Here is a 72,089-nt window from a genome sequence, read left to right as displayed (position 1 = left end):
CAGACGGAGGTTAAATTGTTTGAACGGCAGCTGGATGTAAGTGTAACCCTGTAAAGCAAAGCTTTGCCTAAAGTATTTGTGAGCTTTGCCATGAATTGTAACTGAACTGAAATTCTTATTTCTTGTGCACCTTCATTTACAGCAGGGATGCCAGGGTGAAATTGGACATGGGGCCAGATTGTTTTTCAAGTGAGACCTCAGGGGGCTGGATTACACTTTCGGACTGAAAAGGCCAAACACTGACTCAACACATGGATAGGTAGGCTATTTGAAATGATTCATGAAGGCCTACACATCAATAAGAAATTGCATTGGCACCAACATAGCCTCACAATGAGGCCTACAATTGCATAGCCTAAAGCAGGAGACAGTTACCCTTTAAAAACGTAATATTTTCCTATCCATGCAAGTAGCCTACATTTATAAATTAGAAATACAACAAAATAGACTAGGTGCCAACAAAACACATTTCATATAAATAACACAAGTGTAAAGTGTAACAATATGTAACTTTTTTTACCTTAAAATAACAGCTTGAAAAAAATTGTGCCACTACAATTACTTTTATTATGGAGAATGGCCTCTTCGCCATTGCCATCGGGGGTCTGTAGGGAAAATACTGCGGTATGGAAGATTTCTGGAGCCGCCCCGGTCCTTTGTGTCTGAGCATGCGAGACTAGGATCGGGTAGGTACAGTCACTATCGGAACAGCTTTTACTCGTTGGCAGAGCTGAAAGACACATTTGGATACAAGTTTGATTCAGAGCTAGCCATCTTTTCTTGACCGTGTTAGCAAAGTTGTTGACTCGCTAGTTTGTCATAAACGAGGAAAGCAAATTTCAGGTTTCGCCGCTAGGGGGAGCTACAAGCCAAAAACGACTTATTGCTGCTTTAAATACTTGTATTATACTTATTGAAGGCTTGCACATGAAAACACGTCAATGCATAATTAGGCCAATTAAAAGAAAGCCAGGCCAAGTAGGCCTAAACGAGTCACAGAAAGTAAGCGCCAGAATAAACTAGTCCAACAATAGGCCATGTGATTGAATATCCAGTAGGAATTAGTAAAACAAAAAGGTTCTTGTAAAAATAGCCAAATATGAGCTATCTAACTGAGCTATTAACTTTGCCAGTCATCACCAGTCAATCCCAACCCATATTTCCACACACCCATATGCCTATATGGCACTAGCCTGGCTATCAGTCAACCCCAACCCCTTTTATTCCCTCCCACCCATATCATACTGGATTATGATAAATGGGGAGACCAGCCTACTTCAGCTACTTGTCGAAGCCAGACAGATTCTGGGCAGTGGCTATTTTCATAACATCATTTAGATGTCCGTGCGTCAGGCGTATGCACTTTCGATTTATTAATATTCATCACGAAAAAGGCCTGCTCACATAAATATGTTGTCCCAAACATACAAAGTATTTTACCTGCAAAGGCCATGAGCATGCGGTACTGTGGTGGCAAGTGTAACGGGTGGGAATTCCCCGTCAGATATCTCAAAGGACTAGGAGTTAAGGTCAGTGATGTGTTAATCTAAAGAACTATGTATTCACCCTAACAACCCCATCCCTTCCCGTAAACTCGCAGACCAGGTTTCCTTAACTGGAAAAATAAAAACATTTATTTTATCTAGACACAGAACTCATTTTCCCAGGCAGTATAATAATAATAACATTAATTTGGAGTGGGTCTTCAATTACAATCACCATTCAGATAATGGAACAGCTATTTTCACAGTAAACCTTCTCTTAAACACAGGGAATCACCTTTCACATTTACCATTCAGATAATGGCACCTAAATTGTCACAGTAAACCTTTTCAATTCAATTCAAACAACAAAGTAGAACATATTAGGAGTGGGCGATATACCGGTTTGATAGTAAAAACCGGTATTGTGCCACGCCATGATATGGATTTTGCAATACCGTGGATACAGCGATTTATTCATAAATTCGAATTTGGCATTCATATTGTTTTGTTCCAAATTTCAACTGAGTGATAGTACTAAGTAGCTACATCTTTTTTATTTTAACCTAACCTTTCTTGGTTCTTACGAAAAAAAGAATGCATGTTAATATGTTGACCTATTTTTATGAGCGGACGGCGCATGCATTTGTTGCGCGCATGTAGTGCTAGCAACAAACAAGCGTGCAGGCAGCTGAAGTTAGTAGGCAGGCTCTCCATAGTTGTGTCGCCGTGTTGTTTTAGCCAAAGGTGTAAGCACCAGCAACCTGTTAAATCACCATTCAATTGGCAGCTTGCACATTGTCTACTGGTTGTTTATCATATTTCATATCATCATTCTTAACCCACATAGGTAAGGTACATACAGTTGGCAGCTGCTAGATAACTAGCTATCATTTCATGCAAATGTAACTCTTCCATTTAAATCGTTTATGCTAAGGTTATTTAAAGTTTCCTTAGCTAGCACAGCAATTCGACAACCATAACCAGGAAACACAACTTTAGCTGCAAAGTTTAATTTCTCAAAATCAGCTCACCATTAAAAAGCAGTCTTGGGTTCAAAGTGATTACAACCACTTGTGTGATGTTAAATGGCTTCACATAGATATAAACAATCCTAAGAGAAATAATGGGAAATCGACAAAGGGCTCACTCTGATATCAATGTAATGTTAGCGAATATTGCTCATGCTAATATTTAGTCTTCGCTCTTCGTCCAAAGCCAAATCTATTCTTGAGGTTCCAACATCAAAAGCAATTTGGCTTTGAATGTGAGTATTCGATCGAGTTATCTTCTGTCCCGTCGTTTGAAGCATACCTTTTGGCTCCGGCATTAGTCTCCCATTATTTAACATTTCACATTTCAATTGAAAGTCCAGTTTCAGGCTCTCGCGCACGCCCCCTTCATTGAGACAGGTACTGATTGCCTCCCCTCAGTGCTTTTTCACTGCTATGCGGGTTTGTCAGATCAGCAAGACTACATAGGTTCTACACATACGTGAAATACATGACCTATTCTATGGATAGAGAGGACATATAATACAAGTGTCCACAAATACTACAGTGGTGACAAACAATGAGAAAGCAAAAGGCATGCGCTCAACTGTAGTGAGGGATTGCACAATCTGAGATGAGGCGCTGCTCGTCGCTGCCTCACCTCGCATGTCTCTCTGTTTGAACAGGACATGCGCAAATTCAGCGATTTTTGATTATAAAAATGCTTGAAATTATTGGAATCATACAGAAATTACATTTGTAGCACATATCAGTAGATACATATTTATTTTATCATTATTTGATTTTTACTTTTCATGATGACATATTTTGCCTTAACTAATATAATTTAGCTAAGAAGGGCTATTAAAATGTGATTCAGATTTTTCCCCCCTCATATATCATATCGATATCTTCTGGACAGTGGAAAATATCGTGATATGAATTTTAGCTCATATCGCCCACCCCTAGAACATATACCATTCAGATAATGAAACATATAGACACAGTAAACCTTCAACACCGGTAATTTAAGTGCATTGCACCACGGTAGGCATGAAGTCCAAATACCGCAATGGAACTGTCCATAAAGTTCGTGCAGCTCACTTCACAAGTCAGTCAATAGTGTCCATTTCACTTATCATACATTTGTTTCCTCGTCGCAGTAGCTGTAGCTGTAGCAGTAGCGGTAGCTAACTTCAAGCCCAGTGCTACTGTGGAGAATGTCGAGTGGCAGAATACTCACGGGAGGAGACACGAGGGAAGGGCAAGGGAGAGCGTGGAGAGAGCAATACACCTAAACCCGCCGTGCGAATCACCGTTTACCGTGGACTCCGACGCCGTCTTCTCCCTAAGACTCGCCAGCCGTCCCCCAGTTCTTCCTGACTTACCGCTTTTCCGTTCGTTTAAAACACTTCTCACAGGCTACCACACTGCGCTGCCATCTTCTCTGAAAAACCCATTGGTCCAAGTCGGTCACAGAGCATGCACACGGTTGCATCGGAATGCATTGATCCGGCAAGGTTGACGCGTCCCGATTCACTTTGAATGGGGTGGCGTCATCCTTTGCCGAACTGAATTGTGGCTCCGTTGGGTTCCGTTGCGTTGCGTTTCATGCATTGCTTGCTGCAGGAGTTGAACAATGTTCAACTTTTCGAGAGGCAACACATGCGTCAGCCAAGCTAATTGCCTTTCATGCATAACTGACAGCACAGGCGCTAGCCAATCAGATCACGTTTATGGTCACGTCTGAAAAGTGGGAAGCTCAAAAAAAAAGATGGCGGTCCAAACTCTGTAGATGGTTGTATTTGTACCTAAAGGTTGGTTGTTTGACTTTTTTTTGCTTAGATTTTTTAAAAGTTACCGAGAAATAGACACTACAATGTAAAAACCCCTTTATTGTAACCGAAAAATACGTCTGATAGGATTTGCAAGGTGTCTTTGTGACCTATCTAATGTTGGCATGCTACTACTGCTACTGACTAACAGTTTGGTAGTGGCGTGATTGGTTTGGTGACCTGTCAATCTCACTATAACGTCTCTGGTATCAACACAACCCCATGCGCCAGACTCCTCCTCCGCCATTCGTTGGATCAACGCATTCTAACGCGAACGTGTGCATGCTCTCTCAGTCAAGGGCCCGTCACACAAGGATTGATAGAATGATTCGATTGCAACAGATGTGTAGTTATCCGTCAACAGTGCGCAACACTGCAGTTCTATCAGTTCCATTTGGATCGCCTCTGGGACCTCGGAAGCATCAATGGTGAATGGAGAGCGAAAAAGCGCGAAATCCTTTTCCAGTTCTATAAAAGCCGTGAATCGATTGTCAAACTCATGCCTCAGTCCAGAAAGCAAGTTTGCGTACTTGTCCATACTCTGATGATTAACAGGCTGAGATTTTAGACAGGGGAAGTGGGCTGCGTCTTCCATAACGCCAGTGTACTTTGAAAAGCACGAACACTATCATAATACTCTGTGACGAGTTTGTTGCGGCCCTGCATAGTAACATTCAACACATTTAGGTGTTCCGTAATGTCCACTAAAAAGGCAAGATCCCTGGTCCATTCTGGGTCGTCCAATTCCACCACAGGCTTCCCTTTACCCTGCATGAACTCGGCTATCTCTGTGCGTAATTTGTAGAAATGTTTGAGCACTGCGCCTCGGCTCAACCAATGCACATTGGTGTGATAGGGAAGGTGTGGTGTCCAATCACAAATTACCGCGAGGTACCAGAAAATGTCGAAGTGGAGACAGCCGATGTAGAGTATTTCAGTAAGGTTTATTGCAGATGTTAAACCACAATAAGAGAAAGTTCTAGAATGTTTCTGCCTGCCTAAAGTCGCGCGCTGCCATTTAAACCTCTTCTGACACTCCCACTTCAGCCTTGACTGGCTGACCCTGTATCCAATCACATCATTAACCTCTAACCTGACTCCATCCAATCAGAAAGCTTCCATGGTATACAATACCACACCCATTTTAACCAGGCTACACTCATTCAACAGGTATCTGATAAATCCATTCCTTACTCATATGAAAATATCCCACAAAGGCCATGATAAATGTCGTTTTCCAATAAAAAAGCGTTGAATTGCCTATGGTTAAGTCTTCTGGCTCTGATAAAATTCACATTGTCAATAACAACCCGCATGACATGGTCCATTTTCAGACTCTTGCAGCACAGCCTCTTGGTGCAGTATACAGTGAAAGTTCCAGAATACTTGCTCTGGATTAGCCGCGTTTACCTTTTCTCTCAACTTCACAACTACTCCTGCCTTTCTTCCTATCATAGAAGGCGCACCGTCGGTAGCCACACTGACAGCGCGACTCAAGTCCACCTCCAGTTTGTCCAGTCCACCTCCAGTTTGTCCAGGCCCCGACAAGGCTAACAAACAAGTCATTAGCTGTGGTGGTGTCTGTCATTGGCACGACTGACACAAACTCCTCAGTGACATTCAGGGAAGCATCCGCTCCGCGAATAAATATTGCTAATTGGGCTACATCAGTCACGTCAGTGCTCTCATCGTGAGCAATAGAGAATGCGATGAAGGACTTAACCTTGTCTTTTAGTTGATTCTTCAAATCACCAGAAATTTCTTCAACTCTCTCCGTCACTGTAGGCTTCGATAAGCTTGTCGCTTGTCAGGACACACTAGCTCGGCTGCCTTTAGCATGCAGGTCTTGACAAATGCACCCTCTGAGAAAGGCTTGGATGCCTTAGCAATTTCCCAAGCGATGATGTAGCTTGCCTTCACTGCCAAATTAAATTAAATTAAATGTATTGTCATTTTAGGTATAACGCAATTGAGACACTCCTCTTTCAGAAACGGTGCAGTAAAAAAGAACTAAGAGTTGAAGATATGTATAAAAATAAAACGAACCTTCGTGTGTATTTCGACATTTGGAGAATACGGCTTGCTGTTTCTCTAGCAATGATGCTAGCTCGTTTAGCTTTTGAGTCCGAAGTTGCCCTGTGTACTCGCCGTATTTCTCGGCGTGGGTCTCGTGGTGTCCTTTGATGTTGTACTCCTTTGCTACAGCCACTTGTTGAGAACAAATAAGACACACGGGTTTCCCTCCTACTTCCTAAAAGAAATAATTTTCTTTCCATCTATCCTGAAAGATGAGACCTTCAGTGTCGACCTTCCTCTTTTTTGATAACGACATCTCGATCAGCACTACCGACGCTGCTGTAGTTGAGGCGGGCAGCAGCAACAGACCAACTGACTGATTCCACCGAAATTTTAATATTTTTTTATTTTGTTTTAAATTAGATAAAAATTAAATAAAAAAATATATTCTCCCCTTATCACCTGCGGGCCGGATGTTACGTAGGGTCGGGCCGTAACCCTGGCATCCCTGATTTACAGGATAACCAATAAAGAACAAATAAAGGCTTTATTGTACAACATGGATCTCTTACATTATTCTTGAACATGTTCCTCTATTCAGAATCAGAATTATTTTTATTGTGAAGGAACCGGCCATTTGAGATTTTAAGTTAATAAGGATATGCCATAGTCAATAATTCAATGTATCTTATACCTAGTTATAATTGTTACTTTTATTTGGATTTAACTAGCATGTAAACATTCCTGGGTGAGGGTACTTTGGGTTGACCTGAGGAGTGAGGTGAGACAAGACTTGGTGATTTCGGAGCATGGGACATAGACAACAATATATATGTACAAGTAAATAGAATAAAAATAAGGGTCATAGTAAAAAAAAAAAAATACAAATAATCAAAACAGTATAACAGTATGAGCATACTGTGCAAGAGAAAGTGTTAACAAAATAGCAATACATTATGTGCACTTGCTATTATGTGTTGAATGAATAAGGGTGCAATCTAAAGTGCATGTTGTGCGGGGGTCCCAGAGTCAGTGTGGTGCAGGGGGCTTGTTTGTGAGGTGGCGCAAGGTTTTGGTTTTAATGGACCGGAACCTTTTGCCAGATTGGAGTCTCTGGAAGAGGTGGTGGCCGGGATGGGAAGGGTCAGGAATGATCCTGCCTGCTCTCTTGCTGGTCCTGGAGTGGAGCAGGTCTGGGTGGGACGGCAGGTCGCAGCTGATGGCCTTCTCGGCTGACCGAATGCAGTCTGCCTTGGTCCTTGGCAGTTGAGGCAGCAAACCAGACGGTGATTGATGAGTTGGGGATGGACTCGATGAAGGCTGAGGATGGACTATTAATGGGTAACTTAAAAGCAAAGAGGGTGGCCAACCATATACCCATTAACCATATAAATGAAACATGCAAACATGAAATGAGTCCAACATTACCCATAGTCATCTGGACACCTATCTAAAATTATGCTGGGCAATTCTGTCCCTTGCAGCCGCTCATCTAAGTGGACTGGTTCTATGTCTTCCTCAGGATGGTCCACGATGACTGGGACCCTCTCCTACCACAAGCACAAGCGAGTTCAGTTCAGACTGTGCAACTTGTGCGTGATCAGTCATGTATTATTCTCTTCAGGTTCAGAACAATGGTTCTTGAAGATTGGTAAGGCTGGCACACACAGACAACAGTTGGTTGACAGACACCATAACTGTCATGTGTAATGTCCTATCAAAAATGTGGTATTATTTAATTCTCCTTATGGCCCGTTCGACATGGATTGTAAGGCAATTTCCTGTGTCTGCCGCACCTCCTCCTCACTGAACTGTGCATTTGCGCCCAGAAAGGGTGGAATAACTAAGCTAGCATTAATGTCAGACAAAAGGTCCCCAATACGGAACCCTTTATCTGCCATCACCTGATCCCCTTCCTCTAGCAAAGAGAGAATGCCTGACTTTGTGGTCATTTCCTTATCCGATATCGAGCCTGTATATAGGTCACTAACAAATGTAATTAAACCTAACGGACTTATGCCAATTAGGGACTTTAAGATTGTAGTTCCTTAATAATGGGAGTACATTTCTGAATTCAGTACTTTTGAGCTTGGTCTTTGTACATGTATCTCTGTGCAATCTAAAATAACTCGCTTTTGGGAATGTACTTTTGAACCATTGAGGCATAAGATCATTAACAGCCTCTCTTGAAGGCCAAATAAGGAGCGATCCCAACATAAAGTAGAGGACGTTTGTCCATGTGATGCATATTCTGCTGACGGTTGACTGTGATACATTAAAGCGATTAGCGAGGTCCTGCTGTAGTCTGTAGACAGCCCAGTCTCACACGGCAAAGATAAAGAAAGAATTGGTCAATTAAAGCTAGGCTTCGCACATTAAACCCCTGTCTAATGTGCTCACCGGCTTGCTTTACCTTCTGTGCTTAAATCCATCTCACCATGTGCTCAGCTGTAGGCTGTAAAGCTGTAAACAGAGCTTTGAGTGTAGAACTGGATTTGCTTGTCATCACACTTAAAGCGTTTGAGGAGGAACTGATTGCTACGAAGAGTCAAAATGTCCTCTTCCTGGCGGGCAATGGTCTTGCAGACCTCTTGAAGCTGCTCCTCCAAGGACAGGGGCCGCTAAGTATAATCGTGATCGGAGTGTGGCAAGCTTGTCTCTACTTCGCTGGAATGGAATCAAAACAAATCAGTAATTGATACAAATCTAGCCAGCCCGACTTGTATTTGGCTGGTGTCTTTGTGCCCTGCTTGCTAGCTAGCGTAGTTAACATTAGCTAGCTGGCTTGTCATTGGTGTCAATAACGTTACCTAACAATATCTAATAATAGTTTGCTTTTATTGTGTTAATGTTGACTAGTTTTGCTTGAGTAACATTATGCTCTTAAAATCCCGAAAATTGTTTATTTAAACCAAACATTCATGATGTTACTGTCGGTAGGAAAACTGTATGATCAGGGAAAGTGTATTAAAACCGGATGTCGTCACTTTAAGCCGGTCTCTGGTTGGATAAAGCTTTTCAGCAGAAATGGACAATGACCTTTACTTTTTAGTTGAGAAGTTGTGTTGATCGCCTGGCATGCAAACGATCGGTTTTCTTTAAATTATTATTATTTTTGTGAAGTTATACGGCTTATGTGAATAAAGCTATCTACACAACTTTTTATATGTCTACATTGACTCGTTTAGTTGTTCATGTGGTACACGTAGGTCTTAACTGAAGCTAACGCTTAGACCAACAATCCATTGGAACACATAGTAGCTAGCTAGCCTCGCTGCTAATAAGTCTAACGTTAGCATGCTAATATGAATAGACCCATTATAGTCAGGTGGCTTCATGCTCAATTGACTTGTTGTTAACCGAACTTTTACGAAGTCATACAACTAAACACACAAGTGACTTGTTAACCGAACTTTTACGAAGCTATATGACCAAACACAAAGCTAGCACTGTTAATTCCGCTATAGCTAGCCAGGTCAATTAGCTCGCCTAAGATACTGCAATTTAAGCTAACCAATTACCTCATTTCCCCCAAAACCCATCGATTACATGTGTTTGTGATGTGTAACATATATCCTTAATCAGTCATTCAAGTTATTAACGTTTATTTACCGCTAGCGATTACACGACACAAGGGTAATTCAATCGCTATTAATGTTGAACTTGAACTTCAACAACGTCACACAATATTAAAAGTCAGGCATCGGCATGGTTCCTACAGAATAAATCAAAGGTCCTTGTCCATTTCTGCTGAAAAGCTTTATCCAACCAGAGACCGGCTTAAAGTGACGACATCCGGTTTTAATACACTTTCCCTGATCATACAGTTTTCCTACCGACAGTTACATTAGCTAGTTGGGTCGCTTGCTAACTTTAGGTAATGCACCGTTAACTAGCTAACCGGGGACGCAGCAGTAAGACATCTCTCTGGTTTGTTGTCCAACCCAGCCTCGTTTTCGTTCAGCTCGATATCAAAATGGCGACGCGCATGACTAAGGCGAATTGCATAAAATCCCTCTTTGATCACATTTACTTTGACATGGCCAGGGAATCTAATGAACCGATCCACCAGCTGCTTAAAGCCAAATAAACGTTTCTAACAGCAACGCATGCTGCGGCTTTTCCTATGTTCTCTGCATAGCCCACACTGTACAAAAATGACGCAAAAAACCGCAAGGCTACTCAGACAGTCTGTTACACAGTTAATGCTCTGCTGTGGCATGTGGTGTTTGCAATATACGGCTCGAGATATATGCAATATGTCGGCTGAATCTGTAGCGCTCATACAAGAACTCATTACTGTGGAATAACGGATCTTGGCGATCGCGAAGAACTCTATCCGTATGAAACGCTAATCGAACTACTATAGCTCCTTGCTCAATTGGATCTCTCAAGAAGGGAGCTGCCATTTTTTTTCTGGGGGTGTGGCAAGCTTATCCAGCTTCACTTAAATTAGCCTGCGCTGGAGCAGGTTGGAGCTAATTGATGTTTTGCTATGGTGATTTATCCAAAGTTGCTTTCACGAATCGAAAAGAGGGACTTATATTATCTCATCCTGAAAATGATCAGTACCATTACAAACCATTGCGGCGTTGTGTGTTGCCAATGATTTTCTTGGTGACTGTGGTCCCAGCTGCCTTGAGATCATTCACAAGCTCCCCCTGTGTAGTTCTGGGGTTATTCTGCACCTTTCGGATGATCACCGATACCGCACGAGGGGATATCTTGCATGGAGCCCCAGACCTAGAGCGATTGACTGTTGTTTGGTGTTGCTTCCATTTGCTAATAATCGCACCAATAGTTGTCTGCTTCTCACCAAGCTGCTTGCCGATGGTTTTGTAGCCCATTCCAGCCTTGTGCAGGTCTACAATCCTATCTCTGACGTCCTTGGACAACTCTTTGGTCTTGCCCATGGTGGTGAGGTTGAAGGTGTGAAGTATGATTCTTTGGACAGGTTTCTTTTATACACGTGACCAGTTGAGATCAGGTATACCTTGTTAGGTCTAACGGTGGGTGTCCACGGCACAAATGACATGCGTTAAATCGTATGCTTAAAGTCGCATGGGGGGCGTGGTCAGGAAAATCAAGTTTTGCTGTAGCAAAGTTCAAGTAGCAAGTTCGGTTGCAGTGCTGCGCTAATGTTGCACATTAGCTTGTGAACTCCCCAAAAAATAATGATAGATGTTGCGGCAGTCAGTCATGGGCTGATTAATTAAATTTATAATTTGTTAATTTATTCTATCTGATTCATATATATCAGACAGTTTAATCAGGATTCCCACATATAAGAGGCGAAATGCACCAATGTGAGGCTATTTGGCGCTTGATTTAGGGTTATATTTGGCGCCTGTTTTCGAGTGTTATTTTGAAAACACAGGTGGTATATAAATATGGGTTCGCAAAAGCAAGATTTTCATTGCATTCAACATGGATCAAGACGATCGAGATACCTTGGCTCTCATCCTTGTCCTTCGGAGAAGACGGCAGCAGCGGCAGCGCATTCATTGGGTCCACCCCATCCATCAATTGCGCCGGACCCATGGCGAGTTCCATCGCTTGGTACAGGAGTTGCGCTTAGACAACTACCAGTTCCAGCGGTATTTCAGGCTCTCAGTTGAGCAGTTTGATGATTTGCTCTCACGAGTAGGTCCCGGGATCACCAGGCAAGACACGTGATGCGTGAAGCTATCGGACTGGCAGAACGTCTCGCCATTTGCCTTCGGTAAGTAAAGTTTTGGAGATACTTTTTTCTGAGTAAAAGTTTTTCTGTTCATGCACGGCATTTTATGACATACAGCGGCGTGGTATGCAAGCTTATTTAGCATAGCATTTTGTATTAGGATTATGTATTATACAGGGCATTGCATGTAGGCTAAAGTATACATTTTCAATTAGCTTATAATTATAAAACATATGTCCTCGAACAGCTATTGTTGAATTATATTTTTTGTTTCTTTGTTTTTTACAGATACCTTGCCACTGGTGATTCCTTTAGAACCATCAGTTTCAGTTACCGTGTGGGGCACTGCACAGTAGCCAGAATTGTTGGCGAGGTGTGCAAGGTCATCTGGGACTGCTTGGTAGATGAGTTCATGCCTGTGCCAAAGAAGGACGACTGGCGTGCCATTGCTGATGGATTCCTCCAAGAGTGGAATTTTCCGAATTGTGTGGGATCCATTGACGCATATGCATATGTATGTACATTTACTATTCAGACCAAAGTAGAACTGGGGGGGGGGGTATGGACTGATTATATAGTATCATAACACATATATTTCATAGTATAATAACAACGTAATGTGAACTGTAGACTTCTACAGCAATGGTATGTTATTCCTTCCTTAGAATTTGAATATAAATTCCTCTAAAGGGGTAAATCACACGTAAGACAATGTGTGCTATAGAACAGTTACTGGTATTTATAATATGTAAATGATAGAACGACAATACTTTGATTTTCTTTAACTTCTACGTCTGTTTATTACATACAAAAATGTGTGCTTAGGGTGCTGCATTGAGCTCTTGCTTGGCCTCAAAAACCCTCCTATAGAAGTCAAATTTCAGCTCTTCTTGCTTGGGCTGAGGCAAGCTTTCCAGCATTGGAATGAGGCCTTAAAAAAAATATTCGGTCTCGCTGAGAGGGGTCCTGTTCTCCATGGCTGTCAGGACCCTCTCCTCAAACAAGGAGCTGTCCTGCGCCCTTCTGCCTCTCTTTCTTTTCTTTTTTCGGTGGTCCAGTGGGGGTGCTGGAGGTCCCAGGGACTTCACTTGGGGGTCTGGGGGTCACCTGGGGCGACACTTCTGCTGGCACCTCTGCCTCATCCTCCTCCTCCTCCTCATCCTCTGTTGCGGCTTGGCTCATGGCCACATCCTGGCTTTCCTCTGGACCTGCTGCCGGGAAATTCCCAGAAGTGGCCCTTTGCTCCATGAAGGGAGCCAGGAAGCCCATGACGGCAAAGTATTTCCAGGGCTTATGGGTTACCTGCCCTGCACCACTCCTGGTCCTCTCCTTCTCCCTTTTTTTCTCTCTCATGTAGGAGTCACGGAGACCCCTCCACTTTTTAATGCACTCTTTGGCTATGAAAAAATATGTACACACACACACAGGGAGAGAGAGAGAAAAGAAGAAATATAAAATCAATATTGCTAATTTTTTTACTGTCAAAATTTGCACCATTATGCAATAAGGGTTGGGTTGGGTATAAAATTAGCACATTAGCTAAATTAGCTAGATTAGCAATTTTCTTATGATTGCACTACTGGTTAGATGATAAACTGCATTAGTTGTACTGGTTTCCCTTACTTTGTGCAATGACAATAAGGTTGAATCTAATATAATCTATCTATTGTAATGTAATTACCGTTTGTCATTGACTGTCATTGTGTTCTCAGTGGTCAGGCCAATGACCTCTATTTAATTACTCCACTGGCAACCGGACAAATTAAGGTCAAACTAATTTAACATTGCCAAAATGTAACTCACCTTCATAGCCAATAATGCCTGAAACCTTCATCAGGGATTAAAGTATTCCGGCACCGTGCCGGATTTCCGGCGTGCTGTGTTTGGCTGCGAAAAAAATTCTTATATTAAAAAAAAAAAAAAAAAACACGTCTCGATATCATCACCATCACTTTCGAGTTTATGAGTTTGTCTGCCAATGAAATGAAAGGAGCACAACTCTCCCGCTCTCAAAATAACATTATTAGCCAATCAGAAGTAGATTGGGGCGGGTCGAAATGTGCTTCAAACACCGACTTTTCTCTATCGCTCTGCCTAGCGTAGATGCCCGAGTAGAGAGACACCACACCAAAGGAGAGTAGGATGGAAAGTAAGTTCATGAAAATAAATGGCGCTGGGCATGGATAGAAGAGATGGGAAGGGAAGGACAGTAAGCCTTTTGGTAGCTGGTGTAAGAAGTTAAGAGAAGCAGGTGCTTGCTTCTGCACTTTGTGCTCGAGAAAGCTAATATAGCCTATGCAACTAGTTAGCTCTCCAACACACAACGCCTTTACCGGGAGCAACATCCACAGCTGATGTACCGGCATCAATAACTGATCGTGTGTGTGATGTGTGTTTGACTAAACTATCAATATCCAATCAGCATGCCGCTATTTTAACACACACGGCATAACACCAGAGTTTAAAAGGCGTATTTCGGAAAAGCTAAAAAAAAACCCGGCATGTTTTCCTTAAATGTCGACGAAACCACCAACAAGTACATGGACAAAGTCCTGTTTTGTATTTATTTCCCAACATTAAAGTTACCAGTTCTTGTGACATTTTAATGTTTTGTTTGTTATTTATTTTATTGATATATTTTCTATTAATTTCCTAGTATTAAATTTACGATTATTTCTTTTGAACAAAGTAATTATGGAAATGTTGCAATATAAAACTACATTATTATCTACAGTTCACTGTTGCACTTTAACAGTTTAAAAAGTAAATCGCTGTCCTTTTTCATATATCCTCAATTAAATGGTTGCAAATCAAATCTTCTTCCACTGACATACCCTTATAACATGTCACCTTGTAATTGTAAGTCATCTTGTAACCTTTCAAGGACAAAGCTTAGCAGCAAAACTTGATATCAAAAGAAATCGTAAATGCCACATGTGTTAGTACCATATTGTAGTGAGGTGGAGGACTATTACTGACCTTTCTTGGGATTGCAGTTTCAAAAGTCTCACCATAATCTGCAATCATTCATTTCTAAATGTTTGTTTGTTTGTTTGTTTTTTTTACCCTGCGAATGTGTCCATGCCACAGGAAGACGACACCCCCCCCCCCCCCACACACAAAAAAAAGTTCAGGCTCAGGATTTTTTTTTTTTGCTTTAAACCCTGCTTCATCCATGCATCTGTTCTCATTAAAGTGTATTTATAATCGGACAGGGAAGCGTCATATAGAATTGGGAAAGAAGCCACGGTAGCAATTAGTTTCTCGATTTTAATGTCCGCTGATAAAAGAGCATCAAAGAACCCACCCCCCTCCCCATCCATGGGACATGATAGGGATAGCCAGGTGGGCTTTGCTATGGATAGCCAGGTGGGCTTTGCTTTTTAGCGCTCGCGGTTATGTTGGAAGCACCCACAGTTTTGTGCTGTCAATAAAGTCATCATTAAATACATGATTAGATACTCAAACTTCGCGTAGTGACTGAGATCGCTAATATTGGAGTGGGTCATTCGTCCCAAAATGTGCTCATGTGCAAAGTAAACAACAATCAATTAAACGTTATAGGTAACTTATTAGCAGCTAGTGTTAGCGGCAAGCTAACAGTAATAGTCCAGAGCTTCAGTTCAAGACCTACAATATTCCGTTTGACCTCACAGCATTCGTGTAGCATATAAACAACAAACCGAGTCGATTAGACGTATAAAAAGTCCTGTAGATAACCTTTATTCACATAAAATATTTCCCAGTAACAGAGTCCCGAGACGCCGCCATCTTGTTTCGATATTTTTGATTACTCCCGCCCCTATTAACTACGTTGGCTTCCAAATAACACACATGCCGAACTGATTGGCTCTCAGCATGCAGCAAATCGCACTCATTTGCATAAAGTTAAAGCATGCCCAACTTTTTGCAGGCAGCAGACACGATTTTTTCCTCAGTATGCAGCAAATCGCATCCATTCTATCCCAATGAGAGCAGCACGATATCGCATGCCGTGGACACCCACCGTAATGAGGACTAATCTGTGTGCTTCTTTGGCACATAACTGGTCTGTGGGAGCCAGAATTCTTGCTGTTTGGTAGGGGTTCAAATACTTATTTTCTGTGACAAATGCAAATCAATTCATAACTGTTAAAAAATGCTGTTTTCTGGATGTTTTGGTTGATATTCTGCCTCTCACTGTTAAAATAGACATACCATTAAAATTATAGATCACACATTTCTTTGCAAGTGGCCAAACTTGCGAAATCGGCAGGGGGTCAAATACTTATTTTCCCCACTGTATATGCACACACGCCACCACTACAGTCATATTTCCCAAATTCAGCACCAGTTCAGCACTCATTCCCACCCAACTCATCAGCTGACAATAGAACACAGAATGCAGTGCCACTCAACACAGCAGTTTTGACACACACACCTGTCGAGGGCATGGGGCAGTTTTCATTTACCCAAGCCCTTTTCAAGGAAGCTTAGTGAATCTTACCGCTGATGGTTTATGTCTTCAAATACATTTTGTGTGTTATGACTGTTCCTGCACAGCTATATTTTGAGATATACAATAATGGCAAGTATTAATTACTTGTATTACCAGCTACAATTTGGGGGAGGGGGGGGGTTGTAGTTTTGGGGGGTGTTTAGTGTGAAATGTTGGCAGTTCCAATATTTTTGTACAAATGAGGTAGCCTTGAGTTTAGTTCTATTCAAGGCCTCTTGAAGTCTTTATAGGTTTTACTTGAAGTGTTTTTGTTCAGCTTATCGGTTGAACAGCAGTACTGAAGAGGCAGCTTATGTGCACCACTTTTGTCTATTTAGTTATTCCTCTTGAGGTCTAAGTTTACTTGAAAGATGCCTTTATTTATTATTTGCACTACAGAGGCAGCTTATTTGCACTCCTACCTCTGATTTTCTGGCTAAATGACAAACAGGCATTTAGTTTTTGTGTCATATCTCTTCATAAGTAAAATGTCTGAAAACTGTGTCTGTGATTCATCAATATGGGTCAAACCAACCCAGATCAACCTATTTCAGAAAGCTTTCACACAGGACCATTAAGAATGTCTCATTCTTTATGTGGATAATGGCATTCTACCAAACATGCAAACATTTACACTTGGCAATGTCAAGTGACTAGTTAACAATGTACAATGTAAATAACAGAAAACAACTGTAAACATATTTGCTTAAACAAACGTCTTGTACATTTAAATGCTGTGATGAACATAGTCAAAACATTTTGAACAATGACAATGAGAACTTAAAGGGTTGTTGTTCTGGCTCCGCCAGCGAATGTTCGATTGTTTAGAAGGACTTTTAGTTTGAAAACGAGAAATAACAAGGACCGTTAACTCATAATTCGGCAGTTGGAAAATTAATATGAAAAGTTTCCTTATGTGTTTATTAACAACTCCCTTGTATGCTCTTTGAAGGCATTTTCTCTAAGTATAGAGATATTAGTTACATGTTCATAATTAGTAACAGTTCGATCTATGAAATGTCAGTCACTAAGAGATACTAGTTAATGTAAATACATTGTACATTCGTTGGATACATTGCAGTTGATGGTTATCGCTATGCTGTTAGCTAATAGGCTGCACGTATACTTTTGTACTATGTTTTGTATTACGATGTTGTAATTGATCGTAATTTTTATTGTAATTGTTATCATATTTGTATGTATCTGTATTGCAGTTTCACACCATTACACAAGATAAACTTCACCCTCGGTGACAACGCTTGTTGTCTGTTGGTGTTTAACTAACTGAATAACTGAACAAGGAGCTCAGTGAGGCCAGTACAGTTGTAGTCTTAGCAGACAGTTTTGTCTGACATTATAAAGAGTGTAACATGTTTACTAAACGCTCAGCATCACTCATACAACCTTTAAACTTTAAGATGTCAAACAATACTGTGTATCAATAACACAACTCCAGTACACTCTCATACACAATGGTAAGAAGATGGTCCCTTTTATGGATCCAGGAATCACACGACTCCACACACTGGAAAGAGGATTGTCCCTTTTAAGGATCCAGGAATTGAGTTAGGATTCTCCTGACCCTTTTCCCTTCTGCTGTCATGGAGTATCCTCTGACAGCTTGTTGTGTGTCTGGCTGGTTGTCCCGGTCATACTGAATTGCCTCAATTATACTGTTGTCGTCTACTCTGTCCTTACAAGCCTCACAGTACTTGTGCAGCACAAAACATGCATAAATTACGAAGGGCAGATCATCCAGATTCATGTCCATAGCCCTTCTCAGTGCTCCGAACCGGGCTTTTAGCCTCCCAAACGCACACTCTATCACCATCCGTGCTCGGCACAAAGATAGTCCAAAGTACTGCTCCTGGGCAGTGCTTCCCCCATTTACGTACTCTTTCATAACATATGGGAGCAGTGGATATGCAGGGTCACCGAGTATGTACACTTGTATGGCCTCTTCATCTTCAATGATTTGCCTTGGACAGGGAGGGATGTTTAACAATGTTGCTTAATTTCAACTCAAAACTGGATGTTGGTTTAATTAAATGATTTGTTGAAAGTAGCTTTAAATCAAAATCCCAGTTTCAATGCAGGTAAATGTTTAATTAACAGTTCAGTGAATTGCATTGTTGCTCAAATAATACAAAATATCATAAAAAGGAAATTGTGTCATACATGAATCTGCTCACTGATTTATAATGGCCTAATAATTGAGATAAAGCATCTACATCAGTTTAGGAAATAAGGCCAAATATGGTTGACAACTCTTACACCGTACAAATAAGATTGCACTTCTTAACATTTTTCTATAAAAATAGTGCAAGGGCCTAAGAAAACGGCCAAGTTTTAAAGGATACAGAAAAAGTTTTACATAATGTTTTAGACATCCATACAAACCATTTTCTCAAATTTTAAGATGGAACAGTAATGCTTTCAAAACTTGAACAATAACACTCAAAACTTTCCATAGTTTTGCTTTAAACATTTCTGGAGTGACAGTAGTCCATGTGCATACGAAAAGTTAAGGAGCAACTTCTGTTCAGAGTGAGATTACTCCACTGCCAAAAGTTCATTTTTAAGGCTCAACACCCTGGGCTTCAGTTTCCCATCCTCCAAGCCCATCAAAACGTTTTGGGTAACTAAAATGCAGAGCGTACATTAGTGCAAAAAGCATGACAAAGGCTTCAGCCAATGTGGAGAATTCGACAACTATATTGCCCTCAAGCACAACAGCAATCCTCTCTGGGCAGAAGAACGTGGTATCTTTTGAATTGCCTGTGATCAGAAGGAGCCCAACCGGTATGTCATTGATGTTTGGTTCATCAGACTGCGCCACCTGAAGACAAGAACCGAAAACTGTTATACGTTCAAAACTTGCAACTAAAACCTTAGATTTGAAGAACAGAAGTGATACAACGTTGAATGACTTATTCTGCGATGACACAATCAAGCTCTGATGACAACAGGACAGTTCATACTCTACACCATCAGTGATTCTCAACCCAGATCCTCAGGGGCCTGCTGCCCTGCATGTTTTAGATGTTTCCTTGCTTCCATAAACCCAATTCAAATGAATGGGTCATTATTAGGGGTGTAAATCTCTCATGACAAAGACGATCCGATTCGTATCTCGATACATGGGCACGATACGATACAAGAAAAGATGCATGTTGATAAAAAACGATTCAGTACGATTCGATTCGATTCGATGCAGTTCAATAATTGAAAACACTGAGTTGTGAGGAAACAATGGACCTCATTCTCTAAACATTTTCTTACTTGTCTTATTAAATATCTTCTTACCAACCTCAAAAGACCAACCTCAGGAAAGATCTCCGCTGGATTCATGGACGCCTGGAAATGTGTTCTTAATTGAATGCGCTTTCTCATGCACCTGAACTTGCATACAGAAACGCCCCGCCAGCTCCTTATAAGGGCATGCTATTATGCCACACTCCACAGGCAACGCGAAAGCAACTTCAGAGACTGATCATTTCAAAGCAAGCACTGGTAAACCCAGACCTAATTTCACCAGGGCAGAGGTGGAGGTACTGTTACAGAATGTAGATATGTTAATTCTATTCCACAATGGCTATATCCACGCGATTAAGTTTAGTGGTTATTTATTTATTCACTGTCATTACCAGTGTTCATATTGTAACAAATCACGGAAGTGCGGAATATTTGTTATGGCTTTGTATTAAACACTAAACACAACACAATATAAAAATGGCACGGGGTTTATGCCCTGGTACAAGTTATTAGAACAGTAAGGAACATTGTTAGGGAACATCGTTGAGCGCTAGTGCATCACATAGAGAAAAGTATGCGCCCGCCGCACGGCATTATGGGGCGACTTTGCCGGCACGTTACAATATAGTGCTTTTATTTATGTTAGGACATCACGATGGCTCGGTCTCGGAATCATGACTATAAATGTTAAACATAATTGTTAATGATACAAATATTCTCCTATTTATTATTATTATAATTATTTAAATCCGAGGATGTCTGTAGAATCGCGCAATCAACAACGATGTATCTTCCTTGGCTGAAGTAGCTAGCATAGCATTGGCCATTGAAATGAATGGCGTAGCTAGCATAGCATTGGCCGTTAAAATGAATGGGAGTTGTAATCTGTCATTCTCTCCAGGGCTTGGCGTTATTTGTGAGAATACAGCCTGATTGGTTTATGCTATGCGGGCTTTGGCCAATGACAGGCTGTCATTGTTCTGACTGAGATCAAATGCAACAGGTCAGCCAGTGTTTAGTGTTTTGCGTAGCAAGTTAACGGAGAGACAAACGATTGTGAACCGGTTCATAACTTTGAAATCGGGCAAAGACCGGTTTATGCCATTTTAATCAATTAATTTGAATCATGTGTGTTAGAAATGGGAAACATCGAAAACATGCAGGACAGGAGGTCCCTGAATAACCAGGGTTGAGCTGCTCTACATGCTCTAACAATAGGCTGACTTACATCCCACAGCTTAAGAAACCTGAAGTCATCGTCATGCTGATATGCAGGGAGACCACGGAGGACCCAGCTCTGAGCGTAGCTCCATCCACTGCATTATTTTTTTTATTTTTTTCTGTGAACAGTCTTTGAACAGTCGTAATTTCCTGACTATTAACCATGGTTTACACATTGATTTTGTAAAATTACTGCAGCCCTGCAGTTAATACTTGGGTGCAATATTATTACATTACATAGGAATGCATTTTTTTCCACCTGCAAGTTAGTAATGCAAAAGCACCTGGTATTCCCAGTCAATCTGGCTATCCCACAAAATATTAACATCCAACTTGGTTCATCTTCATTGAACCCTACTAGAACTTAATAAAACTTGACTCTTATGATTAATGACCATCTTAATTTCTCTGAGTGTGTACCTTCTGTCTCAAGGTTTTGTCGGTTCACACTATAATATTCAGATCAGACCCCATCTCACACAATATCCTCCACAAACAACTTCTTGTGCAGGCCCTGGTTATTTCTAAACTAGTCAATTGCAATGCAATTTTAACAGGCCTGCTTGCATGTGTAGTGAAACTGTTGCAGATGATTCAGAATGCGGCAGTGGACTCTCAGCGGCAAGAGACTGCAGACAAGACTGTGTGATACCTCAGTGGTGGAATAACCTACCTAATATTGTCCATACCAGTGACAGCCTTGATACATTCGAAAAGCATTTAAAAACTGACTCAAAACTCAAAATTTGACAAACAAAAAAATTTCCCCTTGAGGCATAGCTACTAATCATAGTTTAGGTGTTATTGTTATTATTATTATTATAGCAACAATTTATGTTTACTTTAAATTATATTAGTAATGAGAATGTTTTATGAATTTAATTTCATTATGCTTATTCTCATTGTTGTTTTTACTGTTGTTTCTTAATGTAATGTTTTGTAAGTCACTTTGGATGAAAGCATCTGCTAAACCATAACCATAACTATAATAACTGATGAGCTCCATTAAAATCCGTTGGTCAGACATTACTGTCAAAATTCTAGAATTAATCTGCAACACTCATGACATCATCGGCTGAGAGCTCTACTTTGAGAGTTCTACTTTGCACATTCTACTTTGAGAGTTCTACTTAGCGCATTCTACTTTCACTCACTTTGACTTGACTGACAAAGATACAACATTGGAGAGCGCTTTCTGCCTGCTATTGCTACCATTTTACATTGATTCACTGTTTGGAAATACTATTTTGAATTTTTTAACCTTGTGATTTTGTGTTTGAACATCTGGTGAGACACAAAAGAGTACATTTTGTAACAGTGAGAGTAAGAGGAATCAATTGAGTTCATCAAACTGCTGAAGATGGAGTCGCGTGGATGTTTCCTTGATGCCCTGAGGGCTGCATTTGCCAGCATAAGGGACACGATCCGTAAAAGAGGAGTGAAACAGAGACGTAGAAACTACCGTATCAGTAAGATGCAGGTAATAGAGAAGATGGACCAGGAGAGGGGCAGAGGACTGAAGGCGGGAGTGAAACCTGAGGTGGAGGTGGTGTCTGGAGCAAAAACCGACCAAAGAAGAGCTCATCTTGTGGCCTCAGGATGGAAGCCGAGGGGAGGGGAGAGGGAGAGGTGACAAAGAGTCGAGGCACCAGTAGAGATAAGCAGCGGCCGTGGGAACCCAAAGACCAATACCCTGAGTAAGAACATGGAGAACACATAGTAGAAGGAAGTAATGTAATTCAGTAGTGATTGAAAAGATGACTGATCATATTTTTCCTTTACACTTTCTGCAGCCTGCTTACCCCTGAGAGGCAAGAAGGCCTGTAGCCAGAAATGGCAAGATACGGTCCTGGAAGGGATACCAGTGGTCCAGGACAACATGGGGAAGCGTAAGTGAAATAGAGTACAATAGTAGGAATGGAACAGCCTGCAATATACTGTATCTATGGCTGACCATATTTTCCCTTCACTTCTTCAGAGGGCTAATCTATGATTGATCATATCTTTGTTTGACCTTTGTGTGTAGACTGCACCCTGACAGGCAAGAAGGCCTGTAACCAGGCATGGCAGGATGAAGTGCTGGAGGGGATACCAGTGGTCCAGGACAACATGGGGAAGCGTAAGTGAAATAGAGAATACACACATTTATAATAATAATAATAATAAAACTTTATTTATATAGCACCTTTCATGCAAAAGAATGCAGCTCAAAGTGCTTTACAAGAAATACATAATATGCACAAAGAAATTACATGCACATAAAAATAGACATCAAAGAAACATAACTCAGATATAGTGCAAAAAAAATAAAATGATAATTATAATTCAAATTATAAAATTGAATACATAAAATGCATAGCATAAGATAGAAAATAAAACTGCAGAGATATATTTAATCTAACCCCTTAATATCACAAGTAGAGATTTAAATTAAATTAAAAGTATTTATATATATATATAGTGCGAGTTAAATATATAGCTAGTTAAAGGCTAATGTGAAGAGGTACGGTTTTAGTTTTCTTTTAAAGATGTTAAGCAAGCTGGCTTCCCTGATGTCTATAGGCAGTATGTTCCACAGCACTGGGGCGTAATTGACAAATGCTGTGTCCCCGATTTTCTTACGGCTGTTGCTGGGAACCTCCAATAAACCAGCATTCGATGATCGCAGTGTTCTTGAGGGCAAGTATTTGACTAGGGAGTTTGCAATGTAACTTGGTCCTAGCCCATTAAGGGCTTTGTATATTAGGAGAAGGACCTTAAAGTCAAATCTAAAAGTTACTGGAAGCCAGTTCTGGTTAATAGCCGAGTTTTGAATGAGCTGAAGTCTCTCAGTTGTTTTCTTTGGGAGGCCAGTAAGGATTGCATTACAATAATCAAGACGGCTTGAAATAAAGGCATGAATCAGTTTTTCAGCATCTTTTTGATTTATAAATGGCAGGACTTTAGCTATGTTTTTAAGGTAGAAAAATGATGTTTTCGTCACCTTGTTAATGTGAGACTTGAAGCTTAAATCTGAATCTAAAATAACACCAAAACGTGTAACCTCTGATTTAATCAAGGGAGTTAATTTCCCCAGATTATTAAACAGCATTTCTCTTTTTGTTTTAGGGCCGACTAGTAGGATCTCAGTTTTGTCCTCGTTTAACTTTAAGAAATGATTGCTCATCCACTTACATTTGCCAAAAATATATTCTTATTTTAATTACATGATTATGATTGTCAGTTATCAAATGATCAAGTTACACTTCTCAGCCGCCTTTATGTGATTAAACCAGTATTTATTATTTTGGGGGATTAACACTAGGACATTAATTGTACATGGCTGCCTCGATAATGAATTATATTTTACATTTATCAGAGAGCTCTGTCTGTGATGGTGAGGAAGAACCTATGGAGAAGAGGGAGCAGGAGATGAGCCTGGCTGAGCAAGAGGAACCTCCTGTCCCTGTGGAAATAAGTGAGTTTAGAATAAAGATTGAAAGGAAGAACTGATTTGGCAAATTAGGTGTTCTGACAGAAAGAGAGACAAGGGTATTCTTAAGATGAAGTGCAAACTGGAAACAACGATCAGGGAGAGACCCAAGGCATGAACTTGTTTGGCCAAGCAGAAACTCACTGTAACTACTTTGATCGCAGTGAGTCAATCAGAATGTTTCCAAGAAGCCCAACATTTTCTGAGTGACACTAACCGACCATTTTTCTGATGTCTTGAAAATGTTGCAGGATGGCTTGGCCCTGTCAATGTGGACGGGTTGGCAGAGAGAAGGGTGTCTGATCTGACGTATGAGCAAATTAACACCTACCTCAGCTACAATAACATGGGTAAGTCAAAAATACAAGTCATTGCCAGGATAAAGAATTTAAATAATCAGTTCTACAGATGTAGCATATGTCAATGTTTTTTTTTTGAGAGAGGGAGTGAGAGATCAATGAATTGAATTAATGCATGTACTCTTTTACATCATGGCACAGGTGATGAAGGACATCTGTCTCCATACGTCACATCGGATGACTGCAGTGAGGCAACGGGGGGCTACTCCTACATCTATTCATCTTTCACATCTTTCAATTAAGTTTGTAAATGAAAACAGAAAGAGGATGGACAGTGATAGGGACAAAATGCTATTATTATTGAATTATTTGGATTATTACTATTGGATTGTTATTATTTTCATCACTAATAGCTCAAATAAAGTATTTCATCCAATAAAGAAATTGCTGCATTGCACTTTTTATTCACAGTCACAGGTGTGTGTGTTCATGAATGGGCAGTACTTGGTAATACATGGTATAATTTCGGTCCTTACAAAATCTCCCTTATTTACAACCATATTTCCAGTGATTGTGCCATCCCATATTTACTGGGATAATGATATTCAATTTGTTTAAGTCAGCAGTAAGTTAACAAATCAGTATCCAGGTTATCAACACATAAGTGGGAATAAATACTGGGAAAACCAAAAAAAAGGAGGGACCTGAAAACAATTGGGTTTGAGGTGGGAGTGCATCTTCCTCAAGCCTGAGAGCTGATAGCAGAGAATGTTCTGCTTATCAAGAACCACACCCTTCCCACAGGAAGAGGAAGTGTTCCTTGCTTCCTGCCTGTTTTCTCTGTAACTGCATGCAAGAGGAGTTTTCCAACACTTACTCGGCTATTTGGCATTTACATATATTTATGTAAGCTTAAACCAACATGTAGTAAAATCACTTCTTTTTGATAAGGATGGGAATTTCTTGATTCACCAACAACCCCCTTTCAGGAATAGCTGGGATTGATTCACTCCAGCTGCCATCACATGCTAGCTACCTTTTCAGCGGGATGTGTTATTGTTTATCCCTACATTACAGTGTCTTTTCCTTTCCTTGTAAACTAAACACCAGTGGGGCTATCCTCAGATGAAATTGATAGGTTTGGATATAGATCAGAGCATATTTCAGAAACTAATGCTGGAGTCATGTTTCATTTCATAGAGCAGAAGATGGTGGAGTGCCGCATAATTCATCAAGCCACCCCCTCAGGCCTGTAGCAGAAGTGAAGAAACTGCCGCTAAGCCTCCTGTTGTTCAGTTTTACTCTATTTTCATTAACCTCCAACAACCTCAACAGTCTGCTTTACAAGTTAGGATTTTAGCTAGATTGTAATCTACACATTACCAGAAATAAGAAACTGGAACCTTCTGTCAACCTGATCATGACTAACCTAATCCTGTAGCTTGGTTAGGGCGATACAGATACATGGCACAGATATATTGACCACCCTCAAAAGGGGGAATATAGATTAAACCTGACAGAGCTGGCCCCTCAGAATAAAAGTGTTCTGTCAGTAATTCATTTTTATAAGTAGGTGTTGTTAGGTAATGCATTTACTATATATGCTAAATGTGCTTCTGGATGTAAGTGATTTGATGTATTTGCCACTGAGATTTTGTAGGAGCTGGTTAGGGTGGATGTTTCCTCGGAAAAAAAGAGGTTCATCTTCCTGATGACACAAAAAAATCTGTAAGTAATCTGATTTGTGTTTAACATCTACCTAGTATCATTATTTTACCTGCTTTTATCTGATTTCATATTTACCTGATCTTTCACATAAAAATATATTCTTACAGATTTTTTGGGATGAGTCTAAGCAGCGAAGGGTGGATCACAATGAACCAGAGGAAGAGGTAACCTCTTAAATGAGTATTAGGAATATTCAGACAACCATTTCTGTGCCACTGATCTTTTATTACAGTTTTAAAGTGTAAGTTCACCCCCAGCTCTGAGCCTAGCTCCATCCACTGCATCATTTTGTAAAAATGCTAAAACATGGGCAAGGGGCTGAGAGGGGGAGGGCATAAATTCCTGTAAATGATGAGTCTCAATCAGGAAATAAAATGATTAGAGGGCGGTGTAAGATTCATGATCAAGCAGCTGCTGTGACCACCAAAAGTTGGCCAGCAGAATATCCAAAATGGTAATCTTATCATGGTAACAAAGGAAAGGTCCCCACACTGGATTTGCACAGACACCTGGAGTCAGGAAGCAAACCGAGGTGTGAGTGACTGCAATTCATTATAGTATGGGAATGGGGAAAGCCATGGAGAACCATCTCAGTCAGAGAAACCTGATTATCATACAGAACAACAAAAGGTTGCCAGACCTGTTTGCATTACAAGCCTAGCTCATTTACATTACTAGTAGGTGTCTTAAAACAGTATATATGGCTAGAATTGGAGATGCTTGTGGGTCAGACCTACACCGCTGAATCCGGAGTATGTTCTACGTGCTTCGTTACTGCACTTTACTGGAATAAAGATTGCTGCATCAGAAACAAAGAAACTTCTTTCATTTCTTACAATTGGCGAGCCACCCATCTTGCAATTTCCACACAAAAAAAAGAAGAGGGGAATTGGTAAGTATTCTACTATTCTTTTGTTTCAGGAAATGTGCACGTTTAAAACAACCTAGAAAGGAGGTTTAAGGATAGAGATAATCTGTTTCATGTCTTTGTTCCATTAATAAGCAGGAGGTGTTGTGGGTTAGCTCTGTGCAATTTTTCTAAAGATTCTAAAGTAACTGAATCAGCCCAAAGTAGTGTGGTAGTAGAATTGTATCAGAATATGTTTCTAAAGTAACTGAAACAAAGAGGCCCAGACCGTGAAAAGTTTTTAAAGTAACTGAAACAAGTAGATGAAAACCGAAGTAGTGTGATTAGGATTTCCAAATTTCCTGGAAGAACACTAAGTTGTGCCCGACGGACAGTGGCATAATTAACCGGTGTATTGGTGAGTGTGACAAAGAAGTGTAGCCAGCCCGACAAATTGTGGCATAAATTGACTGGATAATAGCCAGTAGTTGAACATGAAGCATTATAGACATACATTCAGATTTAACGACACAAATCCATACGCTTGTGATAGGATCCGACGTAACGGGAAAGATGAATAATTTGAATTTAAATTGTGGACGCGGTTGACTGTTGAAAGAGGCTATTTCATTGTTTAGGACAGATACTGCATAGCCTAGCCAGTAAGTGACATGCGTAGCATAATATCAAGACTGACTGATATAAAAGGAGCTTGTTGTTTTGTTTTTTTGTAACTTAAGAATGGAAGATAATATTGTTCAATACATCACCAAACATGGTTTGCATGGAATGTTTGACGGTCACGGAATAGAGAACACAGAGGATAAGCCCTACGAGTGGGCAGGGTCCCGGTTCGAAAATTATTCCAAGATACCAAAACACAAAAAAGGGAAAGTTGCAAATGCCCTTCAAGGACTTCTTGCCACATACAAAGTGACCAAGAAAAGATTAGACGAGATAGAAGAGAGAGAGAGGCCTACTGAAAGAAGAGAATAATTAGGAGGGCGTTGCAGTAGTCAAGGCGGGAACTCACCAAGGTTTGCACCAGCAGCTGGGTGGCATACTGGGTTAGGTACGGCCTGATTTTGCGGATGTTGTATAGCGCAAAGCGGCACGACCTGGAGACAGAGGCGATGTGGGCCGTGAAGGTCAGTTGGTCATCAATAATGACCCTGAGGTTTCTTGCTGTTTTGGATGGAACAAGAAATAAAGAGTCAGTATTGATATTGATGTTGTGGTGGATGACCTGTTTGGCTGGGAAGACCATCAGTTCCGTTTTGGCCAGGTTCAGCTGAAGGTGGTGATTTTTCATCCATGTGGATATATCAGCAAGACAGTCCGAGATCCGCGCCGAGACCGTGGTGTCCTCAGGAGGGAAAGACAGAAACAGTTGAGTATCATCGGCATAACAGTGGTAGGAAAAACCATGTGAGCGGATGATAGGGCCCAACGAAGTGGTGTAAATGGCAAAGAGAAGTGGTCCCATCACCGAGCCTTGGGGCACCCCAGTGGTGAGGCGGTGAGGTACAGACAGCTGACCTTGCCATGACACGTTGAACGAGCGCCCAGTGAGGTAGGATTCAAACCAGGAGTGCGCATTGCCAGAAATGCCCATACTTGACAGTATGGACAGAAGGATGCGGTGGTTGACTGTATCAAACGCAGCTGATAAGTCAAGCAGGACGAGAGCCGAGGATTGAGCTGCTGCTCTAGCTGTTTTTAAGGCCTCCGTTACAGACAACAGGGCTGTTTCGGTGGAGTGACCGCTTTTGAATCCAGACTGGTTCGGATCGAGGAGATTGTTCTTTGACAGGAACTCGGTGACCTGTTTGGAAGCTGCCCTCTCAATGGTTTTAGATAGGAGCGTGAGAAGTGAGACCGGTCGATAGTTTTCCACCTGAGTGGGATCGAGAGACGGCTTCTTGAGCAGCGGCGTTACCCGAGCCACTTTGAAAAGAGAAGGAAATGTTCCAGAATTAAATGAAGCATTAATCACCTGTGTTATTGCCGGTAAGACGGCAGGCGATATGGCTTGAAGGATGTTGGATGGGATGGGGTCCAGCGGGCATGTAGTTGGACGGCTACCTGTTAGGATTTTGGAGACCTCACTCTCGCTGAGAGGGATGAAAGAAGGAAATGATGAGCCATTGACGGTTGCGCCCTTAGGGGGGGAGACAGTTGGTCGAACTGTTTCCCGATGGCTGCCACTTTCTCTGTGAAAAAGGAAGCAAAGTTATCAGCAGTGAGGTTAGTAGCTGGGGGGGGAGGAGGAGGGTAGAGCAGAGTTTTGAAAGTGGAGAATAGTTTCCGAGCGTCAGTTGCACCGTTGATCTTGTCATTGAAAAAAGTCTTCTTTGCAGCAGTGATGCTGGATGAGAAGGAGGCCAGCAGTGTCTGGTAGCTTGCAAGATCGTCCAGTGCGGCAGATTTGTGCCACTTTCTCTCAGCCGCTCTGAGATTGGAGCGCTGTGTTCGGAGGGTATCACTCAGCCACGAATGAGACTGGGTAGATCGAGCAGGTCTGGTGGAAAGTGGACACAAGCTGTCCAAGCATGAGCTCAGAGTGGAGCAGAGAGCTTCTGTGGCATCATTGACACCTAGTGAGAAGAAAGTGGATAAAGGTGGAAGAGCAGAAGAAACCAGAGAGGAAAAGTGGGTGGGAGAGAGGTTGCGGAGGTTGCGCCGGAACGAGACCATCGGAGGGGGGACAGAGGGTTGCTCAATGAGCCGAACATCGAAGCGAATGAAGAAGTGGTCCGAGCGATGCAGAGGGGTTACCGTTAGGCAGAGGTGTAAAGTAACGAATTACATTTACTCACGTCACTGTAATTGAGTCGTTTTTTTGTGTACTTTGTAATTTTTAAGTAGTTTTTGAAATCAGTAATTTTACTTTTACTTAAGTAGATTTTGACTGAAGTATTGTACTTCGCTACATTGGAAATTACATCCGTTACTGAGTAAAAAAAAAAAAAACATAGTTCAAGACGGGAATTGCGCACAACAATTCTCACTGCAGTGGATGCAGCATAGAGTAGAGTAGATGATGGAGTCGATGCAAGGCGCCGGTGCCGAGTCACAAGAGATAGAGATGTAGGAAGATGATAGTGCGGACTACCAACAAGCTGTGGACAACCAACAAGCTGAAGCACCAAACTTTCCGCCAGTTGAAATTAAAGAAGATGAAGAAAACCCGTGGCCACATCTCAGCAAGCAGTTTGCCTTCCAACGTAAAAGAGGCAACAGCTATATATTGCTGTGTAAGCTGTGCCTCCCCCGCCAGTCAGAACTTTCTGCTTATACAAATTCATCTTCAAATCTGCGCAAGCATGTGTTGGTAAGTACAGTATGTGTCCCTTTCCATTAGTTGTTCAAACAGCGTTTTTGTCGTTTAGTTAGCTTTGCTCCTTTAAGCAACATATGCGTTTCATGGCACTAGAAGCCTCATTTAGGCTAGCACTTGCAACCGCCCTGAGTATGCTAACGTCGACAGCCGTCATCCAATAGACTAATAATAATTCCATTCCTGTCTTCCATTCGTTTCAGGTCATAGCATTATTATGTTCTCATATTGTCTCTCATATTGTGTTAAAAACTGCAGATCAGTCATCAGCAATGAAATACACCACATAAACTGATATTAGGCTAATCATTTGGCTGCCTCCCATGCCTTGAAACAGAAGAATGTGAATGCGCACACCATTGTTGTCAGACAGTTGGACAAGTCAATGTGTATGTCCTTATCTGGAATTCATCACGATGTTTAGTCAGATATTGATAACGATAAGTGGTGGCTTTGCAACGTGCACGTCTTTCATGTTCATGCTCAGGAGTCTCGGTTAGCAAGAATTGAGGATTATGAATTGGGATGCATGTAGAAATAGAAAATAATGCTATAATTCTGTATATATACTATATATTCTGTCATCTCAAGTAGCTATTTATAGCTATTTCTGTGTTATGATCATAGGCGGAGATCACGGGGGGGGGGGGGGGGGACGTGTCCCCCCCTACCATAAAGTTGTCCCCCCCAACAATCATTGAAAACAAAAAAAAAATTTAAATAAAAATACGACGACACAAGCGGTGCTAAGTATATACGTAAACAATGGGTTTTTTAAGTGTTGAAAACTCATGTTCCCCCTATTCCTCAAAGTGGTTTGGTTCACATGCTGTTTCCAATGGGCAGGGCTACCGGCAGCTCCGTGTTTCAGTTAATCAGCCCAGTACCCTACACGGTCAGATTGTCAGACTGTTTCCTCCTCTGTCCCCTGTCGCTGCCGCTATGATACACGATATCTAAAGAGATTTACCTCATTCTCGAACGCAGTAAGAAAATTGGCATGACAACGTGAACGTTTGCCGATAACACACGCATGCCGGTAATTAACACAGTTAAGATAGCTAGCTAGACAGTCTAGGACACTGTCCTGTCAGGGGCAGGTTCATGCTAGTTAATAAACGTATGTCTACATCTCAGTGCCTCTCCAGATTTGTTAAATTATCTGAAGTTAAATTATTGTCATCTTTTTCTGCGGTTGATGAACTATGCTGGTATTGTAATATGGAGTGACAGTGGCGCTACTTGGAGCAGGACCGCTCGGGTCTCGTCGGCCAATCCTCGCCTTTCAAATCCATTCTCAGTATCTAATCCAGCCGCGGAACGAGAATGGACCTGGGCCAATAGCGGCGCTTCTCTTCATACTCGAGAACTTGGCTTGAACTTGTGTGACGTTACGTTGCCAAGTTACGCAGACGCAAGCTCCTCAAGATGGCTGAAGCTACGACAACTCGTCAAAGTCAAAGTAAGTAAGTAAGTAACCATGACATGTTTTTATTTTTCTCTTAGACGCACACACGTTTCATTTCCATATTGTATTGATTGACAAGCCTAACTAACGTTAACGCTTTGACTAAAGATACGTGCACCAATGTAACGGTTACATTATGAACTAGATTATGCTACGTCTTATAACTACAACATTGTTATGAATGGAAACAGCCATGTGTAACTATTATAATGTTACTATGAGCTGAAACAGCCAAACGGCCGAGTATTGGCAGTGATTAAAGTAGTTGTTGAAAGCTTGTATCAGTAAGCTAACCATCTAGTTAGCTTTCTATCTGTGTATGACGCCTGACCAGCGGTGTTAAGCGTCGTTTCTCGTATATCATACAACTACTGTAACTGATCATGCATAATATGATTGCTATTGATAACGATAACGGTACAGGAGTGTATGTTTATGTGCTGCAGTGTCTCAGTGTATTGTTCAAAGCATGCTAACATTCAGTGTTTACTTGTTGACTACTGTACCTGGACTGTACCTGTACTGTACACCAGCGGTGTTAAGCGTCGTTTCTCGTATATCATACAACTACTGTAACTGATCATGCATAATATGATTGCTATTGATAACGATAACGGTACAATAGTGTATGTTTATGTGCTGCAGTGTCTCAGTGTATTGTTCAAAGCATGCTCACATTCAGTGTTTACTTGTTGACTACTGTACCTGTTGTATGGTTCTAGTTAGTTAGCTAATAACATTGATTTAAATTATAAGCAGTTATTATAAATGTGTGCTGTGTATTTATTCTACATACACTTACTGCTGTAGGGAAAAAAAGTGCGTAATATTAAACATCACTGTTTTCAAATTTCAGATCACAAAGAAGCTGACTGGCCGTGGCAGGGGGACAGCTCTTTGGATGACCTCCATTGGCAACGAGGTTGGCTCATACCTGCAAACTAGTCGCTTTTCGGCGAAATTCGCCGTTTTCCTTATGAAAAAGGTCACTTACGTGAATCGTGTAGATCCGAAGAGTTTTTTTTTAGGGGGGGGGGGGTCGTCTTGATACAATTTCCAATTCATAGTTGACGTCACGTGAAAACTATGAATGGACTGGACCTTCAGAAACAACGGGATTGCTACTTTCCCAATACTATATATTTGGTGGCACGCGAGTCATTTGGCCAATCACAATCAAGATAAGGGACAGCATCATCATGGATAAAGGCAAATTTTCGCCGAAGACCTTCATTACTTTTGAGGTAAGTCTCGATATCTGCCAATTACGTAATATGCTCTGTATCTTAACATTGCTATAATATGCTGTGTAACTTAAACTTCATTTACTAAAATAATCTTACTTTAGCAAACGTTACGTGTATCGTGATCGTTACCTTTTTCATGTTAAACGTGTTTATCTTTATTTATAATGGAAACCTTGTATGCTAGCTAGTATTCACATTAGTGAATTGTGTGTTAACGTTAGCTAGGGAAGGTTATCTCCACTGCATCAGTATTGTTATCTGATATTAATGTATGCCGTTGTCGTAAGATATGAGAGAAATGAAAACAAACACGTAGTACTAATGAAACGACACACCTGTTTAATTGGTGATGCACCAAAGGCCGTGTTCACACTTGACTTCTTTTATTTTAGAAAAAAGCGCTGCCTTCAGCGCCTTGTGAGCGCTTCAGCTCGATAATTCTGTAACCTTAATAACGGGAATCATACATTCTAGCGATACATTATTATCCGTTGGTTATCGACTACTTATTGTTAGCTAGCTCCTATAATGGCGAATAAAATACCATTACTTGCTTTAGCTTTGGCGTATGAGGCGTATGTTCGTATGTAACAGCCAAGGCGCAGTTTATGGGTGAAATCCTCTATAGGGAATCGCAGGGGGCGTTAGTAACTAAGGTAGTAGGTTACTAGGGAAGGTACACGCGAACCTACTCTCCTCGTCCTGATTGGTCAGCTGTCAGAAAGGCGCTCACGTCACCCAGCGCTTTTCTGAAAAGCTGAGAAAATTGAACTCAAAAAGGCGTCGGGCGCTGCGCTTTTTAAAAAGTTTTTAAAAGGCGTCCGCCTTCTTCCTTTTCTCATAGGGTTGCATCATGCAGGGCTCGAAATTGGCACCCGCCAATACAAAGTTCTAATATTTTGCCCGCGAATACAAAGCTCTAATATTTTGCCCGCGAATACAAAGTTCTAATATTTTGCCCGCGAATACGAAGTTTATAAAGTTCTAATATTTTGAGCCCTCTGTGTTTTTCAATGGCAGTTTTATGTCAGCTCAGAAAGACTAAATTGGTTCTACGCATGCGCTCAACCCAGTTTGGCGAGGGATTGCGCAATCTGACATGAGGCACAGCTCGTCTCTGCCTCACCATCTCGCTGTCTCACGCAAATTCAGCGATTTTGATTATAAAAATGCTGGAAATGATTGGAATCATGCAGAAATTACATGTACAGCACAGATCAGTAAATAAGTATTAATATTTATTTTATTTTATTTCATCATTATTATTTTTTTTTTAACTTTTCACTATGACAGGTGATATTAAAATCATATGTAAAGGTTGTTTATGTCAAACAATGTCAGAGTAGGTCTGAAATGCCAGGTTTAGTTTTGGCTGGTAAAAAATATGATGGCTGGTCATTTTTTGCATCTACCAGCCAAGTTAATTCCGAGCCCTGGTTGCATGTAAAAAAGGCGCTGGCAGTTGAAAAACAGAAGTCAAGTGTCTACACGGCCTTAAATGAGTGAGGGAACCGCCTGCTCTGGCGGGAAAAGGAGCCCTGACCCAGCCGATAATATTTGGTCAATTCTTTTCCAGAATGAGAGAGCTTAAAGAGGAAGACGCTATTTATCTAGCACAGCTTGATTCAGGGCTGAGGTGCAGATGGAGCTGGGCCTGGCTAAAAATAGAGGTCAAGACTGAGGTGAAGGGAGTTCAGCACAGCTTCCCGCTGTCACAGTATTTTAAAAAAATTGATAAAGCGGGGTATTCAAAATGCAGCCTTTGCTTAAAGGAAATAAATTACTGCAACAAGGGCTCTCATGCTCTTTTGGCACACTGCCAAACAGAGGTGCATCGTCAAAAGGTGTGCACTGTAATGACTACAGCCAGTGTCCTTCCAGTCCCAACACAAAGTGCTCCCAAGGGGCCTGAAGCCATGAGAGAGCGAGTTAGGGTGCCTGTACCTACATTTCAGCGGGTTGCTAATGCAGAGGTGTGTATTAAATAGGCTTGTAGTTTTCTATGTCACTAAATCATAACTGTTTATAAACAGTGAAATAGTAGTTATGATTTAGTGTTGAAATAGGCTACTTGACATTTACTAATTGGCTAATGTCAGGCTACTTAGGAGTAGGCTACATTACCAGGACAAATTGTACGTGGTGTGTTTAGTCAATTTAGATTAAATGTATTGCAATTAGGCTACTCTCTAACAGCTGTACAATAGCAATGGAAGTTTGTGAATATTAAGCCATACAGTTACAGGGTATATAATTAATTATAATTAAAGGCAGGGTATTTGCAAAAGTTTTACTGATAAAATCTAATAATGCTTTCTTTGTCTAGGCGATGGTTCTCGCTACTCTTGCTGAACACTCACTCCCTTTCACCTTTGCACCAGTGATGGTGAACTTGGCCCAAGTGCTGGCCGAGGACAAAGTAGCTCTGAGTGGGCTCAAGCTGTCACGCACGTCGGCAGTTTATAAAATGGTGCATGGGTTGGGATTCACATTTTCAGAGAGGATCTTCTGCAATACCCAGAAATATCCATTTTCTATCAACCTTGATGAAAGCACTACCAATGGGGATAGAAAAGTGCTTTCCATCCTGGTTAGCTATTTCAACCCAGACAGGAAGATGGTTGATGTGGGACACCTTGGATCTTTAGAGGTGTTAAAGGTAAACGCTCTCAAGCTTGAGAAGTTGCTGGAGAAGTTTTTTGAAGAGAACAACATCCCATGGTCCAATCTTGTCAGCATGCTGATGGACTCCTGCGGTGTTATGCGAGGCAGTAAGCAGGGGTTGGAAACGAGAATACGCCAGAACCACTGCCCAAGCCTACTCGATATTGACGGTGATAGTTGTCACCACATCCACAATTCTGCAAAGGTTTTTGCAGCTTCTTTCAGCAACCATCTCGAAAAGCTTTTCAGTGACCTACATACTGATCATCAATGGGCCACAGACCAGGTTAGAATTCATTTCAATTTCTTTTAGAGGTATTTTTTAGTTCAGAATGATGCATGCAACTGACTGCAATGCGTGCCTCTACACTAATACACTAACAACCTAATTTTATCTTTACAGTAACTTACCTGCTGCTATACTTACCTTTTGGGAGAGTGTATTTTCTAGATGTATATTCTAGATCTACATGCATATTCTAATTTACATTCTAAAATTCTTTAATACGTACTGTCATATTTACCTGAGAAAAATCAAAGTGAATCCTTGTATCTTTCTTAAGCCCTTTAAAAAAAAAAAAAACTTTAGATTTTTTTCTCTCTCTCTTAGTTGGCATACCTCAGAGAGATATGCCAGTTCATGAGCATTCCTTATTCAGCTCCTAAAAGATTTGTTCATCATCGCTGGCTATCGGCTTATGATGTTGCCATTAGCACCCAGAGGCTGCTTCCTGCCTACAAGGTCTTATATTACGGCTTTATGGAAAAGGAAGACAAGGCCCTCTACAAGGACCCCCTAAAGCAGCTCTTTGCTGACTACAACGTGAGCGAAAAAGCTCAGATACAGGTTCGGTACTTTCATGAGGACCTCAGAAAAAAAGGTAACTCATCGCAGTTGTTTCTCCTTGGTTCTGTGATTGCTTACCTGCACTATGGTAGCCAAAGGATTGTTAGTTTTTGTAAAGAGCTTTGTTATGCCTTTGATTTTTCCAGGCATGACGCAGCTGGGAAAAGACCGGAAGAAAAGGGTGATTCGGAAGGTGTGGCATGAAGCCACCATAACTGAGCTGCAACTCAGTGTCTATACAGGAGTGCTACCAATCCTTAAGGAGTATGTAATGGTGTTCCAGGTAAGTTGAACATTGAATGCTACATTTCTCATCAGGTTTTTCAAAATGAGAAAAGGGAAAAAATCATAAACTATGAGAATTGGATTTTGATGATAAAAATGGAACAGGATTCTGTGGTACCTGGGTCTAAAAAACATCATAGCGATCCGATGCGACATTTTCTTTGAGCACAGGGTATCTGTAGGTCCTTGGATATGTCCTTTTATGCTTTTTCATAGCGAGGTGAATACTAGTATTTAACTTTCTGGAGTCCTAAGTTATAATTGGTATGCATTCCTTGTGTGCATTTTGGTACACAATGTTCATGTTATTTTCTTTATAGGGCAGTCAGACACTTGTGCATACACTTCATGACAAACAGCTGCAAGTTTTCTTGAACTTCCTTGCCTGCTTTGTGAAATCTGAACACCTGAACCTGATGCCCAAAACTCTGGCTACCCTGGAGATCGACATCAACAAGCTGCTACCTTTAAGGGAGATGTATGTGGGGCGGGAGGCTGATAGATTTAGAGCGGCACATCCACAACACCCTGTGAGTACATCAAATTGTGTACAGTAATTAGAGTGATTAATGATTAATTAGGAGCCTCTGCAGGGTTTGTATGATTACATGTACATTAGTAAGTGTTGTTGATCTGTTTCAGCTGCTGAAGCCATTCCTGCAGAAGGTGTCCAAGGCATACAACACATGTGCCAAATACTTGCAGAAAAAGCTGCCTCTACAAAGTGAAACCCTGCAGTCTTTGTCAGCCGTGGACCCAGTTGTGAGAGGGCACTCTCAGACGTTAGTCAAACTGAGGAAACTCATTGAACTGATGGGTCACCTGCTACCACCTGATGCTGACACACACCAGGAGATTTTGAGATATAATGTGGACCAGACGCTGCCCAGTTACCAAGATGGAGAGGATGTTGTGAAGTGGTGGGCCTCTGTCTTTGATACTGGGAAATATCCAGGCCTGTGTCAGGCAGTGAAGGCAGCCATGTCAATTTTCCATGGTCCCCTGGTTGAATCATCTTTCAATGTCATGGGCAACATCATTGACCAAAGGTCCACCAGCATGAACATCTCCACCTTCAGTGCTGTCCAGACCGTGAAATATGCTTTGCTGTGCAGGAAGCAGAGTGGTGTGCAAATGTTCAGAAGGAATGATGTGAAGCTTGGTGTTGTAGATCGGAGGCTGTGTGGCAACATTTGCTCAGCTGGAACAAGGGACAAAGCCCAGCGACAAAAAAAGTTGATTAAAGTGAGGGAGAGGAGGGTGGAGTTTGGCTGCCAGCCATCCACCAGTGCTTCAGAGAGTAGGGCGGAAGTGGTGGAAAGAGAGAGTGTGGCCCGAAAGAGGCATATGGCCAAGCAACGAAAACGGGCCCTTGAAAGGCTGGTCCAGGACAAAAAATGTAAAAAATGAGTTTTTAATTATTAGCTATTAAATAGATTAAATTAGTATGATATATTAATAAATGTTTTTACCTTAAGCAAATGTTGTCTTTTCCCTTTTATTTTCCTCTTTGAGTACACCAGAATGCTTAATTTACATGTTAAAATCACAAAAAAAATATGGGGGGGGATGCCCCCAGACCCCCCTACAGGGGTTTGGTTTGTCACCTTTTTCAACCCTTCCGAGTTTGCAGGTATGTTGGCTAGATCCTAACCAGTGTCGTGACAGTGCAGGAGGGGCTGGGACTGGACAGGATGGAGTGATGGAGCGGTACCACCAAGCAGCTGTTCCACCCCCAGTCCTGCTATACGTGGACTGTGGCCGCTGCGTGAGTGAGGGGGCGAGTAAGCTGCAGACCAGGTACACCTGGCACTTCATGAGGAGGCGGGCTGTCGGCGGCACCACCACCGATGCTCTACCACACCTTCATGGGCTGCCTGTCTGCATGCACCTTTGAGTGGGATGCAGGGGACCTCGCTCTGTTGCGGCAGATGACGAGGGAGCAGCTCAGGCAGGAAGGGGTGCTAGCCCTTACTGATCTTCTGGTGGACAGGAGAATAAGTAAGAGGGAGTTGAGCCAGTACTGCTGCAGGAGGACATGCGGCGTGGAGGCCGCCATCAGCCTTATTGAGGGGCTGCTGCAGGAACTGGTGGGTGGGGAACCTGACTGCTGCTGCCTCCAAGCTCCTCCCTGACTGCTTCCACCATGCTGCAGCCAGGTGTCCAAGCCTCTCCTGATGAGTCTGGGGTATGTACATTCATAATTGTGTGTAAAGAAGTAAAATCACTGTATCTGCATTTTGTCCCACATCTGTTTACAAAATGTGTCACTCATCAGTTTTTATGATTTTTTTTCTTTCTCAGGCTGTGGATGACTCTGGGGTGCCAGGCATGGACCGAGTTGACAGCATGGCAGAGTATCTGGTGGAGCTGAGGCACTAGCTCTCTCTGGCCCGCACCAACCAGCAGGTCAGGAATATTTATTGTCTTACTACTTTCCCTCTGTGCCCTGTCATACATATTCACACTCATGTTTTTGTCTTTTCTCACGGGCTGCTGTAGACGTGAGCCACACCACCCACCCTGGTACAGTAGCACAACAAGAGGGTGTAGAGGCAGGGCAACGTGGTGGTGCAAGGACTGGACCTGCCCAGCCACTTGTCTGTGGCGACTGACCCTCTCCTCCCTGCTAATGTGTGCCCACCATCTGCACCCCCCCCAACCAGGCCCAGTTCACCAGTACCCCCAGGCTGGCAGCACCGTGGGCCAGGCACAGGTGAAGAGGAAGGTATTGTCCGCCGTCGCACCGGCGGCTGTGAACTCGTGCCCCCAGCGAGAACTCTTCCCTGCTCCACCCTCGGGCCCTCAGCTGTTCATGCTGGGACCAGTGACCTCACAGGGGCCTGTGCTGGGTGCTGCTCCACAGGCTCTGGGTGCCAGCCTCTCCTCTGCCGCTCCTGCTCCAGTCCGAAAACGGACCTGCGGTGTTCTGCGCAACACGTGCAAGAAATGCGGGCAGTTCAGGACAGCGGAGACATTATATACTGCCCCTCTGTAGAGGCTGTTCCCAAGGAGCAGTGGTTTGAGGATATAAAAAAAATGCATGAAAAATAAATGAATAAATTGCCCCCCCCCCCCCCCCCCCCCCCCAGAGGCATGGACACTGGCTTAGTGCCCCTCAACCCCTTTCCCTCCCAGTTTCACACTTTCTGTATGTAGTTCTGTATATGTTTTCTGATATATATTATTATATTGTTATTGTATATATATATTATGCTATAGTTGTTGTTGTTGAATTTGTTATTGCAAATAAAAGTTAGTTTACAACAAAGATTTATACATTGTTCTTTTGTGAATAGAAGGACGTATTAATTGGAACACAAATATTTTGTGAAACAATTAAAGTACCTCACACATAACTGTACATGAACTTGCATTGAAATATTCAATGTAGATTTATAAATATCTCACTAATATAAGGTCAATTAAAAGTAATATGCAAACAAATTGTGATTTCCAGTAACAATTTAACTTTGCAGTAAATAATGCACAGCTAAATTTCTGCTAACGGTGGGACTCGAACCGGGAACTTTGGGGTCAACTCTTCTCTCATGAATGCATATATGTATTGAAATATTCAATGTAGAATTATCCATATCTCACTAATATAAGGTTAATAAAAGGTAATATGCAAACAAATTGTGATTTCCAATAATGAAAATGAGCTTTGCATGAAATAATGCAAACCTCAATTTCTGCCAACGGTGGGACTCGAACCTGAAACCTCTGCTCTCATAGTAATGCATACAAAATCAGAAGTTAAATGTTTTAAAAATAATTTATGATGTACATCAACATTAAAAAACTTTACTCATGGAGGATTAGGCCATACAAAATCCCTTCCTTCTTTTTTCCCCTCCTTTTCCCTTTTTTCTCTCTTTTTTCCTCTCTTTTCTTTTCCCCCCTTCTTCCCCCCTTTTTCCTTTGTTCCCCCCTCATGGTGTGCCAGTGTGCCCCAGCTTAGTCAATATGGATATGCTGAACGCCTTTCAGAATATCCAAAAACTGTCTCTGAAACTTAATACTGGCCTACCTGCCTCGGCCGCCGGCGAGCGACTCTTTAGCTGTGCTGGATTGCTGTTCAATGCAAAGCGAGCCCGGATGAACTCTACTCACCTTGAAAATCAGCTGCTGCTCAAACTCAACAAGAAGTTTGTAGACTAATGCTCTAAAGGTGGACACAAGTAAAGTAACCAAGGTTTACAGTGGGGCAGCGGCATTTTAACTTTTTATTTTAGCTGTCATGTGTTTTATGTCTTGACATGTCCTCCCTAAAGTTCTTAAATGTTGTGTTGACATGTTTAATGTTTAATGTTTGACATGTTTAATGTCATTGCACTTATATTTCTAAAGATTCTCCTTTAATTAAAAATAAATAGTTTTTGTATTGGATTTATGACCCCTTGTCCTTTTTTGCACTATATAGGAGCGGCCCCCATCAAGTTGTTGAAAGTAACTAAGTAACCTTTACTTAAAGTACATTTTAAATTAACTACTTTTTACTTTTACTTGAGTAGATTTTTAGATGGGTAATTTTACTTGTACTTAAGTAAAATTTCATCAAAGTAATTGTACTTTTACTTGAGTACAACATTTCAGTACTTTTTACACCTCTGCCGTTAGGTTGTCCGTGGTGCAGTTCCGAGCAAGGATGAGGTCAAGCTCTTTTCCTGCTTTGTGAGTTGGAGGAGTGGGGACCTGTTGTAGGTCGAACGAGTGAACCAGGGTCCGAAAGTCAGCTGAGTTGGGATTGTCTAGGTGGATGTTCATGTCGCCAAGGATGAGTGTTGGACACTCGTGGTCAGGGATGGATGACAGCAGGGTGTCCAGCTCATGGACGAAATCACCCAGTTGTCCTGGTGGACGGTAGATGACAATCACATAGGTTTTAACAGGAGCAGTTACCATAATTGCATGATATTCAAAGGAGGCATACCTGTTTGAAGGCAGCAGTGGAGTGAATTTCCAGTTGTCTGAAATCAGCAGCCCCGTCCCACCTCCACGACCAGATGGTCGGGGAGTATGGGAGAAGGCATAGTTGGTGGAGAGTGCTGCCGGGGTAGCATTGTTTTCAGGTTTGATCCATGTCTCCGTGAGAGCTAAGAGCCCTAGAGAGAGGTGGTTGGCATAACCTGAGATGAAATCAGCTTTTTTGACTGCAGACTGACAGTTCCACAGGCCAACAGAGAAAGAGGTTACAGTAGATGAGGTTTGTTGAAGTGAGCGGAGGTTACCCAGGTTGCGCTGCCGTCTGCTGCGCTGAGCTCTTTTTTGACAACCAGTGACAACAGAGATGCTATTGTGACACATGGCTATGGCAGAATCTAAAAGTTTACCTTGTTTGTGATCCTTGTTTCGGTGGACTTGTACAGGTAGACTTGCATGTCTTTACCCAAAAAGGTCTTCACAAAATACACACACACAGTCCTTAAAGCCCTCTAGCTTTCTCTGAAGTAATTAAGACTGTAGTAAGCATTTATGTACCTTCTGTCCAGTGAAAGAGGCACTCCCAGATCTTGATTACACAAAAGTGGCTGATTGCTGTAGGTGTGGCTTGACAAACCAGCAAGTGAGTGAAACTAACTTGGCAAACAGGGTAATTGCCAAGATAGTACAAATTCAGAGTAATCTAAGTACAATTTAACTAGCAGAGCAGTACAAAATACACACACACAGTCCTTAAAGCCCTCTAGCTTTCTCTGGATACGTTGCTAAGCCTGGGGTGTCTGTTCCTCCACCAACCATGTTGGCCCTGCTGCCTGCCTTCACATTCAAAGGAGAAGAGGCCGTAATCAAACATAAAAATAAAACATATTCCTGCAACTAGAGCAAAATGTTTTCATTGTTGTCTTGTTTGTTCAGCACCACATCTGAGGTAACACATATCACACAAGTCTTACTAAACTAATGTTGGCTATAAACCACTTGTATAAAAAACAAATGTACATGTTTGTGATATATTGCTATGTTGATTTTTTGTTCAACAGACTGCTGACCATGTCAGTGCTAAGGGCTTTTTATCCTTAAATCCATCTTTAGTGGTAAGTGTCTCCCAGTATAAGCAACCTGAAATTACAAACAATTGTATTATATTCTTACAGTTTCATGTTATTGTTTTTGTCTGTTTGTTTTTCAGCCTTAAAGAATGCAGGGCATTTTAACTAGCCCACAGAAAGCAGACATTTCACTCTATATTGTTACAAAAAATAAATGTTCATTTAGCATCACAATTGCATTCTCATGTCGTCTTTTCCTTGCTTTTGCATATAACACAATATTATTGTGTTTCTTGGTAGAAACACAAGCCTTTTCTTGTGTTTCTACCGTCTCTAACACCTTCCGTCCTATTGTACCCTTACCATTGTCTTTTTTTCCTCAGTTTGCTTGATTCAACAGTATTTCGACAGAAGTGAGTACACACCTGTGCAATATACTTACATGTCAAATGATTAAAAATGGACGTCAGATATGCTGGACCCCATCTGAGCTAAACAGCTCTTCGGCACAAAACTGAAAAATTGAACTGGTGCTGACAGTGTAATACAGATGCTGTCACAAGGAGGCACAAGAGAGCAAGAACATGGTTGATGAAACTCTGGATGCTAATTAAGCATGTCTGATGTGTGAAAGCATGCATCTAAACTTGACACATGACCTGTTTCGTATTTTCTAACGGTTTGCCTATTAAGAAGCACATGCTTTTGATTTCTGAGGTCACTGATATTTCTGTCACATAATGATTGGTTTCTGTCTGGTGTGTGGGTATTGCTCTCTCCCCTTCAGCACGCATTGGACTTCTGCTTTTTTAATATTCTACACAACATACTCTTGACTCACATCACATTTTTGCTCATTACGCTCATGGCATTTACTTTAATAAAAAAAACGTTATTTAAACGTTATCCACGTCTGGTCACCCTTCATGTTGCCTCACCAGATGAGCCTGGTGAGCTTAACAACACCCACACAACAACCACACACCAACAGGAAACAATGGCTTTATTCTTGCTAAGTCAGTTGAACTAAAACCCAGGAAGTTGTCAGCTATTTTTCCATCCACAACTGATTCTCTGAATTTGAGAGTTGACATGTTTTGAGGTAAAAAAAATGTACTTGAACAAGATAGCGTCTATCTCTCCGTGTCTCCAAGAACTAAACAACCAGTGGTAAGGTTGTAATTACTATGGACAACAGGTCATATTAAACATAGTGGAGAAAGGATTACCTTTTTTAGAGAAAATATTACCCTTTTTAGAGAAAATATTGTCACTCTAGTGGGCACAGTGGAAGAGGTATTTTTTTTTCAGATGACCCAAATACAGTGTGAGTGACTTCCTGTCTAGATGGTCATCAACAGGAAGCTGGCTGGGGTCACATCGGCCCCCATATTGGCCCAAAACAACACAAATGATGGAAGGCACACTAAAGCCTGGTTGCACAACTTTACTTTTATACACATGCTGTGATTTTCTTTCGTTTTCTCTCAAAATTCTCTGTTCATGTTTTTTTAATTCTGTATCAGCATGCAGACACAGTGTAGCCCTACTTGCATGAGTATAGCATATGTGCCATCCAGTGGTTTAAACACACCCACTTGAATAGTGAAGACATACAATCTATTACAGAACCTGTGTGGAATTGCCATGGTAACCCTTAAGGACTTACCATGTAAACCCTAAACATTTCCGACACCTTGGTTAACGCCTTAGTTTGCTAGTAGTATTCTCTCACCTCTACTTTCGCATCTCTCTCCGGCACAGCTTATTTGAAACCAGGAGCTCTGAGGGGCTTAAACCAGTTGCCTGTAAGGGTGTTTCCCAAAGCATTGTAAGCCTGAGTGCTTTATAGGATCCCTCTTACAAATCATCTTTCTTTATTGGAGTGTTTACCAAAAGCATTGCAACTTACGGTAGGTAGTGCTTGAAAACATATGCCATCTCGAAGAGGGTCTATTCTTAAGTTAGGTATGCAGATAATTAAGTTTTTCACGCCACGCCTTCACGTCAATTATATGTAGGTTGAAGTTATGAAGTTCAAAAGGCAGCTATAATGTCATCTGCTGTCACTAAATAAGGTGATATTTCAATACAGTTTCCATGGACAGTGTCCATTAAGAAGGCCTAAGAGCCGGGCATGCACATTCATGCTATGTGCTTGTTTGGGAAACAAGGGCCCCTTGTTTAAATTTGATTTACTCGTTGAGAACTCGTAAACGAGAACTGGAAAACAGGACCATGGACATCTGATACTATACTCGTATCACAGTTCTTTCTTGTTCCTAAAATAGCGTGTGCAAGGGTCAAGTTATAAATTAAATTAAATTGTTTGGGGAGGGTTTATATACATAAACCTTATTACCATTATCATGAATCATTGTCATTAATCATACTCGCTGTTATTAATATGTCCTGTTAACCATCATTTGTTTATATATTGTATGAGCACCTTGATCTGTTCATCACAGGTACAAAATCACTCCTACATTAATTCCTACAAACACACCTGCTTATGGTTGTCTTTAAAAGAGATTCAAACAATTAAGTGAGGGCTTTTAGTTAATAAGATCTTTCAGTTGAGGAGCACATTCATTCAGATAGGAATATGCAGACTTTTAACCGGCACTGCATGTAAGTGTAGCCTATATATTCATATGGCACTGTATAGAAGTTTTTTTCACCATAAAAAAGGGGAAATAAATGTTGTTTGACTGATACACAGAATTTGTGGGTCTCAACTTCAGGAATTCATAATGGTTAATATCCTGTATTAAAATGATGCGTATTGCAAATGTCATTGTGCAAAGCATGCCATGTGAAATATTAAGAAGGACTGGGGTGGTTGTTTTTGTCCTTGAGAGCATAGTGTGCTGATACTCCCTGCGGTTCTTATCTCTGTAACTCTGTTAAATAGAGACTCTGCCTGTGAGAGAATTCATCCCACTCTCAAAGACTGCTTGTCACTCTGTGTGTTTCTGGTCCTTCTGCAGAAGACTAATAAACTCATTACTAATAACAAATTAAAAGACTGATCTCGCATTAGACTGGTTATTATCAGATTTCCACCACAATCCTCATAGAGTTTTTTTTTTAAACATGTAAGTAGAAAAGATTTTGCCTAAATGAAATAAGCCCTCAAGCTGATAAAATATTATAGGCTTGTGAACATTGTGTCATTGTGCAACAATTAAAACCGTTTCCCCATCCTGTAAAAGATGTTGACAGATCCATGGGAATGAGCTTTTACAGATGAGATGTTGACTTCTTGTTTTATTTTAAGCAGCAGTTTGCATGTACTGTGACTACGCTGGCCCAGTCAGGGTAGCCGACAAGTACCAAACACTGCACTTACTTTGCAAAGGGAGGCATAGATGCATGCATGCTTCCCCACCTCCTTAACACAGGAAAAGAGACAAACTGAGACAGATCACCATGTGTGACACACAAAACAGCGCCTTAGTTCTGAAACCACATCCCTTTGCCAGATAAGCGTGTGTGTGTGTGTGTGTGTGTGTGTGTGTGTGCGTGTGTGTGTGTGTGTGAGGGAGAGGGGGGGGGGGGGGGGTGTATACAGCCCTTAAGCTTAGAATGAGGGGTAAGAAAAGTTGACACACTTCCTGTGTTTTTTGTTTCAGATTTGTTTTACATCAAAGCACTATGAAGCAGTAGAATGGACACAGGCAGTATAGCATTGAGTGACACAGGCAGTATAGCATTGAGTGACACAGGCAGTATAGCATTAAGTGCAATGGAAATGTCTAGTCCATTCTCTATTTTTATTCTAATCGAATGTGTCACATCATATGGAAATAATCAAGGTTTAGTTTCACCACATTACTGTTTTTTTTTCCAGATTTTTTATTTTTTAAACTGACACAGACACGATTAAACTGGAGGGATATTTCACATGCATAGGAACAATGCAGCAGGGCCAGTACAGTTTGCACTGTGATGAGCTGGCCACATCAAAAGAGTTTGACTAATGCAATAAAGACAGCTGCATATGTGGTCACCAGACCAATGTACAACAAGCACAGAGGAGCCATGCCAAAGCACAGAGTGCTCAGTCAGTCTGCTATAGGCCAATGCTTGTTGCCACAAGCAAGTCTATTCAGTTTGTTCATATACTGGTTCTCCCCTGTTTTTAATTAAAGATAACCATAAACCACAGTAACAGAGACACGCATACACAATTTATGTATGTGCCTTCAAATATTTTTAATTTTATCAGGAAAATGTGATGCCACCAATAATAAGAACGTCCAGCCAGGTCATCATTAACAAATAAGAGCCTTTACAATTAATGTGTGCACAAAACAATGACATTTATTTAGCACTAACAAAATGGCAATATGAACTACCCTGTATGAAATGTTACTTGGCAAAATCTCTATATGTACAAATAAATGCAATTTTAAATGCTTCCTGTTTAAATGCACTTTTCCACAGCTTTAATGACAGGTATATCTTTTTTGTCATTGTCAATGTCATTGTGCAAAGCATGCCATGTGAAATATTAAGAAGGACTGGGGTGGTTGTTTTTGTCCTTGAGAGCATAGTGTGCTGATACTCCCTGCTGTTCTTATCTCTGTAACTCTGTTAAATAGACACTGCCTGTGAGAGAATTCATCCCACTCTCACAGACTGCTTGTCACTGTGTGGTTTCTGATCCTTCTGCAGAAGACTAATAAACTCATTACTAATAACAAATTAAAAGACTGATCTTTTACAGATGAGATGTTGACTTCTTGTTTTATTTTAAGCAGCAGTTTGCATGTACTGTGACTACGCTGGCCCAGTCAGGGTAGTTGACAAGTACCAAACACTGCACTTACTTTGCAAAGGGATGCATAGATGCATGCATGCTTCCCCACCTCTTTAACACAGGAAAAGAGACAAACTGAGACAGATCACCAATAATAACAACGTCCAGCCAGGTCATCAATCAGTAAGAGCCTTTACAATTAATGTGTGCACAAAACAATGACATTTATTTAGCACTAACAAAATGACAATATGAACTACCCTGTATGAAATGTTACTTGGCAAAATCTCTATATGTACAAATAAATGCAATTTTAAATGCTTCCTGTTTAAACGCACTTTTCCACAGCTTTAATGACAGGTATATCATTTTTGCAATTTTAAGGAACACGCCAATAACGTTATTCTGTAAAGCAATATACAACATAAAACAAATTCCATGTTTTCTATTTTCACACTAAAACACTTCCGTGCAATGTAACATTCAGCTTCATATGTCAGAGACCAAATTCATTAAATACATTTTCTTTAAGAATGTACACACCAATCAAAAGGCAAGAAACCCACAAAAATGTTCTGGGTGCCTTTCCCCGCTTTTTAATTCAACTCTAAGTTCAATTGAGACTTTTTTTTGTATTACTCATAATATTATTATTATTATTATTATTATTATTAATAATATTATTGTTTTGCATAGAAGGTACACACATCATGTCAGACCCCAGAATGAAAACAAACAGCTGTTATACAGCATGAATTTTAGGTAGGCGAGATAACGAGAGTCTTAGGTCTTTTACTTCTAGGGCCCCTTCCTCCTGGGCTGTGGTAAAGGTGGGATCAACTCGTCCTCATCCTCCATGGGAGGGGGTGGGGCCCGAGGCCGGGGTTGTTTTTTGGGCTTGGGGTCCGCGGGGCTGGGGTCCCCCTCTGGGCCCTGGAAGTAACCCTGCTCGTCAGGAATCGGGGGCACCGGCTGACCCCGGGCCGTCTGCTTTGGGCGCGGACGTGGACCCGTGCCGATGTACTGCAGGTTGGACAGACGTAACTCCTCCTCATCTGGTGAGATGAAAAAAATTGCTGGTTATTTTTTTTATTATTTCTGGGATTAGCAGAGCGACTGAGGAATGAGAGAGAGACAGAGAGAGAGAGAAAGAGAGAGAGAGGGAGCAGACTCAGTCCAGGCAGCTGATTTTTATCCACTGTCATGAGTCAGTTTAGACATCTTTCCGTATAGGTACTTCTGATGCATATTTTTAAGGGTAACTAGTCTGTACAACATCTTCAAACTCCTTTTGACATATTGCAGTGGCGTTGTTAGGGCCGATCACTCAGACCTCGATGGAAAATGTTATGAGGTCAAGGAAAGATATGAAGGAGAATTCATAAGGACTTAGGAAAAGACAACCGTAGTGCTAAGAGAATCTGACTGCACTTACACAAGGCTATGTAATTATGCAACGGCAGATATTAGTGATATTAGGTCTTAAATGATGCTGTGGCAATGAATTGTGGGATGTATTATTTCCTTTCCTTTTGTAAAGGATAGTCTATTGTACCCTATGCTAAAGAAGATAATAAAGGAAGCATTGAAGCACCTTTCCTAAGGATTTAGAGAATTAAACCAGCTCTTAACATGGCTGCCACATAGATGCCTCAAGGTCTTTTCACGTAGATCCTTGCACACATGCACCCAAATGAAAAGCGCCGGTTTAATAAAAAGTGGAAGAAAACTCAAGGTAAATCATTGAGCATGGGTACTACACAATGTGTATTGCAAATTATGTGGATGCCAAAAATATGTTTTCTGACGCGCACGAGGGTGCCGGACTGGCCAGAATATTTTACATTTTGAAAATGATCTGTCTTAAAATCTATTGGCCCATAAGAAACGTAAAAAAATTTACTATCTGATTGGGTAGATGTGGCCAAGTTCATGAGGTCAGTTTGGTTTTAATGGACAGCATCACGCAAAACGTCGGAAAGAAAGTACAATGATTGTGCTGCTGTTGCCTTATTGCTGTTAGAATGTGCTGCTGCTGTGTTTACTGAATTTTTCATTTGAGCTTTTTAGCAGTTCGATTTGTGTCTCTGTAAGGAGGTTGTGATTTTGCCTCAGCAGAACTGGTAAAGCATGATGAGTGAAGGGGGCCCCACACAAACAGAACTGGTAAAGCATGATGAGTGAAGGGGGCCCCACACAAACAGAACTGGTAAAGTATGATGAGTGAAGGGGGCCCCACACAAACAGAACTGGTAAAGTATGATGAATGAAGGGGGCCCCGCCACACACAAACCTTAATCCGCCACTTCAGGTTTCAGATGGAACCAGAGACTATTTCAGGAAGTTCCAAATGACACATTTTCCTCATTGAATCCTTATTTGAACTGTGCCCTACTGAGAGACTACTGGGGACTGAAAATGTTCCAGTAGTGAGTTAGAACACTAAAACTAGCAACCGCAAATTGGCTATACAATGGAATCTTATGACGCAGGCATCTGCATCTGTAGAAAATCTAGAAAAGAAAATCTAGATACAAGAATTTTTACAGTTGCTTTTATCGAGGTAAATAGACACAAGTCTATCTCTGTAGTGATCCTCTCCATGTCGTCAGACACTTATGATAACATTATGAGCCTGTCAGTGGTAAAAACAAGTGACTTTGACGTGGATGTTTGCCCCATAGGATTACAATTGATATTGCTTTTGCGGTTGCCGGTAATAGCATACAAACTCAATACAGGACCAATATCAATCGTTTTTGTCCCTAGTAAAAATGTGGACCTAAAAAGATTAGAAAATAGGGCCCAGGTTAAAAAAATCCCAAAGTTCCCTTGTAGGAATACATACATACAAGTGTCTTCTCAACGGAATTGATTTTTCTGGTGGTTAGTGCGCAGAATTTGAACAAAACATGCAATACATTTCTTGATATGAACGGCTAAATTAGAGAGAAAGATTGTTCTCAGGGGGCAGGGATCAGATGTCTGGTGTACATACCCACAGTGTTGTTGGCTGCACAACAAAGTGGAATAATGATGCATGTTAACAGATTTCACCAAACAAAAAAGCTTTTAAAATTCAAATTCTTGTAGGTTCCTTAGAATTGCCTTTTGTCTCATAACTCTGTCTATGAATCGAATGAATGCTTCCTAACTGGTGTATCAGTTTTAGGAGTATACAAAAACAGAATTTACATTCCAACTGTGACACAGAACAGACAGACCAATATACTGTGTGTAATGTGGGGAGACAGGCTGCACCATCACAATGCTTTGTGGCCTGCACAACAGGATGTGTGTAGACAAAGAGTCGGTGGGGGAGAGAGAGAGAGAGAGAAAGAGGTGAGGGAGAGAATTTACCTCGTTGCCTCCTTCGGTGTCGCCGATGGTTCTTGCAGCAGATGACAATAAGTGACACGATCAGAATCAGCAACAGAGACCCACCACCAGCGATGATTGCCAACATCAACCACTTGTTATAGCCAAACCATTTCTCTAAAGCACATGGGCCAGAGAAAGAGAGAGAGAGAGATAAAGAGAGAACTAGCAGTGACTGAATATCATGCATCACAATCAGATACACAGTGCTATTATGCGTATCACTAAAATGTAGTAACTGCTGGCGTATTTTAAATCTTGAATACAATAGTTACATGCCTTAATACATCTTACAACAGACAACAGTATACTCTACAGCATTAAAAGATCCAAGCAAACACACACACACACACACACACACACACACACACACACACTTACACGCGCACACACGTAAAAGAACAAATTACCAAAATTTCAAATATGTGTACCTTTATAGATTTTAAATCACAGATGACAGTTATTTACCTGAGTCTCCACATGATAAGGTGACTTCTTCACTTTCTTGTATATCTCCCTCATATTGATCATTACTTAGACTACATTTATAGCGATCCGTTGACTTAAACTTCTTGCGCTCCAAAGGGTTGGCGTCCTCATTTGTGCGGACGTTGTTGCGGATCCATAGAAGTTTAAATCCTTGATGGCTCTTAGGCTCACACTCAAGGACAGGCACACCTTCAGGGGGACATTTCCAGACCAACTTTGGAACCGGAGCCTTGGCTAGAAGAGATAGATGACCACATCACTTTGGTTCGGTCAAAGATTATATGATTGAATATTTCATCGAGTATCACACATTTCCAGAGAATTAACCACAGTTGTGCCATTTCAGTTTTGCTACTTACCGAACACACAGAGTGTCTTTTCTATCTTTGTAATTGATTTCCCATTTTCACCAAAATGTTCACCTTTGTATGTGCCAGACATTGAAATGTTAAGATTTGTCAGTTCAAGGTTGCCTAGTTCGTTCACGTTCACGTTTACAGAAAAAGAAGGCTTTCCCATCCTTCTCCTTTGATAAATAAGTTTATCATTGCATTTCCAGTTTAGCGAATCTTTATCTTGTTTAGGTGACTTCAGTATAATGGTATGAGTTTCTCCCTCCAATTTCTTGTCTTGACATTTAGGGTCTGTGTTGAGAGAAGAAAGTGCAAGTAATGAGATCAGTGACGGAAAATACATGCACAGAATAGAATCCCAGTCAAAAAACACATAACGCTTGTCTTAAAAAATGAAATTGTGATTTCTATGGTACCTTTCATGACAGTATCTTCTATGACACAGCTTATTTTACTTACTGTTTTTTAGATACTGGTCTACAAATACAAGTGCCATGAGAATGAGAATGAAATGACATGATTTTTAATGCAAGAAAATTTTATATATTGTTTAAATGGAAACATTTAATTAGAATGTCAGGTATGTTGAAATGATATTTAAAATGATTACATTAATCACAGTATATAGTATATTAAAACACCAGAAGACACGGTGGAAATATAATCAGACTTAAAAAGCGAATTCAACAGATATAATTATCGTAGCGTATGTAGTGTATAGCCATTTTAAAAAGAACAACTGTGATGCTGGTGCTGAAAGCTACCCTTAATGAAACAATATTGAAGATAATTTCATACAGATCTAAACAAAGTATTACCCACCTGTGGATGCATTTATTTCAAGTCCACAAAGACACAGAACCACAAAAGCAATTTGGAAGTTCATCTTCTAACGGCCCTTGGAACAAAAATGTCAGGTTTCAGCTGAGAGAGATAGTTTCCTGTGTGTGAGTGTGAATGCCTGCAAGTGTGTGTGGGGGGGGGGTGTATGCATGCCGGTTTATAGGTGACTGTGCATGTGTGAGTGTTCTTGAGTTGTAAATGGTTCAAATTAAGAGGAAATTAACCTGTCAGTGGTTTAAGATGATTAAGATCAAGAAAAAGCTCCCCCTTCCTGTCATCTTTAGGCTTTCAGGCTGTAATATATCTATGGTCCAGAACTCTATCATCTTAACCCATCATCCACCTTAACTTGCTGTCAGGCGACCTTCTTTTCCCAAACAGACAAACTGTTGTTTCCACCAGGCATCTTGACACCGAAGTTTTACGCTAAATGTTATCTGTGTTACAAAAAATGGTCCATGTTTAAAGCTCGGCATGCTCAAGGATTTAAAAGACCTGCACTGGAGTAATATTTCTATTGCATATTTATGATGATTTGCCAGAGGCAACACACCAAATGAGGCTGATGCAATGTGACTTAAATTGCCATAGAATTGTAGTAGAAGTAAGTGAATTTGTTTAATTTACTGCAACAGGCAGGATAACTGTGGAGCCTATGATTAGTGCAGCTACCAATCTTTGAATAGTTACTGACACCTAGTGACGCTTATTTTCATGAGACTTTAGCTGAGTTGGTGAGCTATCTGAAACGAATGTTTAATTTTTTTTTTTGTCTAACCAAACATGTAGTACATGTTTCTCAAATTGCATTGGTCCTTTCCATAAATTGAGTGTGCAAGAGAAACTAAACCTTATTCCATCAACAGCCATTGTCAATATACTGTTCCTATGGGGCTCAACAGGTAGGGCAAACTACTTCTGTCCAGGTCATGGGTTCCCAGGACAAAAACAGCAAATTTGTATATCCCATGTCGTTAGTAATTTGCTCAGAATGTTGCAAAAAGGTCCATTGAATTGAATGGGCCATCCCAATGTTCAGAGGTCCGATATTTCTTTGTAATGACCGCTGCAAAAAAATGAATGACCACTGCCATTGGCAATGAGTTTTGTGCTACTAATTCACATCTTTCATATAATTCTACAAGTATTCCATTCACCTTTCGCAATGGAAATTGAGTGTAACTTAAAGTCAGCAAGTAATATGATGGACTATACATTATCCCTTATATAAGTGTTTCTGCTAAATGAACAAATGTAGTATGACAGCGTACCCACCTTTTCCCCTCTCTTCAGTTCTCTTTCACCTCTGCATCTTATCTCTTATCTCTTATTTCATATGGATAGGAGGAGGATTTGAACACTGTGGTATCCAATACCACAGTTGTTCACCTTATTGTCTTTTCAATCTGTAAACTTAAACTTGTAACTTGTAACTATGTATGAGGTTTGTTCTCTAATGAAAAATATTTATTTAGTGAGTGGATTAGGTAAGTTTGTGTAACTTATACAGTATGTTTGCAAGGACGTTAGCTTTGTCCTCATGCAGGGGTACCAGTTAATGTAAGGACAATGGTACAATGGGCAGGGCCCAAAATAAATCACATTGGGTACCAGGATAATGTTGGTACTTGTCATGCTCTGCACCTTTCCACTGTCTGTTCCTTGTCCTCAGCCTCTTACTGTATTTTGCCATATCTTATGTTTCTGTTCCATGTATTTACTTCCTGTATACCATGTTCTCCTTTTACTAACCTGGGAACAGTTAACCAGCATTGTATCGGTCCCGCAACTGCTGCTAACACCAGGTGATGGATACAAATTAAAACGATTAATTGAGTCACTCACTACTGTCCTTATAACCTTTACAAAATGTAATTATAACATATTCCAGTCCCTCTGTCTAGGCTTTAGCAAGTAGCTGCCAGAAGTTCCATAACTTATCATAGACATAACTCATTGTTTACCTTGTTTGGACACAGGTGAGCTGACTGAGTGGATCAGGGTAACTTCTTGCAGAGCCAGAAACATAGTGGACAATCGCTGATCCAGACCGTTATCCTGACTGAGTGGAACTTCCTACACCGTGCTATGAATAGCAGATTCGCTGATCTGGACCGAGGATCAGTGGAACTTCCTCCACACAGCGCTGAGGAACAAACGTCCATGTTTACCTTTTTACTTTACAAATAAGACCATGGTTACAAAGGAAACTTTTGTTTATTTAATTTAGGCCATTCATTTATTTTACCCTGGCATGGATCATTTGCACTTAAATTTCAATAGCAGCCAATCTACCAATGATGTGAGAAATAATGTTTTTTTTTTTCAAGCATCACACCAGCATTCAAAAGATTTGTATTCACGCTTCTTCATCCGTTTGTAAAGTATTTTATTTGAGCTTGTTGGGGAGAAAAATGCTGCAGGGGCTAAGACATTGTGATCATGCATCACCAAAGACAGAGGACAGACAAGGAACAGAATCTGCTGACCATGCAGTCATTGTCAGTGCTGCCTCACTTGGGGATGTATGGAGTTAGTTTACTGTGAGGGTGGCTGATGGCTCATCCTGCATGTGCAAGATAGTCAACTTGATGAGATGCAGACTTTGTAGAAACTTAAAGAAGCAGTAAGGCATTTTGGTCTGAAACGGGCGTGTTAATTACCTAAACGGCATGTAAAAACCTTTTAAACACTAACAACAGCGCATTTGTCATTGATAAAAAACTTGTTAACATGCTAACTAGTGTCTTTTACCGATATAGTTTGGAATATTATGCTGTGAAAGCTCTTCTTACATGTTTGTGGGGTGTTCTGGCCTGGTACACAGAACTGCATAGTACATATCCAGGATGGCTAGTCAGGAAAACAGGTGTGTTTGCCTGTTCTTCACATGGACTTAGACCACCAAATTTAAATTGAAGATGATATCAAAACTAGTTGCTTTTAAAAACATATGATTGGAAAAAACTGTAGCGTGACATTTTTATGAACTTCACATTTACAGTACAGCAACATTCTCCGTTGCCTTCAGAAAAAGATCTTTAGCACATCTTATCCACCCCTAAAAGCCCTCATAGTCCACAAATATTTCAAGGCAAGCAGTTGTCATGACACCAAGAACACACTTTTTTGATCTGTTGGTTTGTCATATTACTCACTTGTGTTATCACACTTTTGCAACTTTGGAGAGTGGTACATTTACCATGTGAGATAAGTGGTAGTCGTTGTCTAACAAGTAGCTGGGGCTGCTAGTAATGCAAATGGGATTTTCCTTTTTAATAGATTTTCCTCTAAAATCAAAATAATCAGTCTATTTCAAGCCTATAGTGCATATTACCATCTACAGTGATCAACATTTTTGTCAGGTTTTGAACTGAAAGTTAACTCTTTTGATCAGAGTATCTCAATGTCTGCTAAATTTGCTGTAGTTTTATGGAGTTTTTCTGGTAGTGAACATTAAAAGTAAAAGTCAACTCTGCTCTGACTCAAGCGTCAAACTGATTGCAAAAATCTGTAAGCCACATTTGCTGAAGGCCTTTTTTAAATAACTGGTGTTATCTATGTTCAGTTCAATACACCAAAGACAATAAATGTCATGAATATGCTGAAAAGAATAAATGCAATGCAGCCTATATACTATCTGAGTTGGCACAGTCTTGGGTCTTCGGGATTAGGTTCAGCTTCTTCCGTGGCTGCGGCACTGGTGTAGCCGGGTCCTTTTCTGCGGGGGGTGGAGGGGGCTGAGTATCGGGCTGGCTGGCGGATGGGTCGGGTACCACTTCCTGGGTCTGGATGCGTCCCCGGTCCTCAGGAGTTTGCTTCAGTGGAGGAGGACCTGTGCTGATGTCTTGGAGGTGGGTAAGCCTCAGCTCCTCATTGTCTGGTGAGATAAATGATTTGTCATTTGTCAAGACTGGTCAAGATCGTCAATAAGTGTGTGTGTGTGTGTGTGTGTGTGTGTGTGTGTGTGTGTGTGTGTGTGTGTGTGTGTGTGTACGTATGTGTGAGAGTGAGAGAAACTAATCAAATTTAAAAGCACTGGTTTTTTTTCCAAATAGCTTCCCCTCTGAAAGATCTGTTTTGGAATGTCATGTGTTCAGCAATAGTGATGTGAAACCTTGCTTATGAGCTGACTGAGATCCACAGTCAAAGTGTAGTTGTGCAACAAGAGAACAGGGGCAAGGGGAAGTGTTTACCAGGCTTCCTGTTCTGCAGGCGATGGTTTTTGCAGCTGACAAGAACTAGTGACACAGTCAGAACCAGTAACAGAATCCCAGCACCAACTAGGATCGCCATCATCCATTTATTATTGTATAGCAGCTTGAAATCTGAAGGTTCTGGACCCGGACCTAAGAGAGAGAGAGAGAGAGAAAAAATCTATACATTAACGTTTTTTGTTGTTGCTGGTGTTGCATTAGAAATACTCATGCAACTGTTTGTCATGCCAGTAGAGCCATTTGAATTTGATAAAAATAGGGACCATGCAGCTCATTTCAGCAATGACTTACAGACAATCGTGGGCTATATGGCACTGAAACGATCCAATAATACACACACACAAATGCATAGAAATGCAAAAGTAAGAATTATTTACCAGAGGCTTTGCATGATATGGTGACTTCATTACTGTCCTGTTTATCAAGGCTATTGGCTAGTCTACATTTGTAGTGATCCTTCTCTCCATGCTGCTTGGGCTGAAAAGGGTTACTCTTCTCATTTATGTCCTTGTTGTTGTGGATCCATGAGAGTTTGAAGCCTGTGATGCTCTGAGAGCCACAGTGGAGGGTTCCCACACCTGTTGGGGAACATTTCACGACCAACGTTGGGACCGGAGCCCTGGCTGGAACAGACAGAGTTCCACATGGGATTTGTCATGAGAGGACAGACTGTAAGACTTTGAAGACAGTTAAACACATGTGAAAAGACATTTCCAGAGAATTCACCAAAGTTGTGTAATTTTGATTGTAGTACTTACGAAGCACACAGAGCCTCTCTGTTACTTTTTTCATTAACTTCCCTACTTTGTCATGATGTTCAGCTTTGTATGTGCAAGACATTGAAGGAATTAGATTTGTCAGAATGAGGGAGCCATTGTTATTCACATTCGCAGGAAATGTACTCTCCTTTCCCCTTTTCCTTTCATAAATAACCTTATCATCACATTTCCAGATTAGTGCATCTCCATCTTGTTTAGGTGAATCAAGAATAATGGTAAGGGAGGCTCCTTCCAATTTATCGATACATTTATCTGTGTGAAGAGAAGAGGACAGAGCTAATGAATATCCATATATTTATCTCTGTGAAGAGAAGATAACAGAACTAAAGAGTATCCATACATTTATCTGTGTGATGAGAAGAGGACAGAACTAATGAGTATCCATACATTTATCTGTGTGAAGAGAAGAGGACAGATCTATTCTACATTTGTAGTATTTATGCATTCATATTTAAATAAGTAATTCAGATTATGGGGAAGAAAGCTACTCCTAACTAATACACATTTCAGATGATTTCGGATCAAATATCTTAAAATAAAATGTTACCCACCTGCGAATGCATTTATAACAAGAACAGAGAGACTCAGAAACAAATTAGTAGTTTGGTGGATCATACTCTATTGTGTCTTGGAGCAAAAATATCAGGTTCCAGATGGCAGAAATAGTTCCCTGTGTTTGAGTGTGTATGCTTACAAGTTCTCTCTCTCGCTCTCTCTCTCTCTCTCTCTCTCTCTCTCTTGTGTGTGTGCATGTGTGTGAGTGAGCGTCTCAGTAATAAGAACATGATTCCATCTATAGTTTATGATGATTATCATGAAGTAAATAGTAAATACTCCCTCTGTTTAGTCTGACGAATCCACAATCCGTAAGTTCTCCACAAGAGTGATATAACAGTATATATTTTACCGGATAGGTAAGTAATGATCCCATAAGTCAACACAGCTGACCCATTGGCTGAGGTAATATGACTCAAAATGCCATTGCCAAAGTAAGTGAATATATTTGAGTTATTACCTAAAATAGGCAGCAGTGTATTAGGGCAGCTGCCAGTCTTTTAACTGTTACTGACACCTGGTGACACCTGGTGACACTTTGCATGTCTTTGAGGTAATATATCAGTTGAAGGATAATATCACAAATTCAATTATCCCTTTTCATTTATTTGAGATGAACAACAATGTAATTTTAAAATGGCCTACATGTAGACGTGTTTAATATTCTTTTGGACTATAAACTAACCAGAACTTTATTCAGAAGATGGTCTGGCTTGAACACATACATATGTACCTATACATATTTTTATCTCATGTATTAATCATTCAACTATAACATTAACCACTTATTCAAAACATGTTGTGACTTCAAAATGAGATCCACTACTACTGATAAAATGTAGCAAGCTTAGTAAACTAAGGGTGCCCAAAAAACTGTCAATAGTAGGAATATGGGCGTTTGCCCCTGAACATTCATTATGTTTATATTGCGAAACAGTTTTTTTTTTGTTGCAAGACTAATACAATCATTGGTTTTACCAATGAACTGGTGTCCATGCAACAAACTGGTTGTAAGGCTCATGGAAGAGGGTTAATGGTTATTCTTTAAAGCAGCACTGAAAACCAAGCAAGACAAGAGAAAACCTTAGACTGGCTGACCAAACCCATGTGAAGGTGTATGTGTGTCGTTCAACAGGTAGAGCAAGGTGTTAACAATGCAGACCAGAGGTAATAACAACAGGATGTATCTGCTCTACTGGTACTGCAAGTCCTCGTGGAGAAAATTGTGTCTGCTAAATAATGTCAGATTAAGCTAATTAAGATTTTGTAGTCATTGCTTCTGTCACTGTCAGACACCTGGAAATATATATTTTAACTTCTGATCTTTTCATTCCTTCCTCCTTCTGTCATAATATTATAATTTAAAAGAATGTCTCTATTTTCATTATGACTACTTTTTAGCCAATGCCTAATTTTGGGACAGTGTTCTTAGTTTCAGACCTTAAATATAGTTATATAGTAATATAGTTTAATATACTGGACAGTAGGCCTAAAATACATGATAAATTGAAAACTGTTTTTTGCCACTGACACTGTCAGTCGTCAGTCAACGAAATAGGTCTGGGGGCACGAAATCACTCAGTTAGATTGGCTGTTGGGGAATATGACGTCAGTGTAGGGAGGGAAAAGGGGTGGGTCCAAAGGATTTCACTGTGCCGTCCTACTTCCGCATGTCTGCTACTCCTTCGCATACACAAGATAAGAGACATCTGTAATAAACACAGAATTGTTTAAAGCAGAATAGGCAAATGAAAAGATATCAAAAATAAAAATAAGGCTGAGCTTGAATAGGTAGCTAGTCGCAAACTTATTTTATAGACTACACTAAGAACCAGCACTGATACTCATTATCTGCAGTGTTGATAATTAAATCCAAAATAGCCTTTGGATTCAATTGGGATAACATAGCTGCGATATTCGAGTGATTTTGCACAGTTTGGTCTGAGAGAGAATACGACAATGCTGAAAGCGGTTATTTTAATCGGGGGTCCACAGAAAGGTGAGTAGACCAACTTTATATTATGAATACGTCTAATCTGTGAATCAATGAGAGTAGGCTACTCATTCAGTAGTTTCGAGGTGACGTGGCACAGATGATGTCGCCAATAGAGAGCTGTCACATGACGGGACGGCACCTGTCTCCACCACTGTTAGCATGTTCATGTATTGTATATCTGTAAGATAACCTGAACACCATAGGCTCAAAGTCAAAATGGATCGAAAGCAATTGACTTGCGTAAAAAACTTGCGTAGGCTATATGTGTTGTCAGACGTGCGGAATATCGCCTAACTAGGATTCACTGTCAATCTTGAATGAATACAGCACTGGATATAGTATTGATGCTTTTCTTCCAGGGACACGGTTCCGCCCCCTGTCGTTCGAGGTGCCCAAACCCCTTTTCCCAGTGGCCGGTGTCCCCATGCTGCAACACCACATTGAGGCCTGTGCTAAGGTGGGATGGCGCTGCAAACCATATAGGCTGGTCCAGTACCTGGAAAACCTCATCCTGTCTTTGGCACTTAGATAAAGAAGATGTATAGCGAAAACTGTTTGATTTGATTTGTGATTTTAAATATTCAACATTCTAACGTTATTCAATAGACCAGCACTCCAAGAATATACATTATTTGAACCCTCGCACACCTGCCAGCTCAGTTTTTGGGGTAGGCCTACTGTTAGATGGGCTAGCTAACCCAAAAGCAAATGTATGTGGGGAAGCACCAAGTGTGTATGTGTGTATGTAATAAGCATGTAATGCATGCGTCACTCTCTCCAGGTGCCTGGTATGAAGGAGATAATACTGCTTGGTTTTTATCAACCCAACGAGGAGCTCAATCGGTTTCTGATGACTATGCAACAAGAGTTTAAAATCTCAGTCAGGTTTGCTTGTTCTGCATGAATTTATGCCACTTCCTTGATGTATATGCATGGTAACATGTTATTTACAGAGATAATTTCGAAACACTGTTAATGACTAAAGAATATATTAATCAAGTGCCATGTATTACTAATTACCTTGTATGAATCATGTGCTTATGTAAGCAGGAACATGGCTTTTCTGTGCTTCTGTGTGTGTGTAACTTAGATTATTAGGTGCCACTTAGTCTGCATATGTGTAAGAGCATGTTTGGACCAGAGGTGATAAGAAGGGTCGAACTGACATTTTTGCATGGCAGAAAGCATAGTAAGATATCCTCGGACGTCAGAGACCCACCACGTGGTTATCCCTGCTGACAAAGTGTTTATATCAGGCCCGGGGTGGGTAATCGGGAGAATCGGGAGAGTTCCCAGTGGGCCACTTCACTTCTGGGCCGATCGAGAATTAAATGTTTTGACATTTCTCACTTTAGTCCATTTCTCTTAAAGTAGGCTACACACGTTCGACATTCTGACATCGCAGCCTCTGCGTGGGTTGTACCGTGCGAGGAAGTTCTCCCCTCCCAAATAGAGTTGGTTGGGTCCATAGCCCGTCTTTTCCAAAAAGTTTTCTCAGATAGGCTGTCGGCGGGGATAACGTATTTCCTAAAGGATCCGTATTGAAACCGGATGTCGTCACTTTACTCCGGTCTCTGGTTGGATAAAACTTGTCACATGTCCTAAACAGAAATGGACAAGGACCTTTGATTTATTCTTTAGGAACCATGTCGATGCCTGACTTTTAATGTTGTGTCACGTTAACATTAATAGCGATTGAATTACACTTGTGTGGTGTAATCGCTAGCGGTAAATAAACGTTAATAACTTGAATGACTGATTAAGGATATATGTTACACATCACAAACACACGTAATCGATGTTTTTTGTGTGATAATTAGGTAATAGGTAAGCTAAAAATGACAGTATCTTACGCGAGCTAATTTACCTAGCTAGCTAGCTAGCAATTGAATTACACTTGTGTCTGTGTAATCGCTAGCGGTAAATAAACGTAAATAACTTGAATGACTGATAAAGGATATATGTTACACATCACAAACACACACAATCAATGGGTTTTGGGGGAAATGAGGTAATTGGTTAGCTTAAATTACAGTATCTTAGGCGAGCTAATTGACCTAGCTAGCTATAACGGAATTAACAGTGCTAGCTTTGTGTGTGGTCAAATAGCTTCGTAAAAGTTCGGTTAACAAGTCACTTGTGTGTTTAGTTGTATGACTTTGTAAAAGTTCGGTTAACAAGTCAATTGAGCATTAAGCCACCTGACTATAATGGGTAAATTCATATCAGCATGCTAACGTTATACTTATTAGCAGCGAGGCTAGCTAGCTACTATGTGTTCCAATGGATTGTTGGTCTAAGCGTTAGCAGCAACCTAACAATAATGGCCGAGAGCTTCAGTTAAGACCTACAATACTCTGCAACATTCGTGTACCACATGAACAACTAACCGAGTCAATGTAGACATATAAAAAGTTGTGTAGATAGCTTTATTTACATAAGCCGTATAACTTCACAAAAAAAATAATTTAAAGAAAACCGATCGTTTGAATGTCAGGCGATCAACATAATTTCTCAACGAAAAAGTAAAGGTCCTGCCAATCAAACTTCCGGTTTCAATACGGATTCTCTGGTCAACACGTTATCTCTGCCGACATAGGCTACCGATAGCTGGGCCCATAGACATATGGGCCGGCCCTACCGCAACGATACGCATCAGGGAGGATGGATGGGAGGAAGAGGCCAGGAGGGGCTGAAAAAGCCAGGTTGAAAAAAAAGAAAGACACTGGAGTAGGATACTGCCAAATGTGCCAAGCATACCAATTTATTTTCAAGAGGACAAACACAAGTGGCAACTGGTAAAGAGAGACATAGGCCTAATGATTAGCAACGTAACTATTCGGCTAACGTTATAGCGTTGGTTAATATCGGTGTAGCGTTGTCAAACTATTCGCAAGCAAAATATTAAATTTAATTAAAATATTACTGTGCCATTTGTGTCCAAATACTCTCACAGTACAACCTCCTCACAGATGCTTATCATGTCATTGGGTTAGCATATAAGTTTCTGTTGACTTTGTCCATCACACAGGTTGCATGTGAGAGAAGCTTCTCAACCTTAAAATTTGTGAAGAATAGGACAACTTGGAGGCTTTCATGTTAATGTGCACAGAGAAGGAAATCTATAAGCAACGACACAGTTATAGATAAAGTGGCTGAAACCAGTGCACTGCTTAGTCGGTTACTGATGCTGCAGACGCTGTTGGTGCTATTCGCAATGTAACTGTATACTGCACTATGAGTTGAACTGTAAACATTAGTTCAATATGCCTCTTTGTTGAAGAGTGGGATACTTTTCAAATGCTTTATTTATTTATTTTTGCTTTTGTTAATTTATCAACCTATCCTTGTGTAATAGAGGAAGATTTTTTGTTAACTTCTCAGTTTAAGTGGATTATTATTTAACCTTTACATTATTTGTTGAACCATGGTATTAATAAAAAAAAACTACAGGATAGTAAGAGCTGAACTGTTGCTTCATTTATCCCATTTCCACTACCATGGAAAAAGTGGGCCGGTCTTGGGCCTGAAATTCCCGGGCTGAAAAGTGGCCCCACTCCGGCCCTGGTTTATATTAACCCTTTGGGCTAAGCCCTCAAGTTCTTGATTGTGTTTTTTATTCCACTTTCTTTGATGTACATCACTACAAACAACGTCTATACACTATGCAAGCATGGTGTCTAAAATGTCCTGTTACTGTTTTACCGAGGTATCTGTCTCCCCGGACACTGTAGGTACCTTCAGGAGTTTGCCGCCCTGGGAACTGCAGGTGGCATCTATCACTTCCGGGACCAGATCCTGTCTGGCGGCCCCTCTGCCTTCTTCCTCATGAACGCAGACGTCTGCTCAGAGTTCCCCCTGCTGGACATGCTGCGTTTCCACGGCAACCACGGTGACGCCCACTGCGGCGTTCTCCTGGGGACCACCGTGAGTTCAAAGTGGTGTCAGACCCATTGATAGCTGTTGCTTAGTGATGTATCTATGCAAACATTTAAGTGAATCTGATTAGTTTGTTTTTTATTCAAACTCTACAGTGGGTTCTTTGTTGTAAAGTCAAATTTACATTTAGGATGTGCATTTATGTCAAATGTCTTTATAGCACTATCTCTGTGTTTTATATGTAATCTGTAAGCTTCAGGGGGCATGGTCTTGAGTCTAATGGGTTTATTTTAGCAGATTCAAAGATAACAAAAACTGATTTGATTTCTTAATATGAAACAAATAAAAAGCTCAGCCTCTGTCAACTACTTGTGGGTTGATTATCAAACCAATTGATGGCTGTTGGACAGAGGTGATGAATCTATTAAAACTATTAAATTTTGCAGGTGTTTTTTATATTTAGCTGTTTAAATTTGTCTTGTAAGTAGGAACAGCATTGGAATTATACTTATCCAAAGGATCTTACATTGTAGCAAAGGCGTACTTATAGCAATGACTATTTATTTCTGGATGGAGTGTTTACACCAGATATGTAACTGGATTAATATTGTTTCTTCCATCTTTAGGCCAATAGGACGCAGTCACTCAACTATGGCTGCATTGTGGTGAACCAGCAGACTAATGAGGTATCTCTAGAAACACTTTTTTCACCTCCAGTTACAGTATATTGTGTAAGGGATAGTGTATAGTTAATGTATATATTACTTTATAATAATGCAGGAACTTCTATGTATTTGTTTGCTTGCTTTTCGTCATCTTGCTTTTCATCTTAATCCCAAAATATCAATCCCTTTTTCAGGCCCTGCATTACGTAGAGAAGCCCGGCACATTTGTGAGTGATATTATCAACTGCGGTATCTACCTGTTCACCCCGGAGATCTTTGTCCACATAGGGGCAGTGTTTCAACGCAACCAGCAGGAGCGACTGCAGTAAGTCTGCCAGAGCACCACACCAATTCACGGCCTTGATTCCTTGTTTTATTTACTCACACTTGCACCCTAGAAGTGGACCTTACAGTACCACCTATATGACACAGCTCAAGAGTGGACAATAAAACGTCCCATTCTGCTTTCTTTCCTTCACCCTCCCAACCACCTTAAGGTGTAGTCTTTGGCTATAATCCGTTACACTCTTTGTCAATTTCAGTAAAATTCACCTCACATACCTCTAGTCCTGACTCTAAATGGGAAACAAACAGAGTGGCAATGCACTATTCCAACCAATCAACAACGTGTTCCAACATCCCTATAGCAACACAGAAGGGAAGGGTGTACTTGACTGGCTGTTCAGTTCAACTTCAGTTTGGTGATGACACCGAAACTAGTTGCCTTCAAAAACATACCTCAAAAAGTGGTAAATTCCTGCATATTGTTTCCTGAATTGTGGGCCTGTGACTTAGACCAAGCCATACACTATTACAGCCAATCAACACATTGCTTTAGGAGCACGAAAGAGAGGGGTGCAACTTGATTGGCTGTTGAGCTCAAATATCAACAACCTTTCGCAACCGTTGTGTACTGTGCCTTTAACTGTGAGTCTGTGGGGGTGTAACGCTGTTTGTCCCACCCCAGGGATGAGCAGCCTCTGGGAAGGCAAAGGGCGGAGGTCATCCACCTGGAGCAGGACATATTCACAGCACTGGCCGGGCAGCAGCAGCTCTGCGTCTACAAAACACAGCACTTCTGGAGCCAGATCAAATCAGCAGGGTGAGAAAGGAGAGCACCCCCTAGCTGTGGTCATTTACAGTAATTTGTATATTTTTTGTATTTTCTAGTCATTCAGTTGACACTTTTATTTGTCTTTATTTGAATATCTCAAAGGGAGTTCTATACAAGGCAAAAGTCATGAAATGTTATATTCTATTGTCCCAACAGATCAGCAATATACGCCAGCCGTCTGTATCTGAGCCAGTACCACCACACACACCCAGAGAGGCTTGCTGTCAACCAGGAGGGAGGCCCAAAGATCATCGGTAATTACACCTCACTCATCCATAATCATTATTCTCTGTGTCAAACACACTGAAAACTAATGATGATTGTATTTGCTTTCTTCAGGGAACGTATACATTCATCCAACGGCCAACATTGACCCCACAGCTGTGGTGAGTGCACTCATTTACTTTCTTGCACTCACACACAAAACACTCTCATTCTTGCTCTCTTTCTCACACATACACATACACACACACACGACCACACACATACACGGACACACACATACATGCACACACATGCACACACATACACAAACACACACACACACACACACACACACACACACACCTACCATCTGCTGCCTTCACTCATAAATTACCACCTGTTCCCTTCCCTCCAGCTGGGTCCCAATGTGTCTATAGGTAAAGGTGTGTGTCTCGGTGCGGGGGTACGAGTCCGAGAATCCATCATCCTACACGGAGCCACTTTACAGGCAGGTGTCTTTACTACTCTTAGCATGGACCTCTTAGCATGGGTTCCTCTGAGTGATTAGACAGACAAAATGCTGTTAAAGAGCTCAGGCGCATGGTTAAAATGATTTGGATTTTCACTGATTGGTTGCCTCATGCAGTGTCTTTCTTTCTTTGTTACTGTGCATTATTTTAGCACACTTATTTATCCACTTATTTCTCCAGGTAGCTGCTTAGTACAGTCATTGTTCAGTTTAATTTTTTATTTAGCAATAAAATATAATAATAATAATATATAGTTTTATTTTAGTACATCTTTTTAGCCACATTGATCAACCACTTTTCCTCATCCACTCTCTTGCATTCATTTAAGCAATAAGCCCCAAGAGGCCGTGGTTTGCGCTGATTTTAGAACAGGTAAGGGGAGTTGTTAGGCACGACGCGAAGCGGAGTCAGCGCAAAATCAGCGCAAAACACAGACTTGCGGGGCTTATTGCTTTTCTAAAACTGTCACTACAAATATCTGATATGGTTTCATTAAATAACGACAATTACATTTAAGAAACAAAATAGTTTAATAACAAACTGTCATTCTTCCGCCACTACAAAGTATAGTTCCTAAATAAATCGTTGCCACGCAACAGCCAGATGGAACACTTGCGCTACCGACAAAAAAGGGGTGCTTATTTATTCACATTAATCTGTATATCGCCATTAATAGTGCAATTGTTGAAATAGTTTTCAAACGGGCTCCTCTTTGCTGGTGATGCTTCAGTGTCCCAGATGATGTTGCAAGGATGTTGCTCCACTCCTTCCTCTCGCTGTAATTTGGACGCCAGTACGATTTCAGTGACGACTCGCACCTATGTCCCGTCACTGCCATAATCTCTCTCCCCTCTAGGCCAGCGTCAGCTTTGTAACGTCTTTCCTTCTTTGAAATATTCCATGCGCAGTAATATGGAATGTTATCATAGAATGTTATGAGGACAACTTGAAGGGTTGTGCTGGATTTTACAACGGCATGGAATGCGATTTAGCCAATCACAATTAAGGATTGGAACAATCAGTTTTAGAAACACTAATCTACTTCCTGTCATTCTCATTGGCTGCAGGACCACAGCTGTGTCCTGAACAGCATTGTGGGATGGGACAGCACCGTGGGGAAGTGGGCCCGCGTTGAAGGGACGCCCAGTGACCCCAACCCCAATGATCCCTATGCCAAGATGGACAGTGAGACGCTCTTCAGAGATGGCGGACTCACTCCATCCATCACCATCCTAGGTATGTGTGATTAGGCTGCTATTGATTAGCGCAATCAGGTGTGTTCAGGTAATCAAGGGCTCCGCTGATTACATCAGCCAGGTTATGCAGATCAGAGAAAAACATTCAGAAAAGGGGCATCTCAGGAGGAGGAGTGATAGCACCTGGAGTATCTCGCCAAAATGTGAAAGCCCTGTGAGGAGAGGCATGCCCACTAGGGGGAGCTGTTGTGTGCTGTTAATGATTCCATGATTGACAGAATTGTGAAGATTCACTTCTATTTCTCTACAGCATGTATTTCAGATTTACCTTTTGCAGCTGTCACATGACACATGATACTGTAATAACAGGCATTTCAAGTTATTTAATGTTGAAGGTGTGCCTTTACCCTGTTTATAAAAAAAAGGCCGATATGTGGTTAGACTCAGTTAAAAAAAATGAACTGATTGTAGCTCAACTGGACCACTCTCGTCTGGTGTAAATACAAGCCCTGATTTTTCGTTCACTGTTGCCCACTTTTGCCCTGTTTTCTGTGAGTCCATTTCACCGGAGAGGGCAATTGTGAACACATCTATCCTTCACAATGAGGCTGGAGGAATGATAGATGTGGGGGCAGCTTTTGCTAGCAGAGCAGGAATTAAAGAGACAGAGAGAGAACCGGGGATAGTTAGAGAGAGAGAGAGAGAGAGAGAGAGAGAGAGAATCAGGGATAGTAAGAGAATGAGAGAGAGCGAGAGAAAGCCTACTATATATAGCATAAAAGCTTGAGGGTATACGCACCCGGTTCAGCTCTTGTTATCTGGACTTCAGCCCCTTCAGACACTAGTTCTTCTGTCCACCCCCTACTGCATATGACAGGTCTGTGTTCTTCATTCCCTCCAGGCTGTAACGTGAACATTCCCTCTGAGGTCATCATCCGAAACTCCATAGTTCTGCCTCACAAGGACCTGAACCGAAGCTTCAAGAACCAAATCATCCTCTAGGCCTCTCACAGGGCACGGAGAGACTGAAGAGGAGTGGATATATGACTTTGTACTCACAAAGGGAAAAGTTTGTGAAATCCATACTGGGATTTGAGACACTATGAACTAATTGAAGGGTAGGATTTTTAGTACTGGTATATGTATATGTATATGCACAGGACAGATGTTATATTCATGAACACTAGGATGATGTGTAGCTGTGAATCCAGGCTACATGTGAATAGCTTGAAGAGCTCTTTTGCACTGTCACGCCAAAATGTTATGAGCATGGCTACTCTTATCGAATAGACAACAATGCTAAATGCAACAGAAGTAGTCTGACACTGACACTGACATACTGACATAGGTGCTCACTGATTGGTTGACTCATGCATCGTTTTACTTTTCTTTCCTTCTCTTTCTTCTTTGGTACTTTTTTGGTAGCTGCTTAGACCACAATAAGCAAAACAAATTCAGTCCTTAAAATGCGTGAGTTGCCAAACTGATTTAGTTTAGTCAACAAAATGGGGAGCCACAGCAACTGGTGGATATTTATTCACACGGACCACTTACCCAAGTCTCCCTACTGTTACTGAGGTTTTTTTTCTTTCATTCATGATATATTTATTCATTCATGTAGTAGAAACTTTTATCCAGAGTGACTTACTGTACAGATATACAGTACATTTCCATCAGCATGTGTGCCTATGATCTTGGTGTTCTCCCTCTACCAGTTTAGCTACCAGTTTAGCTAATCAGTCCATTACACAGTACCAATTTACCAGCACAACTCGTGGAACATAGCAACAAGGCCTATAAGTCTACAGTTTGGCCATGATGACATGGCAGACATGACAGTCAAAAAGAGCCTAATGCATCTCTGATACAGAGCATCATCAAGCACTTTTGCCTTTATTGCTCGCATATGACTTTACTGATTATACTGATGCATACTGATTTTATATGTTTACTCGTCTCACTGAACCTAGGGTTTCATAATGATTTTTAGCAGATCCTCATAGCTGCATAGCCAAGAACCTTTAATAATCTCTGTGTTCTACACTGGGGCGATGCACTGGCAGATAACCTGTTTGTGTAAACCGTGTTGGTGTGACTCTACAGTCATCTCGTCTCACTGCTGAATGCATGGAGTGTTATTTGGACTGCATTAGTGCCCCTCTTTATTCACAAGGGCTTTGTGTTTCCGGAGTGTGCAAGGTTAAGCTCTCAATATTGGGTAGAAGCAGATCAAAATGGCTCTCTGCGTGAGATGATTGCTAGTTTTTAACACTGCCTCTTCACTCTCAAAGACCCCTGCTAATTGTGTGACTTTAATTGGCCACATTTGCGGAACAGTTGGGAATTGTTCTCTTTTTTAATTTTCATTTCAGTAATCAAAGAAATCATTGATTGGCCTTGAAAGGCAACAAGTGCGAGACAATCAGGGGGGCTTTGTTTGAGAGAGAAAGGGCTCCGTGTGAGAGAACAAAGAAGTCGGCGCTGTGATTGTTAACCCTAGGGAATCTAGTGAATGTGTGTGTATGGGGGGTGATGATGGTGTGTGTTTGGTGTGTGTGGTGTTTGGGTGTGTGTGATAAGGGCTGGGCTTTTTAATTGAGTTCTGTGTCTGTATAACTTAAAGCTGCTCTACGCGACATTTGCAGTTTAGACAAACTTTCATCAGATTCAGCCAATGGTCAAGCCCAATATGTAGTGATCCTATGATAAAACTATGCAGAATAACTGGTGGAATGGAATGCCCATCTCTTCAGAACTCTGTGTTAAAGGGTTAGTGGCTGATTGCACTGCAGAGGAGAACCTTCTATAGAAGTTTCACTTACAGCACCTTTATGTCTGGATTAGACTATGATTTATTTTCACCTCTATATGCTTTTAACTCTGTGAAGTATACTGACTTTCTTCTGAAGTTGGAATGTGTGATGGGTCGTTTTAATGAAGGGGCCATATTGTTGAGCCTTCTGTTTTGTAAACATCAGAAATAAACATCTCTATATTTTAACACACCATCTTGATGCCCGCTGTGTTGTGATGCCATGCATTCTGTCACGTCTCACATCGGATCAAATCTCCTGCCTGCTGTGTGGTGAGTTGAGTAGCTGTTTCATACGCACATATGGATACACATACTCTCAGCCTCATATACAAACACATCTGAGTGACTCAACCATAGCATGTTTCGACTCTTAAGTGTGTGTGAGTGTGTGGGGGGGGGGAGTAGAGTGAGAAACGGAATAGTACTTCATGTCAGATTAGATAAAGAGCTGCAGACACACTTTGTTCTGAGTGGATTGAGCCACATTCGCCTGCTGCGGGGGTCACGGAGATGGGTGGCTGGTGATGTTCATTACAAGCGCATCTATCAATAATGACCCAGCAGCTGTTGAGCCCCCCCCACGGGGCACATGGTACGATCTGGCCACATCAGTCATACTGAACCTGATGACTCCCCTGCACCTAATACTAATGATAAATGGGGGGCCCTGCCAGGTTCGTGAAGCGATGCGGCACAACGTGAATTAAGCCGCAGGCCCCCCCCGTCATTAACCTGCACCCCTCTTCCTCTCCAGCTTCAAGTTCATTTTTAACATTAGGTAAGACACACTCACGTCCCGTAGTCAACCTAGGAGGATAGATTGCTCCTGAAACAAGACATTAAGTAAAACAGAGAGGCTGTTTCAACTGTTCAGTGTTATAGGAGAGCAGAGAAGTAATTGTTACACGACAACATTACGATATTATGAAGGAAATGAAATGTATCTGCCAGGCATATTTCAAACATAGGTATTTCCAAATTGTTTCCACGAACACTGTAAGAAAACAGAATTTGTAACAGGATAAGAAACTAAATGAAAAATAAAGTAGAGCTAAACATCTAGCTATGGGGGGTGTTCTCTCAAGTCAATATGACTGTAAAAATTAAATAACAAATGCCATGGCCCTGTAAAATAATCTATGCCCCATCCTCCCCTCTCTG

The 72,089-nt window shown here is 41.1% G+C and overlaps 3 protein-coding genes across 5 annotated transcripts; 1 reads left to right on the top strand and 2 right to left on the bottom strand.

Moving 5' to 3' along the window:
- Positions 1 to 47,454: 47,454 nt before the first annotated feature.
- On the bottom strand, positions 47,455 to 55,086 carry LOC116218213 (T-cell surface antigen CD2-like). Of its 2 annotated transcripts, XM_031558852.2 has the most exons (6): positions 54,943 to 55,070; positions 52,958 to 53,033; positions 52,142 to 52,426; positions 51,762 to 52,016; positions 51,276 to 51,410; positions 47,455 to 48,970 (listed from the first exon to the last, which is right to left on the bottom strand). In XM_031558852.2, the coding sequence occupies exons 2-6, from the start codon at positions 53,019 to 53,021 to the stop codon at positions 48,714 to 48,716; spliced, it is 996 nt and encodes a 331-aa protein (XP_031414712.1). In that variant the 5' UTR covers positions 53,022 to 53,033; positions 54,943 to 55,070; the 3' UTR covers positions 47,455 to 48,713. The 2 variants fall into 2 exon arrangements, with proteins under 2 accessions (XP_031414712.1, XP_031414710.1); XM_031558850.2 differs by lacking the exon at positions 52,958 to 53,033 and having other exon boundaries at positions 54,943 to 55,086.
- A 112-nt stretch (positions 55,087 to 55,198) lies between these two features.
- Positions 55,199 to 58,659, bottom strand: LOC116218214. 2 transcript variants are annotated; one of them, XM_031558854.1, is made up of 6 exons: positions 58,526 to 58,659; positions 58,315 to 58,367; positions 57,954 to 58,226; positions 57,573 to 57,818; positions 57,175 to 57,327; positions 55,199 to 56,858 (listed from the first exon to the last, which is right to left on the bottom strand). In XM_031558854.1, exons 2-6 carry the CDS (start codon positions 58,361 to 58,363, stop codon positions 56,608 to 56,610), a joined length of 972 nt encoding a protein of 323 aa, XP_031414714.1. In that variant the 5' UTR covers positions 58,364 to 58,367; positions 58,526 to 58,659; the 3' UTR covers positions 55,199 to 56,607. The 2 variants fall into 2 exon arrangements, with proteins under 2 accessions (XP_031414714.1, XP_031414713.1); XM_031558853.1 differs by lacking the exon at positions 58,315 to 58,367.
- Positions 58,660 to 60,164: 1,505 nt separating this feature from the next.
- Positions 60,165 to 71,119, top strand: gmppab (GDP-mannose pyrophosphorylase Ab). The gene is made up of 12 exons (XM_012835958.3): positions 60,165 to 60,528; positions 60,885 to 60,982; positions 61,307 to 61,410; positions 64,260 to 64,452; positions 65,031 to 65,090; positions 65,264 to 65,394; positions 66,037 to 66,171; positions 66,340 to 66,437; positions 66,523 to 66,569; positions 66,803 to 66,895; positions 67,985 to 68,153; positions 69,015 to 71,119. Exons 1-12 carry the CDS (start codon positions 60,489 to 60,491, stop codon positions 69,113 to 69,115), a joined length of 1,269 nt encoding a protein of 422 aa, XP_012691412.1. The 5' UTR covers positions 60,165 to 60,488; the 3' UTR covers positions 69,116 to 71,119.
- The last annotated feature ends 970 nt before the right edge of the window (positions 71,120 to 72,089 follow it).

The sequence above is a fragment of the Clupea harengus genome, chromosome 21 (assembly GCF_900700415.2).
Source record: "Clupea harengus chromosome 21, Ch_v2.0.2, whole genome shotgun sequence".
NCBI classification, from domain to species: domain Eukaryota; kingdom Metazoa; phylum Chordata; class Actinopteri; order Clupeiformes; family Clupeidae; genus Clupea; species Clupea harengus.
This window is presented reverse-complemented; position numbering and strand designations above follow the sequence as displayed.

Excerpts from the sequence above, each read along its gene's own strand:
- LOC116218214 (XM_031558853.1), bottom strand. The coding sequence starts at position 58,589 with ATGATCCACCAAACTACTAATTTGTTTCTGAGTCTCTCTGTTCTTGTT. Across the intron at positions 57,819-57,953 it reads AGAGAGGCTCTGTGTGCTTC|CCAGGGCTCCGGTCCCAACG; the intron begins GTAAGTACTACA and ends TGTCTGTTCCAG. Across the intron at positions 57,328-57,572 it reads CATATCATGCAAAGCCTCTG|GTCCGGGTCCAGAACCTTCA; the intron begins GTAAATAATTCT and ends TCTCTCTCTTAG.
- gmppab (XM_012835958.3), top strand. The coding sequence starts at position 60,489 with ATGCTGAAAGCGGTTATTTTAATCGGGGGTCCACAGAAAG. Across the intron at positions 60,983-61,306 it reads ACATTGAGGCCTGTGCTAAG|GTGCCTGGTATGAAGGAGAT; the intron begins GTGGGATGGCGC and ends CACTCTCTCCAG. Across the intron at positions 68,154-69,014 it reads TCCATCCATCACCATCCTAG|GCTGTAACGTGAACATTCCC; the intron begins GTATGTGTGATT and ends CATTCCCTCCAG.
- LOC116218213 (XM_031558850.2), bottom strand. The coding sequence starts at position 55,006 with ATGTTTCTGGCTCTGCAAGAAGTTACCCTGATCCACTCAGTCAGCTCA. Across the intron at positions 52,017-52,141 it reads AAAGACACTCTGTGTGTTCG|CCAAGGCTCCGGTTCCAAAG; the intron begins GTAAGTAGCAAA and ends TATCTCTTCTAG. Across the intron at positions 48,971-51,275 it reads ACACCGAAGGAGGCAACGAG|ATGAGGAGGAGTTACGTCTG; the intron begins GTAAATTCTCTC and ends TCATCTCACCAG.